The following is a 72,089-nucleotide window of genomic DNA, read 5'->3' as shown; positions in this document are numbered from 1 at the left end:
GTAATGGCTTGTGCTGTAAGATCAAGAAGTGACAAATGGGACCTCATAAAACTGCAAAGCTTCTGTGAGGTCAAAGACACCTTCAATAAGACAAAAAGGCCACCAACAGATTGGGAAAGGATCTTTACCTATCCTAAATCAGATATGTGACCAATACCCAATATATATAAAGAACTCAAGAAGGTGGAATCCAGAAAATCAAATAACCCAATTAAAAAATGGGGCTCAGAGCTAAACTAAGAATTCTTCCCTGAGGAATAACAAATGGCTGAGAAACAACTGAAAAAATGTTTAGCATCCTTAATCATCAGGGAAATGCAAATCAAAACAACCCTGAGATTCCATCTCACACAAGTCAGAATAGCTAAGATCAATAATTCAGGTGACAGCAGATGCTGGCGAGGATGTGGAGAAAGAGGTACCCTCCTCAATTTTTTGGTGGGTTTGCAAGCTTGTACAAACACTCTGGAAAATCAGTCTGGCGGTTCCTCAGAAAATTGGACATAGTACTATTGGATGATCCTGCAATACCTCTCCTGCGCACATATCCAGAAGATGTTCCAACTGGTAAGAAAGACACAAGCTCCACTATGTTCATAGCAGCCTTATCTATAATAGCTAAAGCTGGAAAGAACCCAGATGCTCCTCAACAGAGGAATTGATATAAAAAATGTGGTACGTTTACACAATGGAGTACTACTCAGGTATTAAAAAAATGAATTTATGAAATTCCTAGGCAAATGGTTGGACCTGGAGGGCATCATCCTTAGTGAGGTAACCCAATCACAAAAGAACTCAAATTATATATACTCACTGATAAGTGGATATAAGCCCAGAAACTTAGAATACCGAAGATATAAGATACAATTTGTAAAACACATGAAACTTAAGAAAAACAAAGACCAAAGTGTGGATACTTTGCCCCTTCTTAGAATTGGGACCAAAACACCCATGGGAAGAGTTACAGAGACAAAGTATGGAGCTGAGATGAAAGGATGGACCATCTAGAGACTGCCATATCCCGAGATCCATCCCATAATCTGCTTCCAAATGCTGACACCATTGTATACACTAGCAAGATTTTGCTGAAAGGACCCAGATAGAGCTGTTTCATGTGAGACTATGTCTGGGCCTACCAAACACATAAGTGGATGCTCACAGCCAGCTATTTTATGGATCACAGTGCCCCCAATGGAGGAGCTAGAGAAAGTACCCAAGGAGCTAAAGGGATCTGCAACCCTATAGGTGGAACAACAGTATGAACTAACCAGTACCCCGGAGCTCTTGTCTCTAGCTGCATATGTTTCAAAAGATGGCCTAGTTGGCCATCACTGGAAAGAGAGGCCCATTGGTCACCCAAACTTTATATGCCCCAGTACAGCGAATGCCAGGGCCAAAAAGTGGAAGTGGGTGGGTAGGGGAGTGGGGGAGGATGGTATGTGGGACTTTTGGGATAGCATTGGAAATGTAAATGAGGAAAATACCTAATAAAAATTATTAAAGAAGAAAGAAAATAAAATCACGACCTTTAAAAAAAAAGATTTGTAAATATACTTAAATTTCTGTTGACACTACTTGTACAATATGTGGCTTGTCCACATGAAGTAATTTAAATATTATCAACATTGAGATATATTAAAAAATATTGACCACATATCCACTGTTCAATATGAGTAGATGATTACAATGTCTTTTGGAGTTAATATAGAAGATCAGTGATTGTGTTCATTCTATTTTTTCTCTCTCTCTTTGTAAATTTATTTTTATTTGTAATTCATTTTTTACCCTCTATATTCCATTCCCTGCTCCTCCCCATACACCCTCTGGCTTTTCCACATACCCCATCTCCTCTCCACCCCATCCTGTTTCCATGTGAGTACCTCCACTCCCCACACCACCTGACTTCTAAATACTTTGGGCCTTCCAGACTCTTGAGGGTTAGGTACATCATCTCTGAATGAACACAGACCCAGAAGACCTCTATTGTACATGAGCTCGGGGCCTCATAGCAGCTGGTGTATATTGCCTGGTTGGTGGTCCAGTGTTTGAGAGATCTCAAGGTTCCAGATTAATTGAGACTGCTGGTCCTCCATAGGATCATCCTTCTCCTCACCTTTTTTTCTGCCTTCCCTAATTCACCAACAGGGGTCAGCTTCTTCTGTCCATTTGTTGGGTGCAAATATCTGCATCTGACTCTTTCAGCTGCTTGTTGGGTTTTTCATAGGGCAATCATGATAGATACCTTTTTGTAAGCACTCCATAGCCCAAGTAATAGCCAGGCCTTGGGACCTACCTTTGAGCTAGTCCCAAATTTGTGCCTGTTGCTGGACCTTCTTTTTCTCAGGCTCCTCTCCATTTCCATCCCTGTAAGAACTATGAGTCAGAGATGTGACTGTGGGATGGCAATTTCATCCCTCACTTGAGGTCCTGTCTTTCTGCTGGAGGTGAGCTCTCTAAGTTCCCGCTCTCTACTGTCTGCATTTCATCAAAGGTCCCTCCCTGTGAGTCCTTGGAGTCTCTCACATCCCAGGTCTTCGGTACATTTTGGGGGTCCTTCTAACCCCCTATTTCCTGAGGTTACCTGTTTACATTCTTTCTGTAGGCCCTCAAGCGTTCAGTCCTTTTCCCTCATTCATTTGATACATCTCAAGTACAGTTTCCCTTCCCTCCACTCTCTTCTCACACCATCATCCCTTTCCTATAGATCAACTTCCCTTTACTTCCTTTCAGGTTAAAAAAAAAAATAAAACCTTTCTAGGGAAATCAACTAAATATGCAATAAGAAGCTGCTATAAGATTAAAAACATATTCTCACATTAAGGCTAGATGAAGCAATCCAGTGGGAAGAAAAGCTTCTCAAAAGTAAAGCATAGGAGAGTCTGAGACAGCCTCTACCTCCACTGTTAGGAATCCCCCAAGAACACTGGATTATACAATTGTAATTGATATGCAGAGTACCTAATTCAGAACCGAACAGATTCTCTGATATCTGTGAACCCATTTGAGTCCAGGTTAGTTGATTATGTGTCATGCTCTTGATACCTCTGTCTCCTTCAATCCTGCTTCCAGCTCCTCCACAGGACTCCATGAGCTCTGCCTAATATTTGAACTTGGGACACTGCATCTGCTCTTATCAGTCCCTGGAAAAAGTTTCTTTGACATCTTTACTATATTCCAGTCCTAATATGTCCTTCAGGCATGGCAAAACTAGGTTTTGTAGGTGGGTTGGTATCCCAATCCCTCCTACTTGAGGTCATCCCTGGCTATAGATGATTGTAGCTTCAAGTTTCACATCCTCCATTGCTAGGAATTTTACTAGTGTAACCCTCATAGATTCCATGGAGCTCCCATTTTACTAAGTTTCTACTTCATTTCAGAAATACCCACCCATCCCACTTGCCTGTCCCAGTATTCATCTCCCCCATACAGCTGATCCCCCTGTTCCTATTTCTACCCACAAGAAAAATCTAGTGTATTTTCCTTTACCAGTAAGACCATTGCTTTCCCCTTGAAGTTTTCCTTGTTACTTATTGTCTCTGGGAAATTGGACTGTAACATGATTATCCTTTACAGCTAATATCCACTTACAAGTGAATACATGCCATGTATGTCTTTCTGATTCTTAATAACCTCAATTAGGATGACTTTTTTTTTTTATCCATTTGATAAATTTACCATTTTTTTAAAAATCCATTCTTTGGTTGAAAGACATCTAGTTACCTTCAGTTTCTGGCTGTTATAAATCAAGCTGCTTTAGCATAGTTGAGCAAATGTTTTCATTTTAGGATGGAGCATCCTTTGGGTAAATGCCCAGGAATGATATGACTCAGCATTGAGATAGAATTGTTTCCCAATTACATGAGAAAGTGGCACATTGGTTTCCAAAGTGGCTGCACAAGTTTACACTCCCACCAGCATCGGAAGAGTGTTCCCCTTGCTACACATCCTCACTAGCTCTCATGTTCGTATTTTCTTAGAGACTGACTGGTGAAAGATTGAATCTCACAGATGTTTTGATTTGCATTTCCTAAATGGCTAAGGATGTTGAACATCTTATTGTTAGCTAAATCATGACAATACTTATCTCCATGCCTTGGAGCCTGTAACTTTTCATCTAGGAATGGGGTATAGAGAAGTTGTCCTGTTATCACAGGTTGCATGTTGTTTTAGAGTCAGCTAAATATCTTCAGTGACCATTATCAACTATAATTCTTCTCATGAATTTCACTGTTCCCAGAAAAGTTGAGCAAATGTGTGATTCTGATGGGTGTGATTCATGTGAAACTAACATCATTAAGTACACTAGTAAACTATGTCCTAAGATACAGACATAATCATTCTAACTTAAGAAATTATAGTTAAATTAATTTCAAATAAATCAAGATTCATAAGACTGTCTTATTCTTGATTCTAATTTACCTATACTGATTTTGAAAAAATATATTAAATGAAATATTGTACCTTTTATAAATCCATGGTTTAAGTTCATTTTATTTATTTCATTTTTTAAATTTTTGATTTTATTAAAAAATGTCTTTACTTATACCTTCAATTCATCCCTACACATCCTCCCACATATACCTCCTTGCACAATATTAAATTCATGACCTATTTATTTCATTATTTGTTCATTCCTGCCTTTTTTGCACACACACACACACACACACACACACACACACACACAAAAACATACACACACACACTCACACACACACACACATATATACATGTATATATGTAAATATTCCTATATACAACTAGTTGAACTTATATTATAATAGTTGTATTTATTATTTTTAGAGTTAACTATTTGATATTGGATAAGCAGTTGGTGTGTTCTTCCCTATGGAAGACTATTTTTCTTGCTCTCAAAATTCTTGAGTTGCATAGTAGTTAGGTCCATGGGGTTTTCTCCTGTTCATTTTGGCATGTCTATTGTTCTTGTTCAGTTCATATTTAGAGAGGTTAATCTGATTTTGTCATATGAACTTAGCTTTCATTACTAAGCTAACTCCAAAATGTTTACTGATTTCAAATTTATCCTTTATTTGTCATTGTTTTTCAAATATATAAAGCATTAGCATCTTGCAGAAATGTCCCATAATGACACAGTGAAAAACAGAGCAGAATGAAATATTAGCCATCTCTGGGATGCATTAAATGTGTTTATCATGTTGACAATGTAAGTTCATGTAGTAAAAAAAAAAATCCATTAAAGTAATTATAATAAAATTAAAATATTTTTACCATAGTCAGAGATACATAAGAATTGAATACAAAGAATATTTAAAGAGAATCAAAGTGGTACCTTACCCCATTCTTTGTTTAATGACTCAACGAGATGTAACCCATTCCTATCAGTGAATATTTCATTTAGCGTCCAAGACATCTACTATGGGCATCATCTTCCCCATTATATAATAACTCCATTGAGATTTACTTCATAAATGTGTGTATTTTAAGAAGCTTTTACAGTAGAAGGTCTACAATGTCCCTCTAAAGTACTTTAATATGCATTGCCCCCAACCCATTTTTTTTCCTTCATGCCTGGTAATACATACAGATCTTGATACAATCCTCTACATGTAGAGTCACAGTTTGGCCAGCACCTTTGTTGTAAATGTTGCTTGTTTTCCAGTGAAATTTTTTGGAGTCTTTATCAAAACTTAGTTCTAATAGGTATCTGAACTTATGTCTGGGTCTTCACTTTGATTACCTTGATCCATGTAACAATTTGCATGCCAGTGCCATGCCTTTTTTTTTTTTTTTTTTGTATATGTATGCAGTACCTCTTGAAATTAGTGACTGTAAATGCTCTAGTACTGAAACAACTCAGAGTCCAACTTCCTTTTTAGAAGTAGGTAGTGTTCTTCCATCTCTCTTCTGATTAGTTTTGGTTTAAAGTCTATTCATTTTAGATATTAAAACATCTATACAATATGGCTTCTTTAATCTATTTACTTGAGATAACTTTTACATCATTTTATCATAAAGTAATATCTACACTTGATTTTAAGGTGTGTTTTCTGGATGGAATAGAAGAATGGATCATGCTTTCAACTCAAATCCCTTAGTCTGAATCTTTTTTATTGTGGGAATTGTGATCATTGATACTAAGAGTTATCAATAAGTAGTTTTTGTTTATTCCTATTTTGGGAGGGAGTTGTGATTTCTACCCTTGTTTTCATTTGATGTTTTCAATGGTTTGCTGATATTATTGTTCTGTATTATTTCTTGTTTCTTGGTTTTCTGTTTCAGGCCCTAAATATTTTTTTTTTTATTTTCAGTAATTCCTTGGCTTTGATTTTTTTTAATTTAATTTCACTTTTGTATTGTTACAATTTTCTTCATTTTGTTCTACCATTTTATGTGTGTGAGCATCATGTAATCATTTATTAAATTGATGGAAATTGTCATATGATCTTTAAAGTCTTTCCCTGCATCCATAGAAGCTATTAAAGTTTTTGTTTTACTGATATTTTATTTTTCATGGCCTGCTGTGATAGGATTTCTGGATTTATCTTAGACATTTTAGGGTTGGTGTTATAAATTGAATTTTAATAATGATATCTAATGTGGTAATTTGAATATTCTTGGTCTTTTGGTATTATTATGAGGTATAGCCTGCTGGAAGAGTTGTGGCCTTTTTAGAGGAAGTGTTTCATTATGGGTAGGCTTTGAAGACTCCTAGTGCTCAAGCTCTGCCCAGTTCAGAAGATACCCTTCTGCTGGCACCCATCATAAACCAGTCTTCTCCTGGTTGCCTTTAGATCAAGCTGAAGAAATTCTTTATTAACATGCCTGCTCTGAAACTGCTATATTTTCCACTATGATAATAATGAACTATACGCCAACCCCACTTAAATTTTGTCCTTGGTCATGGTGTCTCTTTACAGCAATGGAAACCCTCACTAAGATAGAATTTGGTACCTGGTACTAGGGTATTGCTGTAATAAGCCTGAGCATGTCTTTTGTTTGGAGAAATGTAGATTTTGGAACTTTGGATTTAGAAAGTAGTGGGATACTTTAAGTGGGGCTTAATAGGTCACTCTAGTAGAACTGTAGAAAACAGGAGTTCTGAGTGTGATTTGGACTGTGTGGGGTTGTCTGAAGAGGTTTCTTTTTTATTTGTTTGTTTGTTTTTAACTCTTATTGACTGGATGTTTTTTAATTTTCCTTTTTCAAATGTATTGTTAATAGAATTAGCAAATAATTTCTCTCATACAAATTGTTCTCAATATTTTAATCTTAGTAGTCACAAGCTTTGTGATCATCTACTTGCCTGAGAGCAAGACTTGTAAACCTCAGGATGTATAAATATCTCTGGTCCCCATAGGCTTAGGGAGAGTCCATTTGGTCACCATTTGCTAAGGCTAAAAGTGAAGGGAGTGCCATGAGACTGAGCCTGTGTTTTCTGATCATTCTGGTTGTTTGCTGTTATGAAGGTGAGTATTATTGATGATTAATCCAGCCACACCTCCTGGTAAGCATGCCTGCTGAAGATGTTTCAAAGGAGATGAATTTAATATGTTACTTAGAAATCATTCTTGTGATATTTTTTTGAAGAATGTGGCTGCCTTTTGCCCTTGTTTGAAGAGTCTGTCTGAGGATGAGGAGAAAAGATTCAAATTAATTTCATTGAAAAAGAAAGTCTCTAAATCCCCAGAGTAAACTGTGTCCTCTGGTTTACTCTTATGAGCAACATTTTGATCAAACACAGAACCTAGACAGAAAAAATAGAAAGTATATGTTTCAAATATTAAAAGGGTACCAGGAAGTGGATGGTAGGTAAATCCTGGGTTCAAGGATATTGCATGTAATTAAGGGTATGGAAACTCAGGGCAAGATCCCACCAAACAAATTTAGTGTTTATGTGTTTGCAGTAGAACAAGGGATAGTTATATAACTTAAGGTGTGATTATGACCTGTTCTTTTTTTTTTTTTTTTTAATTTGGACTTTTAATCTGGAAGGAACTACAACCCAGAAAGATACAGAATACATGTGATACAGCTAGTGCGGCATAATGGCCATACTTATAAAGATTATGTGAAAAAGAATCAAAGAAAATCTTAGGTCCAGGCATGATGCTATATGCATTTAAATCTAGGAGACATAGAATCATATCTTTGTGTTCAAGACCAGGAAAGTATAGAACAAGTTCCAGGTAAACAAGCATAAATCCAGGCGTGGAGTACACAATTTTAATCCCAGCACAAAGGAGACAGAGGCATGCAGATCTCTGAGTTGAAGGTCAGTTTACACAGTAGGCTCCAAGACATCCAAACTGAGAAAATGAATGATGTAATAGAACAAGGGGAAAGAGTCATGTTCCAGCTCCTGCAAGTAACAGACCTTGGCAGTTTTATCAATATGGTTCTGGCTTTACAGTCAAGAATATAAAGGATTTCTGGGGCAATTGATGCTGGTTAGCTGGACATAAGAAATTAGCAGTGATTAAGAAGACACCAAGATCACAGAGGTGAAATCTTCTGAGAAGAGAGTTTTCAGAGCACAAAAAACTGTATTCCAGAGACAGCTGCAAGTAGACATGGTCATATGTAAATATCACCCAGGTGGGTACTGATTTTGAAGGAATAAAAGGGGTTATAGAGAATGGCTGAGAAGCTTGAAACTGTGAGAGGTTAAGAAAGACCAAAAATGAAGGTACAGCTTCAGTTGTAGATGACATCCCAATACTAAAGGGAATCGCAAAAAGAAGTTGAGGCTAGGTATAATGAAGAAAGCCTATAAAAGTCTACTGGTGAAGCATAATTGAGTAGAAAACACCAGTGTACTGGAAATACCAGTACCATGGAATGATCACCAAAATGGCAGCAGCAGCAGGGTAGCATAAACCACTGCCTATAGTACTACAGAGAGCAGAGATGGGGAAGTGAATCAAGGCCTTTGGTAGAACCCAAAGAATCATGTGTAGGTCTCAGACATTGGAAAAAGAAAGTATATAGTTAAAGGTACCTTGGATACCCCCAGATGTTAGAGAGCCAGAGCTGTGGTACACCAGCCCAAGAAAGTGGTTAACAGAGAGTGGAACCAGCCACAGAAAAAAAAATAAGTTTTTTATTGTCAACAAAAATGCAATGAATTAAAGATTGAAAGAGTGGTTTGATATCAGACATTGTAATGCAGAGTTAGGAATTTGTTCATCTGTATTTGTGTCTTAATTTGGCCTGGTATTTCCTAACCAAGATATTTTAGAGTGGTAATGCACATTCTGAGATGTTGAAATTAGAGGATGCCTTTTTATTTTTATTTTTATTTTTATTTTTATTTTTATTTTTAAAAAGGATTATAAAAAAAGTTTGCATTTGTCTCAGAAAAGACTTTGAACTTTGGACTTTTAAACATTGTTGAGACTGATTGAACATAGGAACATTTGAAGTTGAATTACATGCATTTTGCATTATGCTATACCTAGGTATGTCCCTGATAGGCTCATGTTTTTGTCCAAGATTATATTAGCCAGGCTGTGGAATACAATGATTTAAATATGCTTATCCTATGGGCATTCGCACTGTTAGTAGGTATAGCCTTGTTGGAATAGGTATAACTTTGTTGGAGACAGTGTGTCACTGTATAAGTGGGTTAAGAAGTCTCCAAGTGCTCTTGCTGTCTGTCTATACGAGCCTGTTTCCTCCTGGATGCCTTTGGATCAAGCTATAGAGACTGTCTAATACCATGTATGCCTGGATGCTGCTATGCTTCGCACTCTGATGATAATGGGCTGAACCTCTGAACCTGTAAGACAGCCCAAATAAATATTGTTCTTTATAAATGTCTTGAACATGGTGTCTCTTCAGAGCAATGGAAACCATAACTAAGATATTATATATCTGGTTTGGGCATAATCTTAATTCAATATGTTGCTATCTGATCTTGTGTAATTTGTAGGTGTTTGATTCCTTGGATTTTGTTATACTTTCTGGTTCTTAGGATGGTGTGGTAGTTGTGGGTTGCTTAGTAGACAAGGAATCTGAGATAATTCCAAGTATGGCCACTGGGGATCCTGCATAAAAAGTGTTTCTAGGTATTGGCAGCAGTCACTATGGAGTGGGGAAGGCTAAAAAGGGGGTTGACTGAGAGAATCAACAGGAGGGAAGAACCTGGGTGCATCACATGGATCTGTTTAAAGTAAAGAAAATGGGGACAGATAGCAAAAAGATTTCAGAACAGTCTACTAATGAGCTGAGAATAAGACTGAGAAAATGGACATAAGAGTGAGAGTAAAAGTGAATGTAGACTACGTTATTCCCTGGCCAGATAGGTTAGCAGGTTCCCAGCGGTGATCTGAAGGAGTTGACAGTAAGGACAAAATGATAAGGCTGTGAAAAAGGCTATAAGAAAAGATCATTTTTGTTTGTGCCATGTAGTTACACAAACCAAGATGGTGGTGAATTCACATGACATTTGCCCTTCTTATGATATCATTCATAACATTGTTAGTCATGTCACAAGGTTACAACCATCTTGATGAGGTAACCCAGCCAAAATGCCAAGAAATCGCATGATTGTTTTCTCCTTCCTGTTATTTTCCTACAGATTAAAGTAAACCCATCTACCATTGGGACATTCCAAAATCCATTGTATAAAACAACTTGCTAACTTAATTTTAGATGCTGCTCTTCTGAAAGAAAGGGCGCTTTTCATCCAGATTACTATCTGAGAGAGTCTAGGTATCTGGGTTTAGAAGTCTGAGTTGGTAAAACTTGAATGGCAGAGATGGAGAAATAAAAGGAATTACAGGAAGGAAGAGACCTGACCGCATGCAACTGCAGAGTTCCTTTCTCTTTTATCTACTGAATTTATCTAAGTTGGTGAGAATTTTCACAGTAGAAAGTATTGAGTTTGGGCCAGGTGTGACTGTTGTTTAATATTGGGACCAGATTTCAAGAGAAAATTTGCAGGTCTGAAGTTAAAATGGATATTTCTGAGGTTTAGTTTTAGGAAGACCAAAAAGTTGCTCCTGGACACAAACAAATTGGATCCATCTCATACAAGAGTGGATGCTGTTCACAAAGACCTGAAATTAGCAAGTGAGCTCCTTGGAGATGACCTGAGAATTGTAGATGATGTCATTACCTTTGTGTGGAAAACTTGTGGCAAAACCTGAGAGGAAAAAGCTGAGGGACTGAAATTCAGAAGACCTAGGTCTGGGTACCTGCACGCATTGGCCAGACCTTACCTTCTCAGTGACCTTATGATAGATGTACTCAACTAGACTAAGAACAGAAAGAATGCTGAGGTCAAAAGATTGCGAGGGAGTAAAAGGAATTTGAAGAAATAATCCAAATGGAACATATATATAGCGAACCAAGTGGTTTTAAGACATGATTGCTGTTTGTTAAGTGATACTAAGCTCTCAAACAGCCATAACCGTAATGGGATGTGTCTTGGGAAACAGGAGGTGGTTAAGAGGAAAGAAGAAAAATCATCAAAAAGGGACGTTGGAATGCACTACCCAAAGTCTCTTCAGGTTTGCACCAAATGTATTAGGGTTAACTGAGATAATTCAAGAGTGAAAGAAAGCTGACAGACATCAGCAAAAGCAAAATTATTCCTTTAAACAGAAAAATGGAGGGCCACAGTCTCTTTCCAGAAGTACATATTGTGTAAACATGTCTTAGGTGTCTTATGATTTTACAGGGCCATAAATTGTTGGAATGAGATATTATATAAGTAGAATCGTTTCAAAGTGGTAAACAACAGAAAATGGAAACTTTCTGGATCCAAGCAGCCCAAAGGTGTCATCAGTGAAGTCAACTTTCTTGTTCAGTCACACCTGGGTTCTCAGATTTTTAATTCAATAATGAATATAACCATTTTCTTTCATTTAAAAAAATATGTACATATCATGCAATTGCTACTTGAGTTATCTTTCTTTGACTCAATGTTATATTACAAATACATTTCCATTTTAGAAGTTTTAAATTTTATTACTAAATTTTTATAACAATTACTGAAACCTCATCAATATGAATTACTAAAGTTGGATAACTTTTGCTGTTTAACTTAATTAATTTTTCCTGAATATTTCTTGTATTTATAGCCAAGTGCTCTAATTTCACTTTAGTGGTTAATTATCTAACAATTTTTCATAAATACAAAGCTGATAATTGAACTAATCTTAAAGGTATATTATATTTACCTACTTTTAAAATCTATTTTGATATGGGATTTATCCCATATCAATAACATTAAACAGCATTATGATTTATACTTTTGAATTTATTAATCATTTTATTCATTAACATTCAAATGATATGACCCTTCCTGGTTTCCCCTTCCCAAAACTCCCATCAAGTCACCAGTCCCCTTTACCTCTAGAACGGTCATCTTCTACCCACTCACCAACTCCTGCCTTACTGCTCTAACATCTCTTTATGCTGGATATTAAGCTCCATAGGACCAAGGGCCTCCCCAACAATTGATGACAGATAAGGTCATCCTCTGCTATATATGCAGCTGGAGCCATGGATCCCTCAATGTACAGTCTTTGATTGGTAGTTTAGTCCCTGGATATACTGGATGATCCAGTTAGTTGATATTGTACTTCCTATGGGGTTGTAATACCCTTCAGCTCCTTCATCCTTCCCCTACCTCTTCCACTGGGATCACTGGGCTCAGTCTGATGGTTAACTGTGTTGGCAGAGCCTATCAGAGAACAGTTATATCAGTCTCTTGTCAGCAAGAAATTCTTCTCATCAGAAATTTTGTTTTGTTTTGGTATCTGCAGATGGGATAGATCCATAGGTGGGGCAGTCTCGGAATGGCCTTTCTTTTAGTCTCTGTTCCGTTTTTGTCCCTGCCTTCCTTTGAATAACAATAATTCTGGAGTAAATGTTTCAAGTGAATAGGTGGACCATCCCTCTACTAGAGGCTGTACCTATCTACTGGAGGTGTTATCTCCATGTTCTATTTCTCCCTTGTTGGGTAGTTTGGCTAATGTCATCCTGAGAAACTGTCACTTACCTGGAGTCTGGGATATTTTAGTCACTACCCCCAGTTCCCCATCCCCCACTGATATACGTTTCTGTTCAATTTCCTGACCCTCTTTACTTCTGTTGCTTCTCATACCTGATTCTGACCCCCTTTTTACCTCCCCATTCTCTATCCCTCCTACCTCTTTCCCTCCCTCTACCTCCTTTGATTATATATTGCCTGGGTTCAATACTTATAAGTAGTTCTGTTATTTTGTCTTATTTGGATTTGGTGTTTTGTTTTGTTTTGTTTTGTTTGACTTTTGAACTTCAACTTCACTTGTTTTTCTTTCTTTCTTTCTTTCTTTCTTTCTTTCTTTCTTTCTTTCTTTCTTTCTTTCTTTCTTTCTTTCTTTCCCCTACAAATTCTATCAACTTACATAGCTTCTATACTTCTTATTGCCATCAAGTGTATGTGAATTCCATCTCAGCTACCATCCCTGCAATATGGTTGACCTCAGCTGTTGACTAGGTGACATGTTATATTTTTGCAACCAGAGTGGCAGTGTCATCAAAAGTAGAGTACTTACAGGCAGCCTGGTTGGTTCTTCACTTCTCAGCCCTTGAACCTTAAACCCTTTCTTCTCCATACTTGCTTTATTCTCAATGGCATTTGGTGACAGGGTCTGGAGGCCATCTGTAGCATTTTCTACTTCAAATTGATTTTTTTTTTGATTGTTTGTTTGGTTGGTTGGGCTTTTAGAGGCAGGGGCTACAGTCTATGGAATAAGGAGATTGTTAAGGTGAAACCAGGAAGGGTTTTCAAATATTTGAAAGAAACAAATTTCGAAATATGAAAAAATAATATAACCAAAAATGAAATCAGTTAGACATAAACTAAAAAGTTAAATATTCTCCAGTTTTTCTCAGCTATAAAAAACAAACAAACAAAAAACAAAGCAAACAAACCAAAACAAAAAAACCTTCACTTAAACTCCAGCAGATGAAGTCCTGTGCTTTGGGGACCAGCTGAAAACCTTTGAGCCTTCAGAGTGGGGAAGTATTTTCAAGGAAGGAGACTCACTAACTTCACTGGATTGGAAGTGGGAACAGGACAAGTAGTGTTTGATAATCTGGCTTTGTGGACTACTCTGAATGTTGCTTTGATGTAATGCTTCACATTTTTGCAAGCACGCTGTCATTGATTGTTAGGAGATGCTGGCTTTAGAAACATTCAACTTAAACACTGCCAACTTCTGTGTACTCAATCAATCAAACAACAAAAACATCAACAAAAAGTAGTTCTGTATTTTTTTTAATTATATTTAATTATCTACAGTTTTATTTTTTTATTGAAATTTTGACTACATCTGTACCACATACAGGAGAAAGCAAAGGGCTCATTTATCCTAAGTTACTGTAGCCAGACTGTTGCTAATTTGTAGATTCTTCTTTTTCCCATCCTTTACCCATTCCTCTCTCCTGTTTCACTTCCTAACACAAAATAAAAGAGAAAGTATAGAGAGGACAGGGGAGAGAGAGATAGAGATCCCTAAATCTAATTTATTTTCCTTTGTTTCTTTTCGATCTCAGTTGCTATAACACCACAACCAAATCCCTCTAAACAAGCAACAACAAACAACAATACCTATTGGTGCTCTAGAAATTAAATACCCTCTGAAAAATTACCAAATGTCATAAAATGTAAGAAACTATCTGCAGCTGACAAAACCACGCCTCTGGTAGAGCACAGGGCAAATCAAAGTCAGAGACTCTGAAGCAGCCACGTGTTCTCACCTGGCATTAAAACAAAAACATATTCTTTTTTTTTTTTACTTTTTTTTTAACAAGGTATTTTCTTCATTTGCATTTCCAATGCTATCCTAAAAGTCCCCCATACCCTCCCCCCTACTCCCCTACCCACCCACTCCTACTTCTTGGCCCTGGTGTTCCCCTATACTCAGGTATATAAAGTTTGCACGACCAATGGGCTTCTCTTTCCAATGATGGCCGACTAGGCCATCTTCTGATACATGTGCAGCTATAGATACGAGCTCAGGGGGGGTGGGGGTGCAGGGGTACTGGTTAGTTCACATTGTTGTTCCACCTATAGGGTTGCAGACTCCTTTAGCTCCTTGAGTACTTTCTCTAGCTCCTCCATTGGGGGCCCTGTGATCCATCCAATAGCTGACTATGAGCATCCACTTCTGTGTTTGCTAGGCCCTAGCATAGCCTCACAAGAGACAGCTATATCTGGGTCCTTTCAGAAAAATCTTGCTAGTGTGTGCAATGGTGTCAGCGTTTGGAGGCTGATTATGGGATGGGTCCCCGGGTATGGCAGTCTCTAGATCCTTTCATCTCAGCTCCAATCTTTGTCTCTGTAACTCTTTCCATGGATGCAAAAACATATTCTTAAAATTTTCTCTGTGTTTTGAAGAAACCAAAATTCCAGAATTCTAACTACAAGTGGTATATGTTTTTCATCTGCCACATGGTCTTTTAGATTTAAACATGTGTCCTCAGAAACAATATTTTTCTTAATCACTGAGCATCTCTCCAGCCCTGATGTTCCTATTTTTATTTCATAATTATAAATAAGAATTTAAACTTTGTTTATAGTATACACATTGTCCCATCTTTCATCGTAAACTTCTTATACTTAATCATTTGATCTTTCGATATATATTATCTGATTGTATGAGTATCATAGCCAAATCATGTCGAACAGACAACTTATGACACTATTTCTTACTTCCGTCTCTTCCATTCTTTCTGCCAATTTAATGGGTGTTTTGTGAGACCTAAATGGTGTTATTATAGATGTTTAGTCTGGGCCTGCTCATTCATCAGTCATTTACTTTTGGCACTTCTACCAGATAGGAGTCTCATCATCAAACGTAAAAGAAGTTTCCCTGACCAAGCCTCAGAAACATAACTAACTAATAAAGTTGTATATTAGTAATTGATAAAACAATCCTACATAATGTAAAAGTATAGGTCATTTGAGGGATACAATGACTTAAGATTTTTTTCCCCAAATTTGGTAAATCTAACCTATTTTACATTTATTTGTTAGGTATTAATTCTATACATAAATAAGCAGCTTACCTTCAAACTAATAACACATCAAAATATGTAGGAAGTGAAAATTAAATCTATATTGAGAATCATTTCTTCTGTGTCATATTGGCTGCTATTAAAAAAAATTAGACATAAAATACTGGGTTAATGGGAGAACTTAGGACCCTTATGCACAAAAGGTTGGAATGTCAATTAGTTCAGTTTTGGTAGGGGTTTATATATAGTTTCCTTACAAATAATAAAGACAATTACCCCATTATCAACTTTACTACTACTGTATATGCACAACAGACCACAGACATTTTACCGTAGAGAGTGGCACACATATGTAGTAGTAAAATTTTGATGCCATGAACCCACTTACAGTATCTAGCTATACATTGGAGAATAAAGTAAATATGGCACATATTACACCCTACTATTTAGACAGTAGATGGACCAAAACTAATGGAGATGGGTAATTATCACATAAAGTGACTACAACATAAAATATCACATTTTTCTATCATATGACAAATGTAGAAAGAATAAAAAAATGAAGCATACAAGGGAATTATGATCAAGGAGGAAGATGACTACTAAGACAGAAGATGCAGAGCAAGAGAGGAAATTAAGAAGTGCTAACATATCAGAAAGCTGGAGTGGGTAGGTTGGGGAGCAGGGCGGGGCAGGGTATAGGAGTCTTTGGGGATAGCCTTTCAAACGTAAATGAAGAAAATAACTAATTAAAAAAAGTGCTAACATAATCAAAATACTTTATATACATATGTGAAAATGTCTCATAATGGTTCTCCTTATTAGATTCAGTAAATATATACTAGCAAAATTAAATGTAAACTAAATGAAATAAAAAGAAAAGCAAAAGAGTAGAAAATACAGGTAAAGGGAAAGTTAGAGATAAAAAAGAGAGGGAGTAAGAAAAAGTTTACGAATGACAGAGAGAGACAGAGAGACAGAGAGAGAAGCTGTAATGAAAACTTTAAAATATGGCAAGGTACTCAATAATGTGAATTAGTGTTTAAATATAAATATCTGTACAGTTTTGGGTCACTGCTGGGACACTACAATTTTCAATACTGCATACCCGTTTTGAAAATTTCTACAATATATCAATTCTGATAGACTGTAAGAAAACTAATAGTGTTACTAATAAAGTTGCTAGTGTATACTAGAAAAATTCATTTTTTCTATAGGGGATAAATATAACTATTAGATCACTGTACTATGCACATTATAAGTCATGAAATTATTTAACAATTGAGTCAATCTAATACACATAGTATATATAAGTAGGTTTACATATATTGAATTTGGTTAAGAAGAAAAAAATTAATCATTCTTTTCCTGGCTTAATTAATCTTAAAGTTTGTTTCTGATACTGTGCCAAGTAAACTTGCTTGGAAATTGGCTCCTGCAGATGACAACATATTGCGTGATGCTCAATGTCCTTACATGAGGAACCCTAGAATAATAAAGCAAGGAGGTAAGGCAAAAACTGGCCTGCTGATAGCATAATAGTTTCTGGAATCTTTGGAGTTAAAATGTCATATGACTGAAACCTGAATAAAATTTGTACGATGATTAAATTTATATTCCCAGGAAAAATAGTGAATTCAGAAAGATGCAGTAATGGATATGTACATGAAAATGCTGTAGTATAGGCATTTTCATATCCTTTAGTAGATTTCCTCTATAATTTTTAGAAAAATTGACTGTTAAAAGTTTTTAGGCATAAATTCTTAAAAGTGCTTTTTGTTTGCTTATTCTTAACTTTGGATCAGAGTAAGTATTCTTAAAAGTTGAATGAAAACATAAGTTTTATTAAAGTGTATCTGTGAACATGTATCATTTGATAATTTTATAAGTAATTCAGAATTATTGTTAATGGGATTGAGGGAATGAAAATAAATCATCATAATTTGAGGTTGTAGTTTTAGAAAATATTGATTTTGGATTTTCAGGAAATAAAAACATCTTAATTAAGAGTTATGTATCTTATTAGAGACTACAATATTCTCCTTAAAAAGTGAAAAAAATTTGTAATCAAGGTTAATTGACATTATTAAAGAATAAGTAATTGATGATAAATTGTTTATTTTCAGGTTTTGTTGACTACATATGTCCAATATTTCATTTGGGTTTTCTCAATTAATAAAAAAAATCAAAAACACAGAATTATAAATAGAATCTGGGGTCAAAATCTTATCATGTACTCATAAACTCAACTGTAATAATTCATTCTAATTAATTTGATCTTTTTGTTCTATTTGCCTAATCTGAAAAAAAAACAGATAATAGTACTTTTGTAAATTAGATCATAATCAAGTGATGCTTTACAAATCCATCTATTTGATCAGCTAAACTTTCAACTGCAACCTATAAAATAATTATGAAGTTTAAGAGATAAAACAATTATAGGAAGACCTTTAAACACTTATGTACAAATATCTTTCTGAAATTAAGGCTAAGTATTATATTTAACTTCTCCACATTTTAGGACTGTTCACTATGAGTGCCTGTAATGATACAAATGAACCTGAGTTCACGCTTGTGGGACTGACAGACTCCAAGGAGATTCAGCTGGTCCTCTCTGTTTTGTTTCTCCTGATATACATGCTCACTGTCTTGGGAAACATAGGTATGATACTGATCATTCATCTAGATGTCCAGCTCCACACTCCAATGTATTTTTTCCTCACCCACTTGTCATTCCTTGACCTCAGTTACTCAACTGTAATCACACCTAAAACCTTACAGAATACGCTGACCTCCATAAAAAATATTTCCTTCATGGGATGCTTCACCCAGTTGTATTTCTTTGTCCTCTTGGCAGCTTCTGAATGTTTTATACTTTCGTCAATGGCCTATGACCGCTATGTAGCTATCTGCAACCCTCTACACTATCCAGTTATTATGTCCCCTAGGCGCTCATATACTCTCATCACTGTGTCCTACATGATTGGAGTTTTGGATTCTTCTGTCACTGTCTTTTGCTTAAGCACACTGGATTTCTGCAACTCCAAAGTAATTCATCACTTCTTTTGTGACACATTCCCAATTTTAGCTCTGTCCTGCAGTGATACCTATAATGCAGAAGCCACTATATTCGTTTTAGCTGGTTCCACTCTATTGCTGTCGCTCATCACGATATCCTCATCCTATGTATCTATTCTCTCTACAATTTTGAAGATAAATTCTTCTTCAGGAAAGCACAAAGCCTTCTCTACATGTGCCTCACATCTTATAGGAGTCACTGTTTTTTATGGTACAATGATCTTTACTTATTTAAAACCAAGTACGTCCTACTCCCTGGGAAAGGATCAAGTAGCCTCTGTTTTTTATACTATAGTGATTCCCATGCTGAACCCACTTATCTATAGTCTCAGGAACAAAGAAGTGAAAAGTGCTGTTGTTAGAGTTATGAAGAAGAGAGAGTGCACCCAGAAACTAAAATAATACAGTTGTTACATATTTAAATTCTTTTTTCTGTTGAGTTCTTCAGCTTCTCTCTTGGCACAAAACTGACAGACTTGTCAGTTCTTCTTTCTAGTTATGTGACACTTCTCCTACAAAAATAGTTTGGACATGTCTAAGAGTGGGACTTTAAAAATCTATGTCATAAATGGAAATTAAGACATGCATGTTAAATCTATGCTTTAAATATTTGTGTTCATCAAGATAAATAGCATGTAATATCAAAAATATGCATTTGTAATTCTTAAGCTTATATACAATTTAACATATTATGAAATGTCAGGTTTTTTTAGGAAACATATCTGTGGAACATTAACAATTTCTATAGTCATCATTTTTACAATATGAAATAGTTTATTATATGTCCTATCTGTAGCAAGGGAGTAAAATTTAAATCTCAGGTTGATCATTTACACAAAATAAAGAATAAGTCCATGTCGATTTGATAGTAAAATGGATATGGCACTGAAGAAACTGAAAGTCTCTGCTAATTATAATTTAAAGATGTATGTAAACCTTTTTGCGTAATATGCTTGTTGAATATTCACAAATATTTAACTTTTTTTTTCAGTAATTTTAGTCACATTTAAATAGCTTGAAAGAAGTAAAATAAATGGTGCTGAAATTTGGACTTGTGTTAAATTAGTGAAGAAAAGTAAATGATAGGAAAATGGTATATTCTAATATTGTTGACAATATGGAAAATAATTAAGGTTGATATAGAAAAGACACACTGTTATAATTTTGAATATTTGTGTCCATATTCATCTCAATTAATAATTTCATTGTACATCAGAAAATGTTTGAAAACGCACTAAGGAAACGTTTCTCCTTCACATATTTTACCAACTTTCTTCACTCACTTAAAATCATAATACCTGATCATATTTGTCATTACAAGTTGTGAGTTGAGTGTAGTCTTAGTGTGTGGACAAGATATTACTTCTTAACGTACATTTCATTAGAGCGCATATCCTATAAACACATTAGGTCAGAAGTTTGAATGCAACAATAACCCTTGTATGTAACTACTAACCTTCTAACAGTTGGATCATTTGCAATATAGCAAGTAATGTTTCTTCTGTATGTTGTTGCCCTGTATTTATCTTATTAATTTACATTTGTAAAATGTTCAAAATAACTTTTTGAATTAATTTATTGCCAGAGATTTCAGTGCATTAGAGAAAAGAAATTCTCTAAGGCATAAAAAACAATGAACTCATGGTTACTTTTTTGCAGTCGAACATTTTCAAATAAAGTAATAAATTTATTTTATTTTTATATTTATATCAATACATCATATAACTTTCATTTAATGTATCTTTCTTTAATTAAAACTTCATTTTTAAAATGTAGTTTGATGCCTGGAGAGAAGACTCAGTGGTTAAGAGCACTATCTGCTCATTCAAAGGACACAAGTTACATTCATAATACATCATATGGCAACTCAAAGCTGTGACCAAGATTCCAGCTGATTTGACACTGTCACACAGTCATATAGGCAGGAAAAACACCAATGCACAGTAAATTTAAAAAAAGTTAAAGGAGGATTAATGAAAATGTAATCCCACTCTCTAAGCATTTGACTTTTTTGTTGATATTTTATAATCATATGAATATGAATTATAAAATTATATATCATTTCTAAAAGATATATTAATTATTAATTAAGAACTATATTGATTATACATATTATAAAATTTTATTTTTACAAACTTTAACTTTCCAGTTTATTCAAATATTGAAGATATTTTCTTATCTTCATGTACTTAAACAGTGGCACAACATTATATCAACAGTCCAGGAAATATTATGTTTTTTTATTCCTACAAGAATTGTGCTACTTGCAATCTATATTGTTTTTATTCTTTTTGATTTATGTTTGTGCTTAGTAATAACACTTTATTATATGCTTATAATTAACTTTTTATAGTTTGTTTATTTTAAATTTTGACTGTGCCTCATTCCATATATTTTCTTCATATTCAGTTCATTTTTATTACTGGTATTTACTATGAATTAATTTTTTGGATACAATTTTATCATTATATTATGCATGCAGATCTAACTCAGTGGTTTGTAGTGTAACATATTTATAGGAATGTGGCTGCATTACAACATTCAACTTTAAAATGACTTCTCCCTATTTTACTCATGTGTTCAATATTTATGTTTACACATAGAACAAGTGCTGCTCTCATATTTGGTCAGGGAAATCTCTGTCCTCTATGGCGCAACAGTTAAAGCAGAGATTAGGTGGCTGGAGCATGGTCATTCCTAGAGTGCCCTATCTACAATGTATCCAGCATACTGAGACTGCAATTGTGTTCTCTCTGGCAACATTGCCTGTATTTTCCTCCTCTTTCCTTAATACCTGCTAGCTCATATTCTCCTACTAATGTACCCTCTGTGTGTGTATATGTGTTTGTATATTTCAGGTCTTGTGCAAGTTGCCACAGCTATTGTCTGCTCATGATTGTGATACCCATGACACAAGCAAACATGTGTTTCACATTACTCTTCTAAATCTCACAGTTGCCTGTCTTCTACAATGTTGCCTGGGCCTTGTAGGGAGTGATATTGAAGTCTTATTTAGAACTGGGTACTCAACTATTACTCTTACCACTATATAGTTTAGAATTTCTGCATTAACTGTCACCTACTGGAATAAGAAGCTTCATTGATGAAAGCTGAGAGCGGCACTAATCAGTGTATATAATCATACACATCTAGAAGGCAGCTGTCCTGTCATATTTACTTTATAAATTTCCTTACTTCAGTCCCGTGTACTGCTATGGCTAGAAAACTTACACTGTATGTGTTAGCAAAAGTAGTCAAAAATTTTGTAATTTTGTGTACCCTATTTTGTAGCAGAAGATGGTCTAGTCGTCCATCACTGGGAGGAGAGACCCTTGGTCTTGTGAAAATTATATGCCCCAGTACAGGGGAATGTCATGGCCAGGAAGCAAGAGTGGGTGTGTTGGGGAACAGGGTGGGGGTAGGGTATAGAGGACTTTTGGAATAGCATTTAAAATGTAAATGAAGAAAATATCTAATAAAAATTGTTTAAAAATAGTGTTATATGTAGGCATGTAGCAGATGTGTAGCTTGATCCTACCAGGGCACGTTGGTACTCAGGTGTGGTGCTCTGGGATCTGGATGTAATGTGAACAAATAAATAAATTAATGTAAAAAAAGACTGCTACAGATAAATTAACACCAGAGCTCATAACAACATCAGTATCTTCTAAGGTGACCCATTGCACATTTAATAGATGGAAGTCCAGAGAAAGCTGATTTGAAACATTAATCCTTAAGTAACAGATAATATTAATTTTAACAAGTGAAAGACATGAGACTAAAAAGGATGACCAATTATAAGTGTGGCTATCGCTTCATTTTCCTATCTAATAAAGCCATATGGCATGACTCCATTAATAATAATAATAATAATAATAATAATAATAATAATAATAAAAACTCAAGCTTTGTGGACAGCAAAAAAATGAGAACATTATTTAAATTTCATTGAGCTGTCTACTTTATAATAAATGATTGAAATATTTACATAATATGAATACATAAGAAAATCAATACTGCACTTGGATAGTTTATATATACTATTTAATGTAATTACTATATTGTAACAAATTATACCATCCATGAAGACTGTCCTTTAATACCTGAGCAAACTGAGTAGAAATGCAATCACACAGTAAACTGAGGTAACAACCACCATTTTTAAAAATTTTTATTTAGATATTTTCTTTATATACATTTCAAATTTTATACCCTTTCCTCATTTCCCCTCCCCGTACCTCCCTATCCCATCACCCCTCTGCCTGCTCACTACCCACTCACACCTCCTTCCCTGTCCTGGCATTCCCCTACACTGGGGCATCAAGCATTAGCAAGGCAAAGAGCCTCTCCTCTCACTGATATTCCACATAGTCATCCTCTCCTACATATGTGGACAAAGCATTGAGTTCCTCCATGTGTACTCTTTTATTGGTGGTTTAGTTCTTGGGAGCTCTGGGAGTACTGGTTGGTTCATATTGCTGTTCCTCCTATTGGGCTACAAACCCCTTCAGTTCCTTCAGTCTTTCTCTAGCTCCTCCATTGGGAACCCCCGTGCTCAGTTCGGAGGACAGATGGCCTCCACTTCGGTGATTCTCAGACACTGGCAGAGCCTCTCAAGAGACAGCTATATCAGGCTTCTGTCAGTAAGCTCTTGCTGGCATCCATAAGAGTGTCTAGGTTTGGTAACTGTATATAAGATGGATCCCCAGGTGGGACAGTCACTGGATGACCTTTCCTTCTGTTTCTGCTCCAAACTTTGTCTCTGTTTCTCCTCCCGTGGGTATTGTTATCCCCCTTCTAAGAAGTATCCACACTGTGGTCTCCTTCTTCTTGACCTTCATGTGGTCTATGAATTGTATCTTGGGTATTCTGAATTTCTAGACTAAACAACTCACACTTTATCTCTTCATTTTAATCAAATTGCATTTCATTAGAAGGTTAAAACATAGGAGAAATTTGCAACTGGAAAGATAGTTTCTTAGGTCACAATGATAATATAAAAAGTTTAAAAATATAGATTGAATTGAGTCTACAAAACAAATCATTGTGTCATATAACCACGTTATCTATATTATTATGCCTCTGGATCTTGAAAGCTCAGATTCAAGCTTTTTTTTTTTTTTTCCAATACTCACCTACAAAATAACCACGATAAGGCCTTCCATATAAAAGAGACTGTTTAAGGGAAGGAACCCCTATAGGGGGAGTCTCTGGATGGTCCTTCCATCTGTCTCAGCTGAAAACTTTGATTCTGTAACACTTCCATGGGTATTTTGTTCCCCATTCTAAAGAGGACCAAAGTATCCACACTTTGGTCTTCCTTCTTCTCGAGTTTCATGTGTTTTGCAAATTGTATCTTGGGTATTGTAAGTTTCTGAGCTAATATCCACCTATCAGTGAGTGCATAACAAGTGAGTTCTTTTGTGATTGGGTTACCTCACTCAGGATGATATCCTCCAGATACATCCATTTTCCTAAGAATTTCATAAATTCATTCTTTTTAATTGCTGAGTGGTAACTCACTGTGTAAATGTGCCACATTTTCTGTATCCATTCCTCTGTTGAGGGGCATCTGGGTTCTTTCCAGCTTCTGTCTATTATAAATAAGGCTACTATGAACATAGTGGAGCATGTGTCCATATTACAAGTTAGAATATCTTCTGGGTATATGCAAAGAAAAGCTATTCCTGGATCTTCCAGTAGTACTATGTCCAATTTTCACAGAAACCGCCAGACTGATTTCCAGAGTGGTTGTAATTAATAGCTTGTAATCCCACCAGCAATGGAGGAGTATTCCTCTTTCTCCACATCCTTGCCAGTATCTGCTGTCACCTGAATTTTTGATCTTAGCCATTCTGACTGGCGTGAGGTAGAATATCATGGTTGTCTTGATTTTCATTTCCCTGATGATTAAGGATGATGAACATTTTTTTCAGGTGCTCCTCAGCCATTTGGTATTCCTCAGTTGAGAATTCTTTATTTAGCTCTGTGCCCCATTTTTTAATGGGGTTATTTAATTTTCTTGAGTCCTGCTTCTTAATAAGTTCTTTGTGTATATTGGATATTAGTCCCCTATCTGATTTAGGATTGGTAAAGATTCTTTCCCAATATGTTGGTGGCCTTTTTGTCTTATTGACAGTGTCTTTTGCCTTACAGAAGCTTTGCAAATTTATGAGGTCCCATTTTTCAACTCTTGATCTTACAGCTCAAGCCATTGCTGTTCTGTTCAGGAACTTTTCCCCTGTGCCCATATCTTTGAAGCTTTCCCCAACTTTATCCTGTATAAGTTTTAGTCTCTGGTTTTATGTGGAGTTCCTTGATCCAGTTAGACTTGAGCATTGGGCAAGGAGATAAGAATAGATCAATTCCCATTTTTCTACATGATAACCTCCAGTTGAGCCAGCACCATTTGTTGAAAATGCTGTCTTTGTTCTACTGGATGGTTTTAGCTCCTTTGTCAAAGATCAAGTGACCATTGGTGTGTGGGTTCATCTCTAGGTCTTCAATTCTATTCCATTGATCTGTCTGTATGTCGCTGTACCAGTACCATGAGTGGAAACAAGAATTTTTTGAAAACTCAGAGGAAACATTTTCAGGAAGAAGAAAAGAACATTTCTTAATGACATCCTCACATAGAATTTAGTTATATCAAGGTGATAGTCCTAGTTCCTGTTTTGTTTTGATAGGGAAGATTATTACTACTTTTATGGCTTTATGTTAGACAATAACATCTATTTCTGTAGTTGAATATGAGAAAAGTTTAGTAAATGAGCATTTGATAATAATAGACAATTCTCAAACTTTTATCTGAATTTCAACTCATCTAGAGCATGTACACATGTTAAAATCATTGTTCATGATCAAAAGGCAAATAAAATACATATTGAGATTCAATGTTATTTATTGAGAACAGCCATTACCATGAAAGGAAACATCAAAGAAATTTGGGCAGGTTGAATGCCAATACTAATGCTTGCTTGTGTGTGTGTGTGTGTGTGTGTGTGTGTGTGTGTGTTTGTAATATACAACATTGAAGTTCCATTGCTTTCTATGTAGGTTCCTCAAAAGGCAAGAATTTTCCTACACCAGATACATGAATATAACTAAAGAAAAATCAACCTAGGTACCCATCAATAGAAATGTGAGTAACAAAAATATGTCTCATATACAGTGTGTGATATTACTCAGAAATTAATTGGTCAAATACCATGGATTGTTTAAAATTTTGTATGGATTGTAATCATTATACTAAGTGAAATTAGCCAGCCAATAAAAGCAAGTGTCATGTGTTTTTACTTATATATGAAATCTGAAAACAAAATTTCAAGAGTTATTATTTAGAAAGAGAAACAAGAAAAACCAGGTTGAGGAGTGAGAGTGAGACAAGAAATTACAGAGTTGATATTATCGAAATAAAATATACCACTGTAAAATAATGATGCATTAAGTGAAAACTACAAGAAAAGGAAAATTTTCTGCTTCCTAAGCAGTGACAGAAAAAGAAATTTTAACCTAATAGTAAACACAATTCAGGAGAGGAGGAAGAAGAAAAAAATTGATTAGTAAATGATATATGTAGATGATAAATGACAGATGATAGATAGATAATAGATAGATAGAAGATAGGTAGAGAGATAGACAGATATATGATAGAGATAACATATAGAGAGGGAAAAGGCACAGAAACAGACGATCAAAGTAAATTATAAGAAAGTGTTTAAATTAGCTGAACTATGGGCTTTATTGTCCTTGAAGGTCACAATGAATTAAGACCCCTAAATAGACTTATATTTCTGTTGACACTACTAGTACTATAGGTGGCTTGTCAACATAAAGTAATTTAAATATGAAAAACATTTAGATGTATTAAGAAAAAAATCAACCACATCAAGGTGAGCAGAAGATTCCAATGTCTTCTGACATTAAATTAAAGCTGGTCTTTCTATTTCTATTTCTCTCTCTATCTCTATCTCTATCTCTATCTCATCTCTATCTCTCTATCTATCTATCTCTATTTCTATTTATTTCTATTTCTATATATTTATATTTACATTTATATTTATATTTATGTTTATATTTATAATAATACATCTCAAGTAGAGTTTTACTTCCCTCCACTCTCTTCTCATACCATGTTCCCTTTCCTCTAGATCCATGTCCTTTGACTTCTCAGAAAAAGAAAGACTTTCTAGGGACATCAACTAAATATGGAATAAGAATCTACTATAAGATCAAACACATATTCTCACATTAATGTTAGATGAATCAATCTGGTAGGAAGAAAAGGGTCTCAAAATTAAACCATACAAGAGTCTGAGAAAAAACTCCCACTGTTAGGAATCCCCAGAGAACACTGGATTATGCAATCATAGTTTATATGCAGAGTACATAGTTGAGAACCATACAGACTCTTTGATATCTGTAAACCCACTTGAGTTCAGCTGTTGATTATGAGTCATGTTCTTGATCCCTATGGCTCCTCTAATCCTGCTTCCAGCTCCTCCAAACGACTCCATGAGCTCTGCCTAATAATTGAACTTGGGGCACTGCATCTGCTCTTATCAGTTGCTGGAAAAAGTCACTCTGACATCTTTACGATGTTCCAGTGTCACTATGTCCTTCAGGCATGGAAAAACAAAGTTTTGTTTCTGGGTCGGTATCCCAATCCATCCCACTTGAGGTCATCCCTGGCTATAGATGATTGTTGCTTCAAGCTTTGTATCCTCCATTGCTAGGAGTATTCACTAGTGTATTCCTCATAGATTCCATGCAGCCTCCATTTTACTAGGTTTCTACCTCTCTCCAGAAATACCCACCCACCCCAGTTTTCTGTTCCAGTATTCATTCCCCCTATACAGGTGATCCTCCTGTTCCTATTTCCACCCAGTAGCAAAATCTAGTGTATTTTCCTTTCCCAGGAAGACCATTGCTTTCCCCTTAAAGTTTTCCTTGTTAATTATTGTCTCTGGATCTGTGGACTGTAACATGACTATCCTTTACAGCTAATATCCACTTATAAGTGAATACATGCCATGTATGTCTTTCTAGGACTTAGTTACCTTGGTTAGGATGATATTTCTTTTTAGTTCTATACATTGTATGAATCTACCATTTTTTAAAAATCCATTCTTTGTTTGAAGGACATCTAATTACTTTCAGTTTCTGGCTGTTATAAATAAAACTGTTTTAACATAGTTGAGCAAGTGTTTTCAATTTAGGACGGAACATTGTTTGGGTAAATGACCAGGAGTGATATGACTCAGTGTTGAGATAGAATTGTTTCCCAATTATATGAGAAAGTGGAACATTGGTTTCCAAAGTGGCTACACAAGTTTACACTCCCACCAGCATGGGCAGAGTGTTCCCCTTGCTACACATCCTCACTAGCTCTCGTGTTTGTATTTTATTAGTGATTGACTGGTGAAAGATTGAATCTCACAGATGTTTTTATTTGCATTTCCTAAAAGGCTAAGGATGTTGAACATCTTATTGTTAGCTAAATCATGAGAATACTTATCTCCATGTCTTGGAGCCTGTAACTTTTCATTTAGGAATGGGGTATAGAGAAGTTGTCATGTTATCACAGGTTGCATGTTGTTTTAGAGTCATCTAAATATCTTCAATGATTGTTATCAACTATAATTCTTCTCATTAAGTTCATTGTTCTCAGAAAAGCTGATCAAATGTGAGATTCTCAAGTGTATGATTCGTGTGAAACTGTCACCATTAACTACACCAGTAAACTGCATCCTAAGATTCAGACATAATCATTCTTGCTAAAGAAATTATAGAAAAATCAATTTCAAATAAATCAAGATTCATAAGAATGTCTTATTCTTGTTTCACATCTACCTATACTGAGTTTTAGAAAAATATATTAAATAAAATATTGTACCTTTTATAAATCCATAGTTTAATTTCATTTTATTCCTTTCATTTTTAAAATTTTTGATATTATTAAATAATGTTTTTACTTATACCTTCCATTCATCCCTACACATTCTCCCACATACTTATTATTGTGCAATTTTAAATTCATGACCTATTCATTTCATTACTTGTTCTTTCTTGCCTTTTCTGCATCTATATATACATATATATGTAAATATTCCTATATACAACTAGTTGAACTTATGATACTTGTATTCATTATTTTTAGAGTTAACAATTTGATATTGGATAAGCAAATAGTGTGTTCTTCCCTATGGAAGGCTATTTCTCTTGTTCTCAAAATTCTTGAGTTGTATAAATCCATGGGGTCTTTCTCCTGTTCATTTATGCGTACACATATGTGTGTGTGTGTGTGTGTACATAAAGATTTCTAGATAAATAAATACAGCCTACTCAATCTATGTAATGTTATATGAATTGTCTTAGTCAGGGTTTCTATTCCTGCACAAACATCATGACCAAGAAGCAAGTTGGGGAGGAAAGTGTTTATTCGGCTTACACTTCCATACTGCTATTCATCACCAAGGAAGTCAGGACTGGAACTCAAGCAGATCAGGAAGCAGGAGCTGATGCAGAGGCCATGGAGGGATGTTCCTTACTGGCTTGCTTCCCCTGGCTTGCTCAGCCTGCTCTCTTATAGAACCAAGACTACCAGTCCAGAGATGGCCCCACCACAAGGGGCCTTTCCCCCTTGATCACTAATTGAGAAATTGCCTTACAGTTGTATCTCATGGAGGCATTTCCTCAACTGAAGCTCCTTTCTCTGAGATAACTCCAGCTGTGTCAAGTTGACACAAAACTAGCAAGTACAATTGACCCCTTGTCAACTTGACACACATACACATCACTAGTAAGCCTCAACCCTTAATTTCTTATTCATCCCCAAGGTTTAAATAACTTTAAATGTCCCACAGTCTTTACATATTCTTAAAATTTCAATCTCTTTAAAATATCCATCTCTTTTAAAATCCAAAGTCTTTTTTTTACAATTAAAAGTATCTTAACTCTGGGCTCCACTAAAATAGTTTCTTCCTTCAAGAGGGAAAACTATCAGGACACAGTCACAATCAAGAGCAAAAATTAAACTCCAACTGTCCAATATCTGGGATCCATCTCACGATCTTCTGGGCTCCTCCAAGGGCTTGGGTCACTTCTACAGCCCTGTCCTTTGTAGCACATGTGTCGTCCTCTGGGCTCCAGATGCCTGTACTCCACTGCTGCTGCTGCTCTTGGTGGTCATCTCATGGTACTGGCATCTCCAAAACACTGCATGACCCCTTCAGTCCTGGGCCTTCAATTGCAACTGAGGCTGCACCTTCACCAGTTGTTTTCCATGGCCTCTCACAGTGCCGAGCCTCAGCTGCTCTGCATAAACCCTTCATGCCTTCAAAACCAGTACCACCTGGGTGACCCTTACACATTACCAAGTCCTGCTGCAGCAAGAGTACAAATTGGCTATCTCTGGAACACAGCCTCTTTGTGCTTTCAGAAAACACTTTCCAGAAGATGTCACCTCAATGATGCTTGTCTCTTTTTAATCACCACTAATTTCTTACCTCCAGCTAATCAGTATCAATAGCCCCAGTAATGCAAAGTTTTTGCTTTAGTAGTTCTGGTATCTTGTTAATCACAGCTGATTCTTCAGCTCCAGCTAACCAGAACCACAGAATCTTCACAATCCAAAACAGCAATGGCCCTGAAAAGAGTCTTTAATTTTCCCTCTGAAGTTTCAAAAGCCAGACCTCCATCTTCTGCACTGTTCTCAACATTATCTTCCAAGCTCCTACACAACATCTGACAGAGCAATTAACAATGAATGGATCTTCAAGCCCAAGTTGCAAAGTCCTTCCACAGTTCACCCCAAAACATGGTCAGGTTGTCACAGGAATACCCTACTTCTGGTACCAATTTATCTTAGTCAGGGTTTATATTCCTACACAAACATCATGACCAAGAAGCAAGTTGGGGAGGAAAGGGCTTATTCAGTTTACATTTCCATAATGCTGTTGATCACCAAAGGATGCAGGACTGGAACTCAAGCAGGTCAGGAAGCAGGAGCTGATGCAGAGGCCATGGAGGGATGTTCCTTACTGGCTTGCTTCCCCTGGCTTGCTCAGCCTGCTCTCTTATAGAACCAAGACTACCAGACCAGAGATGGTCCCACCCACAAGGGGTCTTTCCTCTTTGATCACTAATTGAGAAAATGCCTTACAGTTGTATCTCATGGAGGCATTTTCTCAATTGAATCTCCTTTCTCTGTGATAACTCCAGCTGTGTCAAGTTGACACAAAACTAACCAGTACATGAATGTATGTTTTCAGGGCTGGTCATTTGATATTGGAAATCAACTGTTATTACCTATGCCTCCACACTTTCTCCCCTGAGACTGTTGCCTAACAGAGTGAGAAGAGAATGGTGGTAGAGGTGGAGACCAGGGTTAGTTTGGCTGTAAGTATGAATGGAATGACCTCTTGAGATGCCTGCAACAAGATTAGTCTCCTTTCTTGTTTCGTGGATTGAGTATTTACAGGTATGGTGAAAAGAACCAATAGATCATGCCATCAAGCAAGCAGGGAGGGCTGATTGGTTATAGTACAGAACTTAATTATAATGCTGGTGGAAAACCAGAGTGGGACATGTATACTGTGTTATGCAGCTTTGCAGAGAGCTCTGTACAAGATGCCTTTTAAGACAACACAGAAAAAGGGACAATCTCAGACAGGCAGAGGCAGGGAGGATCCTCTGAGAAAGGGGGTAGCCCTATTTTCTCTTAACATAACAGCCCACCATGATAGTTATTTTTCATGAAAAATATATTTACATCATTTTCCAAATTCCTTAGTTGCCTCTAGTTTTGTGAGCAGGGATGAGGCCTCTTGAGCTCCATGTGTATATATTATTGTTGTACCTTTTCACTTTGTGATAGTGAATTTCATGGATGCACATTCTAATATTCATCATAGACACCATCTTACAGCAAATACTAATTTCCTTTGGCTCTTCTAATTTGTCCATCCACTCATCCACAATAACTTTTGAATATTAGGAATGGGAGTATTTTGATTCGGTGTGCTTTTCTTAAGTTATCTGTGTCAGTTTCAAAGAGAAATCTCCATGATTGTTGACTATCTTAGGTATAAGAAGACTAATTAGGATGTAGCTACAAATTTTACTGGGATATTAATGTTGGAGTTGTAGGTTCTTCTTTAAGATCCGTGAATTCACTAGATCTTAGTAGCTGTTTAAGTGTCAAGGACCTGGCACAGATTCTTTATTGTTGCAACAATCTTAAATACAATGTGAGAGCTGTTGTTTACCTCTGTGATATGTGTGCCACTAATGCACCACTAGGGGTGTTGATGTTTTTCTTGTTGTTGCTGCTGTTGTTTTCCATTCTGTTTCTTCCTATGGTTCATAGATATCATAGATGTGTAGCACTGCTCATTGCTGTCTTTCATTAAAGATTTTATAGTGCCTTTTAGTACAATGTAATCTAGTTCATAGGGAGGAATCATCTTGTCAGTTTTGACTCAGGGTCCTCTGGAACCTGGGTCTGAAATCCACAGTGTCTCCAAAAATATGAACTTTGACTTCTTAGGCAAAATAGTGAAAATAGTAATAGCCTTTATTGTTCTGAGGGGGTTTCTCAGACAACACTGATTAACAAGTAAAATGAGTACTTCTTATGCCTAATGTTGTTTTTGTTAGATAGCCATTGATTGTTGGAGGAAGCATTTTCAGCCAGGTAAGAAAATATAATTTTAAATATATGTTTATTACATACAAGTTTACATGTATTATAAGATTTTTAGGTAAATACTTAAAAGTATTATTTCTTATGACATTTTCAGGCACCCTTCCTGCTATCTTTCTAGCCTATTTTATCTTCCTAACCTTCTATATTTATTTTATAACCTTTCCCAATTGGAGCTTGTTCCTCCTAACACATCACTTCTCAATTGCTATTTTCCTCTCCATTGCTCCTTGTTCCTTAATAATCTCACAGCTCCATGAAACTCAAGAAGAACGAAGACCAAAGTGTGGACACCTTTCCCCTTAGAATTGGGAACAAAACACCCATTGAAGGAGTTACAGAGACAAAGTTTGGAGCTGAGACAAAAGGATGGACCATCTAGAGACTACCATATCCGGGATCCATCCCATATTCAGCCACCAAACGCAGACACAGTTGCATATACTAGCAAGATTTTGCTGAAAGGACCCTGATATAGCTGTCTCTTGTGAGACTATGCTGGGGCCTAGCAAACACAGAAGTGGATGCTCACAGTTAGCTATTGGATGGATCACAGGGCCCCCAATAGAGGCGCTAGAGAAAGTACCTAAGGAGCAAAAGGGGTCTGCAGCCCTATAGGTGGAACAACAATATGAACTAACCAGTACCCCCCTGGAGCTCCTGTCTCTAGCTGCATATGTATCAGAAGATGGCCTAGTCGGCCATCATTGGAAAGAGAGACCCATTGGTCTTGCAAACTATATGCCTCAGTACAGGGGAATGCCAGGGCCAAGAAGTAGGAGTGGGTGGGTAGGGGATTGGGCGGGGGGAGGGTATGGGGGACTTTTGTGATAGCATTGGAAATGTAAATGAGGAAAATACCTAATTAAAAAAAAGAATCTCAGTGCTCCTTTTCTTTCTTTTCCAGTTTCTTCAGTTGATCATGGATATGTACTAACATCTGATTATTTGGAATTAGGAGGCTCAGATGAAAAAGAACATGATCATGAAGCATATATCTTTCTAGGTATAAATTTCTGAGTTACCTCACTCAACATGATCTTTGCTAGTTCCATTAATTTTCTTGCAATGTTTGTGATTTTACTTTCTTAGAATTGAATGGTACCCATCATGAACACGTTATCACATTTTCATTAACCACTCATCATTTAAAGAACATACAGGTCCTCGTTTTGTTTTGTTTTGTTTTGGTTTGGTTTGGTTTGTTTGTTTGTTTATTTTTAATTTTCTAGGTATTGTCAATAGAGCAACAATGAGCACATCTGGTCGAGTGTATGTATTGTATCATTTCCAGTGAGTCATTAGGCTCCATGCCAAGGAATAGTATGGCTGTCTCTATCTGAGATGGGATGTCCATTGTTATTGTCTAGTTCATCTGATGCTTAAGCAGGCCTTTTAAAGAGTCTTCTTATGTTTATCTTCTGATATAGTAACGACAATTCTTCTCATAGCAAATTCCCTATTCCTCTGGCCTTTCTAATATTTCTGTTCTCGCCTTTGAAATAATCCATGAATATTATTTGAAAATTGGAATTGTTTTGTAAATTTATCAGTTAGGACTGGGCTCCTGAACACTATAATTTAATAGGTTGTAACTTCTTGTAGTGGTATCCTTCTGCTGCAAAGTGAAATTCTTTTATGAGAGGTGAGAACTACACTTACCAGTGATAAGATCACATATTTTATTGTTTCTAATCAATCTATTTTAACTCTAGAAGAATCATTTCATTAATATAACTTTTTTCTAAAAAAATTCTATTATTCAGTCATGATCTCTTTAACAAAGTAAGCACTTTAAATTCCAAAATGAATTTCCCTTCTATCCATACTACTTAAAAAGGCCCTAATGTGAGGAAAGTGTTATATAAATATTATACTTTATACATTTATTGAATTAAAGAGAATCTGCATAAGTGTAGTACATCAGAAAAAAAAAGCATTTATTATGTTCTTCTTTATAAAGCTCCCAGGAATAAGCAAAACATTTGCTGAATTAGTCTTTTGACCTTAGTCCTTGAAAGCTTGCCAAGAAATTCGGCTCATACATTGCCTCCTGAGAATGACCACATTACATGATGCTCATGATTTATGTGATATGTCCCACAATCATAAATTAGAGACAAAAGCATACACTGTTGTCCTGATATTTATACTCACTCATGGAATAAATTCAAACCATAAATTTCCTTTAAAATTATTTTTGACAAAGACCTGAGGAAAGAATAATTTAATTTTCTCCTGATTTTTTTTAAAATGAGTACACAAAAGAATGAAAAAAATAATACCAAGGAAAACAAAAGATCGAGGTCTGATGTGTTCAGATCTTTAAGTAAATTTTTTACTTTAATTGTGAGAAAATTTGGAAGATGAATGTTTTGTGACCCATGATATTAGAAATATTTCCCTGTTTTTTCTGTCAACTTTGGAATTGTGTGTAAGTATTTTTAAAATTGTGGACGTTGAAGCAAATAAAATAAAGATTATATTTTAAGATATAAGTGCAAATAAAATTTGGCATGTACGGAAGTAACAGGGTTGTGGCAAGCTTAGAGTGGATGGAAGAAGATTACACTAGTGATGATTCATATTTCAATAAAATAATTTTAGTCAAAAATGTGTTTGAAATTATCAGAAGAAAATAATCCATCTTTCAAATAGTTATTTGTTTTAATGTAGTCTATTACTTTAATAAAATATAGTTACAGTTAATTGATATAGAAAAGAGCTGGAAACATATTGAAGTTGTTTTCTATCTTTTTTAATTTAATGCATGATATTTTATTTAAATTTCCTGAATTAAGATCATAACTAAGATAATTTGGTGTCTCAAAATTTTAACGTGATCACAGACACAATGTGAATTTGTATTGAGTTCAATTGAATTCATAAATTAACTGATTCTTTTCCATATTCTAGATTAAAGTATGGGAATAATATGAGCACATAAAAACATTTTATGCAAATAAATTCATAAAAAGACATTATTTAGAATAACACTCTTTTTCTGTTTTATAGCCCATAATAATACTTATAATATCCTACTCAAATTCTGCTTTGTACTTCTATTTGGAAATTTAATTATGTACAGTTATATACTATAATTATAAATGTACAGTGAGGATCATATTTGCAAACATCTCTGTTATCATACAAACATTTCTGTTATCATCTTTGATTTCTCACCATTTAGGGTCATTGACTATGTACACCTGGAATCACACAAATATGCCAGACTTTATCCTCATGGGATTGACAGACTCCAAAGAAATACAGCTGATCCTCTCTGTACTGTTTCTCCTGATATACCTAGTCACTGTTCTGGGGAACATAGGCATGATATTGATCATCTATATAGATACTCAGCTTCACACTCCAATGTATTTTTTCCTTACCCATCTGTCAGTAGTTGACCTCAGTTATTCAACTGCCATCACACCGAAAACGTTAGAGAACATGCTAACAACAAACAAGAGCATTTCCTACACCAATTGTTTCGCACAACTGTACATTTTCATCCTCTTAGCAGCTACTGAATGTTTTTTGCTTTCCTCAATGGCCTATGACCGCTACATAGCTATCTGCAACCCTTTACATTACCCAGTTATTATGTCTCCACGATGCTGCCTTGCTCTCCTTACTGGGTCCTATGTAATTGGAGCTGTGGATTCCACTCTAACTGTGTTTAGCATGATTACACTACATTTCTGCAAATCCAATGTCATCCGTCATTTTTATTGTGACACATCTCCACTTCTATCTCTGTCTTGCAGTGACACACATGTAGTTGAAATCATTATATTCATTTTTGCAGGTTCCACAATCCTGGGGTCCCTTATCACAATATCTGGATCCTATGTATCCATTCTTTCTACTATTTTGAATATAAATTCTACTTCAGGAAAGCAGAAAGCCTTTTCCACTTGTGCCTCTCATCTCCTCGGAGTGACTGTTTTTTACAGCACTCTGATTTTTACTTATTTAAAGCCAACTAAGTCCTATTCTTTGGGAAAGGAAGAAGTGGCGTCTGTTTTCTATACTATTGTGATCCCCATGCTGAACCCACTAATTTATAGTCTCAGAAACAAAGAGGTCAAAAGTGCTGTTGTTAGATTAGTAAAGAAGAGACAAGGATCCAGGAAGTTAATTTAACCATGGTATTAACCAGTCAGTCTCATTGTTTCTACTTTCATGTTCCCTTTGTCAGTTTCTATAAACAAGTACAATTTTTTTTTTTACATTTCTATTTCTTTGGATATTTCTCATACAAGTATAGGTTGGTAATTTCCAGTTTTTTTCTGGCTGAATTTCATGCATCATATAGTCAATATGTCTTTTGTTTTGTTTTGAGGAATACTTGTTTGCAGCGTAAGAAAACGTGTTTGAAATTCTTAGATCCATGCCATTTAAAATTTCATACTTATTAAGTATTTAGGTAAACATAATGAAAAATTAATCTGGGTAATGTCTATATTTTCAGAAATCACTCACTAATTTGCAGTCAATTTCTTCAATATTTTTTGATAAGGAACTAAATTTAGCATTAAATTACTTCATCAGTACAAGATAAATAATAATTCCACCTTCATGTGATAAGATGATGGAAGTAATATACTTGAAATAATAAATTGTGATTTATTGTGATTAATAATAATCACAGTAAATATGTCACAGTAATCAACTCCTGACATATTTTAAAAGACTATCATTTCTTGAAGAATATTCTATGATGTTTTATAAATTTCTTTTTGATAATTTAATGCACAATTATATAATTACCTTAAAAAGAATATGCTCAGTTGTTTCCAAATTTTAATTTTACATAAATTTCTGAAGTTACATTAAGTTATAGGAAAATCATATTGTAAATGCTGTAAGTCTAATTACGTTAGTGACAATTTTGAAAACAGTTAAAGTTCAGGAAGAAGAGAAAAGTAAAAAATGATTGACATTCTGAAGCATGTTCTCAGTTAATAACAATGTCAGTATATGTCTCATAGAACAAATTTTTCTGTGTACTCATTAATAGCATTATTCTTTGTATATTAAACTCTGTATATAAAATTGTTCTAAAATAAATTCATTAATAGATAGGTATTCAATTAATTTTATTAAATTTTCCATGTGCATGTATATGTATGTAGGATGTGAGTGTCAATTTCCTACTTATGTATGTTGTGTATGTTTGTATGCATGTGTGTGTGTGTAGGATGTGAGTATCAATGTCCTATGTATGTATGCATGTTTTGTATGTTTGTATGCATGTGTGCTTGAGGGTGTATGGGGAAGGGAAGACCAATAATTTATGTCAGATGTTCTTATGTATTGTTCTCCATGTTAGTTTTTGAGAGTGGTTGTCTTATTGAGCCTAAAATGAACTTATTGCCTAGTCTGGCTAGTCAGATATTATGTAAATGCAACTATCTCTGTTATCCTACACAAGGGTTTTTGCTATATGCCTACTTGTCTTGTCTCTTATATTGCTCTGAGGACTGAACTCCATCCCTGTACTAGAACAACAGGTATTTACCAACTTCATTTTCACATTTTCAAAAGGTAACACACTAAGACAAATAATTAATAATAAGTTTATATTCTCTTGACTGACATGAAATTCATCAGACAGGATAAATATTTATGTTTACTTTTTATATACAGTTTGTAATATAAAAGAAAATTAACTATAGTATTGCAATTAATTATGTCTAAGAATTGTATAGCTCTCAAGGGACAATACTGCATGCAGATTTTGAACTTGATAGATTTACAGTATGTCATGTCTAAAGTAACATAAGATACAACTACTTATCTGTCCTAATAACTAAGAAGACATACATTCACAGTTTTCCGTGATAAAGAGATGATAAAAGAATATGTATGTAATCACCTCATTTTCATAAGCTTTTCACAAACTTGCTATATTATACATAAATATTGTAAAAGGGTTTATGATTTATGTTGCTTCTGGTATCTGTGTTTTCTAGAATCTCTTTTTTATATTTCTATGATTTTATTTTTGTTATTAAAATAGTGATTTTAAAACATTTGTTGTTCATATTTTTACTGGATTTTGTCATTTCTGACCCTGAATATGTATGTTATTTCAGTTTTGGGGACTCTTTCCTATTTTCCATTCATTTAACATGTGTTGTTTTATTTTCTTTTTCTTTTTACACCTATGTTTGTTTCTATAATTTAGAAAATGTAGTAGATCACATAGGTGAACAGTATATGTAGTGATTTAGTTCCTGAATTGAAAAGAAACTTACATTTCAATTAAGATAAATATAAAATTGGCTGTTTTCTTCTCAATACAGGTCACCTAAAATAGGTTATATGTGGTTGTATAGGTACAACTTCCAATAAACATAAAATACTTGCCTTATGCATTAAGACATATCTTTATCTACTATATTTTATAAATGGAAATTTGTAAACTAGTTTAAGCTAAAATACCTTTTGCCATATCTATTACTGTTTGTGAATTGAGATAAAATGAGTTTTCATTGAAAATAATTTTCATACAGTATATTCTAATTATAAATTTTCATTTCCCCATTCCTGGACATAAGTTTTAAAGCCTGAAATGTACTATGCAAAACATTGTTCTTGTTGCAAAATAAGTTAAAATATTAATGCACACAATTTGGTTTTAAACATAAGGACATATGTTAAAAATATGCAAGCCAATAAATAAAAATATATTTTTTGTTTACTTTTATTTTTTTCCTGTGGCTTAAATGCTTTTCTTTGCTTTCTACATATTGAATGCTCTTTTTTTCATAAAATATATTCTTATCACTTTTTTCCTACTCCAGATTCCTTATCTGCCTGACTTCCCCACCCACCCAAATCCACATCCTTTCTTTCTCTCTCTCATTAGGAAAGCACAAACAAACTAACTAAAGCAACATCCAAAAAACACACTAGGAAAAAACCAAACATAAATGGCTAAAGAAAAAGCACAAGAAACAAATATACACAGAGATACTCACATTCATTTGCACAAAAATTCAGAAGCCATAATATGCAAGCAAAAGGCTTATAAGCTAAAAAAAAGACCTGAAAAACCACCATGAGACAAAATCCTTCTAAAAACACTGTTGAATTCATTTTGTGTTGACTATCCTTTTCTAGACAGTGACCCTGCCAGTAAGTGTGGTTTGCATACCAAGTGAGACTTCGTTGAAGAAATTTAACTTTTCTTTTGTAAAAAGTACTAATTTGAGATGGCTTCTGAGTTAAAAATGAGGATTTGTGAACATTGCGCTCTCAGACCAGGGGATGCTTCTTGGCTTGAACCTGTATTGGCTCTACGTATGCCACCACAGTTTCCTTATATCTTATACATATCTTTATATACTATATTTTATAAATGAAGATTTGTAAGCTAGTTTAAGCTAAAATACCTTTTGCCATATCTATATCTGTTTGTGTATTGACCTAAAATGAGTTTTCATTGAAGATAATTTTCATACAGTGTATTCTAATTATGGTTTTTCATTTCCCCATTCCTGAACATACGTTTTAAAGCCTGAAATGTACTATGCAAAACATTGTTCATAGGTCCATCAGTCCTGATGTGTCTAGAAGACCTTGTTTTGTTGTTGTTGTTACTGTTGTTGTTTTGTTGTTCTAGTTTTTGTTTTCCTTTCTGTTTTTATTTTTATTATTTTATATCTTTCATTCCCACTGGCTCTCACAATTTTCTGCTTCTACTTCCATAAAATTCTCTAAACACTAAGGTTTGATGAAGGCATCTCATTTAGTATTGAATGTTCCAAGGTCTCATACTATTTTCACATTGCCCAGTTGTGAGTATCTGTATTTGTTACCACTGAATGTACAAGGAAACTTCTCTGATGATGTATTACCAAGACACTGATATGTGAATATAACAGAATCTTGTTAGGAATCATTTTATACCTCTGTTCTTTTAAGAGAACTATAATATTTGTATAATCCTAGGTCGATGGCCTATCAAGTTTCAGGTTCTTGTTCCCCAGATAAAAATAACTTTTTTTTTCCTCTTTTTAAAAATCATTTATTTTTTTACTTACTTAATTTCACTCCAGATTTTATTCCCCACCCAGTACACCCTCTGACTGTTCCACATCCCATATCTCCTCCATGTTCCCTGTTTCCACGAGGATGTCCCTACCACCCACCTACCACCCCATCAGAACTTTAAACTTCCTGGAGCCTCCAGTCCCTTGAGTGTTAGGTGTATCTTCTTTAACTGAAACCTGACCTGGACTTACTCTGCTGTATATGTGTTGGTGGTCTCATATGAGCTTTTATTTGCTGCCTGGTTGGTGGACCAGTGATTGAGAGATCTCGGGATCTAGGTTGAGACTGCTGGCCCTCATACAGGGTCACCCTCCTCCTCAGCTTCTTCCAGGTTTTCCCTAATTCAACCACAGGGATTAATAGGATCCATATTCATAAAAGAAACTTAACTATGGCTCAAAACACACATTGAACACCACACAATAATATTGGAAGACTTAAATACCTCACTCTCACAAATGGACAGGCCATTGAAACAGAAAATAAACAGAGACATAGTCAAACTAAAGAGGTTATGAACCAAAAACTGATTCTTTGAATCAACAAGATAGATAACCCCCTAGCCAAACTAACTATAGAGCCAGAGGCAGTATCCAAATTAACAAAATCAGAAATGAAAAGGGAGACATAATGGGAACAGAGTAAATTCAAAATACTATTAGATCCTACTACAAAAGCCTATACTCAACAAAACTGGAAAATCGAGATGAAATGTATGGTTTTCTAGACCGAAACCACATCCCAAAGTTAAATCAAGAGCAGGTAAATTATCTAAGCAGGTTCATATTCCATAAGAAAAAAAAATCATTTTTCAAAATGTCCTTTTTTTCCCCCTGGAACTTCAACAAGCAGGCTGGGAGTTAGGGCCCAAAAGTTTCTCTGGAGATGGGACAAAGGCTACTTTACTTATTCCCAGCTGTTTTACTATGAGGGGCTAAATGCCAGAGACTGCAGTTTTTGGCCTCAAGAAGAACTGCATGCATATGATGCACAGATATGCATTCAGGCAAAACAATGTAAAATAAAGTAAAATCTCCTTAGTATACTTCACAGATCAAAGGGTGTGATAGCAGCTAAATGGTGCTTTATATGACACTTTCAAGGAAAAGTTTATAACCAAATAATCAATGTTTTTCTTATTGTTTGATGAACTAAAAAAGCCCTTCCATAAAACCAGCATTAATTTTAAGCTCATACCAGATAGACACCTGCCAATACCAATGTTCTATATGAACAGAGATAAAAAAAAAAACCAAAAAAAAAAAAACAAAAAAACTAAAGCAAATACTTCTACACTTGATCTTAGCCAAAAGGCCGAGAAGCGGTAAGCAAATACTTCTAAACCAAATAGATGAATATCAAAAATATCATGGAGCAGATCCCCAGTACCAGACATGAATTTCTTCCTGGAGCAGGTTTTAAACTAATTATTTTAAAAAATGAAATTGGTTTTCTGGGTGTGTGTGTGGGAAACTGGGACAGGGATTAACGTTTGAAATGTAAATAAAGAAAATATCTAATTAAAAAAATGAAAAAAAAATGAAATTGGTTACTCAAGGGTATTCATGCCACCATTGCTTTCATGGACATGCCTTACCGTTTTTGTCATTTTATTTTTGTGCAAAGGGTTCACAGCTGTTTGATATCATTGATGAACCCTATCCCCATTCAGCACCCTGCAGAGCATTGTATAAGCTAGGAAACAGGATAAAAACTTCCTGGCCAGAATCAATTTCTTTATTCTTTTACGACCCATAGCCAATGTATTTACAGCAACAGTCTCTGACCAACATGTTCTGGTGGGGAAACCAAGTACAATATTAATAGTTTGCATCATTTGTGTCTCTGAATAATTAACCCTGATCAAAAATTCAAGAGTAGCCTTCTCACAACTGCAACTGCATTTTGTATTTGGCAACCAATGACTTCTTGGATGAACATTATCACCTTTTGTAGGGTTACTCCAACACTTACATGAATATATTTGTGCACATGTACATGTACTTAAATATATGGGAAACTTCATAGAGTAGATTTGCATGTAACTTTTTAATGTACCCTTAATGAAGGTAGCTATGAATCTTGTAGATTCAGGAGTCAACCTACTACTATTATTTGGTAAAGGGACACAGTATTAAACTGTCTTTAAATCCTATCTGTGCCTCTATAAGTTAGTGTAACACTCATTCCTCAACAGGTAAGTTTCTTTGTTTTGTGAACAATGGTTAATACACAGCTGGTCAGACTATACAGAAGTGACTGTTGGGTGTTCCTCTACAAATTGTATTTTTCTACCACACCCAGTCTCCTCAAGATTAAGGCATAGAAATTGCACTAAAAGTCTGTAACAATCAGAGGGAGAGGAGGATCAGAGTAAGGAGAGGATATGTGCTTATATGAACTAACAGCAGTTGTTCTCTGCAGAAGACCATAATGAAAGTGGGAGGAACTCACATCTCCCAATTTTAGTTGATAGCTTCTGATAAAGAGAGAATCAGTTTTCTTTAATGATAGGGACAGAGACATCAGTTGGACGTCTCAAACACATGTATACATATGTGACCAACCAAGTTGTACATGAGATTGAAAGAAGTTGGGGTGAAGCTAAGACAAGCTTCAGGGACACTTGAGGAGTAAATATAGCCAAGATAAGTTGTAAGCACTTATACAAATATGAAATAATTCTAAACAATATGAAAAATATCATCTTAAGTGTTCACTTACTCTGATCAACTTATTTTTATGGCAGAAGTGAAGAGATTAAAATATACAAATTGATAAAGGCAAGATATTACATAAATTAGAAATAACATGATCATCTCAATATATGCAAAAAGGCTTTGGATAAGTCCAACATTCTATTCTTATAAAAATCTTACAACAGAAATGCAGAGAAGACACCTCAACATAATAATGGCTATATACGTAACTTATCCATAGCCAACATCATCCCAATATAAACAGAGACAAGTCTGGTATTTTCTTTATGCCCATCTCTGGTTAATATACCGTTCAAAGCTTAAATGAGTAAGAAACAAAGAATAGAAATAAAAATGATACTAATAGGCAAATAATTTTAAAATTGTGGTTTTAGATAACATGATACTTTACAGAAGACATTCTAAACATTCCACCAGGAAAATTTAAGAACTGACCATAAATTTCAACAAAGGAGCAGGTTGTAATTTTAACAAATAAAAACAAGTGGTTGTACCATTATTTTTTTCTTACAGTATAATTATCAGACATCTCAATTCAAATATCCAATATGCATACAATGTGAATATATTGTGAGATTTGCTTGTTTCAGAAATAATGCCTGTTATTAGGTAATCAATAAAATACTCAAAGTTAAATATTTTATAGCAATACCTAATATGATTATTACAGACGTTGTTGCTGAAAAATAACGCATAACATATAACCCATTTGTACAAATGAGGGAAAATCTACACCAGACAACTTATTGACCATGCTGTGCCACAAGCTTGTGAATTTTTATTTTAGGAAATTGAAACTTATCATGGTTGCATCTATCTGATATCCCTAGAATAGTCTAAGCAAAGGTCTAAGGTAAAACTGAAGTCAGTTCCTTGGCTGTCTGTCAAATATATACTTTAATACCATGGAAAAGCACATTTCATGAGGAAGGGCATATTGATAACAGCAAAAACATCATCAGTATGCTAGTCGAGGTGCCATATTGTATGTGCTCTCTCTTCTGAGATTTGTAAGAGAATTGATAAATAAATCATTCAGCATTGATAAGAAAACTGAGCTCAAGATAGACAGGGAATCTGATTAGCTCATAGTTAGAACTAAACCAGACTTGTGTCCAGGCTTCACTGTGTCAATTCTGAAATATACTTCCTTGGAACCCTAAATTATGTCAAAATTTGCAATAATTATCTCCTGGAAACAATAGAAAATCAAGTTTCCCTATAATTCCTTGCTTTACAAAGTAACTAACCTTAGGTAGGAAATGAAAATCTAAAAATGGTTTAAATTGTCTGTTACACCAATAGCTTAAAATTAAGTAGTAGATTTAAAATAATCCTTTAAACGTAAAAAAAAAAAAAAAAAAAAAAAAAAAACCATACAAACTGGATTAATGGTTGGTGAAAATTTTCTATACTTTATACCATTTCAAATTTGATTAGCCCATAATTTTACTACTTTTAACCTGACTTTTTCAATCAAACCAATAAAAATTCTGAATTAAAGCTGGGAGTGGTGGCACAAGCCTTTAATCCCAGCACTCAGGAGGCAGAGGCAGGCAGATTTCTGAGTTTGAGGCCAGCCTGGTTTACAAAGTGAGCTCCAGGACAGCCAGGGGTATACAGAGAAACCCTGTCTCAAAAAAACAACAACAACAAAAAAATTTTTTTAAAACCAACCAAACAAACAAACAAACAAACAAAACCAAAGATAAAAAAAAAAAAAAAAAAACAAAACCAAAAACAAACAAACAAGCAAGCACCAAAAAAAAAAAAAAAAAAAAAATCTGAATTAATAACTGCATTGACCTATGTAAACAGAGAACCTTCCATATGCTTTCAGAAAGACAAATGTTTTACTTGTCAAGTAACATTGTGCTGAGCAGACTTCTATGTTGCAGATATTTATTGAGGTATATTATTTCTAAATATTTCACAGGAGATAGATAAAATAATCTGTCAGTTAAGGCATGCTCTGAACATCATGTTTCCTTTTCACAAGAGGCCCTTTAGCTCTTCTTAAAGTACATAGGGAGAGAATTTATTGGTTCTCTCAAAAACAGTACATACTTAGGTAATTTTGATAATTCCAAAGTCATCAAAGGGATTATTTGAACAATTAATTGCAAGATAAAACTATGAAACATATACAAACATTATAAAGTGATATTTCATCATAAAAAAATCTGTATATAATTCTAAGGTCAATGCAGCTCTTCTGGTCTGTGTCAGCTCCAGGCCACCTTGGGTGCGATCTCAGCTAAAGATCCCATGGTCCCCAGAGGACTCTCCACACTCCAGGCACCCTAGCACGCCTAGGATCTTAGGATCACTGGTGAGTGGAACACAACATCTGTTCCAAACCAATCGTGACAGGCCTGTGACAGCAGAAGCAAGGACACAGGAGCCCTGCCTGACCAGTGGCTCGGGTTCCTTCTGGTCAGTGCTGATATACCTTGGTTTCAAACACACTAGACAGCCCCACGGTCCCCAGAGGAGACACCACTTCCAGGCACTGTAACCCACCCAGGATCTTAGGATTCCAGGATCACAGAATACCAGGAGCTTGGTCACACCACGATCTCAGGGTCTCAGAGGAAATTGACTGTCAAGAACTTTGACACACCCAGAATCTCAGGTTCACAGGATCCTCAGAGTCCTGAATCAGCCAGGAATATAGGAAGGACAGGCTCCAATTAGATATATTGAGGGCAGAAAGCACATGAGATAATCAGATGGCAAGAGGCAAGCATAAGAACAGAAGCAACAGAAAGCAAGGTTACTTGGCATCATGAGGACCAAACTCTCCCACCATAGCAAGTCATGGATACACCATCATAACAGAAAAGCAAAATGTGGATCTAAAGTCACTTCTCACGATAATGATGGAGGACTTTAAAAAGGGAATAAATAACTCCCTTAAAGAAATACAGGAAAACACAACAAATCAGGTGAAAGAATAGAACAAAACCATCCAGGATCTAAAAATGGAAGTAGAAACAATAAAGAAATCACAAAGGGAGACTACTCTGAAAATAGAAAAACTAGAAAAGAAGTCAGGAGCTAATGAAGCAAGCATAACCAACAGAATACAAGAGATAGAAGAGAGAATCTCAAATGCAGAAGATACCATAGAAAACACTGACACAACAATTAAAGAAAATGCAAAATTCAAAAAGATCCTAACATAAAATGAATACAATAAATCAGAGATAAGTCACAACTCTAAAAGTAATTAAGCTGAATTGAGCTGTGTACCAATGGGAATGGGTAACTGACAGTAGCCACCAGAAAATCCCAGATACCAGAAAAGCAAGAGGCTCCCAGGACCCAAAGGGAATGAGATTAGCTGAAATGCCTACCAAAGTGGAGGGAGAACCTGTAGAGACCATATTTAGAGGTTAGGCAAGGTCCATAGTTGAGGGATGGGAGTACCCACCCATCTCAAAAATATTAACCTGGAATTGATCCTGTCTAAAGGACATACAGGGACAAAGAGTAGAGCAAACACTGAAGAAAAGGCCTTACAGAGATTTCCAAACCTGAGGATCCATCCAGTATACAGCCACCAAATCCAGTCACTATTGATGATATCAAGAAGTGCTTGCTGACAGAAGCCTGATACTGCCATCTCCTGAGAGGCTCTGTCAGAGCCTGACAAATACAGATTTGGATGTTCACAACCAACCATTAGACTGAGAACAGGGAGCCAACAGGGAGGAGTTAGGGAAAGGACTGTTGGAGGGGAAGTGGTTTATAACCCCATAAGAAGAACAACAATACCAAACAATCAGAACCGCCAGAGCCCCAGGGACTAAACCACCAACCAAAGAGTACACATGCAGAGACCCAGGGCTCCAGCTGTATATATAGCAGAGGGTGGCCTTCTCTGGCATCAATGGGAGGAGAGACCCTTGTCCCTGTGTAGGTGAATGCCAGGATGGTGAGGTGGGAGTGTATAGGTGGGTGGGGGAGCACCCTCATAGAAGCAGGAGGAGGAGGAGGGAGATGAAGGTTTTTATAGTTAAACCAGGAAAGGGAATAACATTTGAAATGTAAATAAATACTCAATAAAAAAGTAATTAAGCAATTTAATAATTTCTTTGAAATGAATTGTGTTTCCCTTAGAAATTTAACCTACCTCAGGTTTAACCTATTCTAATTTAACCTATTCTAATATTTTGTATACACTTTCTTATTAAGAAACAGGCATTAATAAATTATGGTCAACTTTCATTTGCATCTAATAATTACTACTGAAAAATTATTTCACTTGCATTAAGAGATACAAGATGCTGAAATTTGAATGAAGGTTTTCCCATATTCATTTGAATCATTATGATATAAATCCATGGAAATGATAACATGTTAATAAGAATTTAGGGCAATATATACATTTTAATAATTTTTAGAGTATTAGTGGTTGAGTAAAATAAATTCTTAATTATTTTATTTCTGTTAGGTCATTTTTTTGCATTTTTTAAATTAGGTATTTCCTCATTTACATTTCCAATGCTATCCCAAAAGTCCCCCATACCCTCACCCCCATTTCCCTACCCACTCACTCCCACTTCATGTCCCTTGTGTTCCCCTTACTGAGTTATGTAAAGTTAGCAAGACCAATGGGCCTCTCTTTCCACTGATGGTCAGTTAGGACATCTTCTGATACATATGCAGCTAGAGACATGATCTCCAGGGGGTACTGGTTAGTTCATATTGTTGTTCCACCTATAGGGTTGCAGATCCATTTAGCTCCTTGGATACTTTCTCTAGCTCCCCCATTGGGAGCCCTGTGATCCATCCAATAGCTGGCTGTGAGCATCCACTTCTGTGTTTGCTAGGGCCCAGCATAGTCTCACAAGAGACAGCTATATCAGGGTCCTTTCAGCAAAATCTTGCTAGTGTATACAATGGTGTCTGCATTTGGGGGCTGATTATGGGATGGATCCCGGATATATGGTAGTCTCCAGATGGTCTATCCTTTTGTCTCACCTCCAAACTTTATCTCTATAACTCCTTTCATGGGTGTTTTGTTCCCAATTCTAAGAAGGGGCAAAGTGTCCACACTTTGGTCTTTGTTCTTCTTAAGTTTCATGTGCTTTGTATCTTGTATCTTGGGTATTCTAAGTTTCTGGGCCAATATCCACTTATCAGTGAGTACATATCATGTGTGTTCTTTTGTAATTGGGTTACCCCACTCAGGATGATGCCCTCCAGGTTATCCATTTGCCTAGGAATTTCATAAATTCATTCTTTTTAATAGCTCAGTGGTACTCCATTATGTAAATGTACCACATTTTCTTTATCCATTGCTCTGTTGAGGAGCATCTGGGTTCTTTCCAGCTTCTGGCTATTATAAATAAGGCAGCTATGAACATAGTGGAGCATGTGTCTTTCTTACCAGTTGGAACATCTTCTAGATATAGGCCCAAGAGAGGTATTGCAGGATCCTCTGGTAGTACTAGGTCCAATTTTCTTAGGAACTGCCAGACTGATTTCCAGAGTGGTTGTACAAGCTTTCAATCCCACCAGCAATGGAGAAGTGTTCCTCTTTCTCCACATCCTCGCCAGCATCTGCTGTCACCTGAATTTTTGATATTAGCCATTCTGAATGGTGTGAGGTGGAATCTCAGGGTTCTTTTGATTTGCATTTCCCTGATGATTAAGGATGTTGAACATTTTTCAGGTGCTTCTCAGCCATTCAGTATTCCTCAGGTGAGAATTCTTTGTTTAGCTCTGAGCCCCATTTTTTAATGGGGTTATCTGATTTTCTGGAGTCTACCTTCTTCAGTTCTTTATATATATTATATATTAGTCCCCTATCTGATTTAGGATAGGTAAAGATCCAATCCCAGTCTCTTGGTGGCCTTTTTGTCTTATTGACGGTGACCTTTGCATTACAGAATCTTTACAATTTTATGAGGTCTGATTTGTCAATTCTCGATCTTACAGCACAGTCCATTGCTGTTCTATTCAGGAATTTTCCCCCTGTGCCCATATCTTTGAGGCTTTTCTCCACTTTCTCCTCTATAAGTTTCACTGTCTCTGGTTTTATGTGGAGTTCCTTGATCCACTTATATTTGACCTTAGTACAAGGACATAGGAATGGATCAATTTGCATTCTTCTTACATGATAACCACCAACTGTGCCAGCACCATTTGTTGAAAATGCTGTCTTTTTTCCACTGGATGGTTTTGGCTCCCTTGTCAAAGATAAAGTGACATTAGGTGTGTGGGTTCATCTCTGGGTCTTCAATTCTATTCCACTGGTCTACTTGTCTGTTGCTATACCACTAAACTGCAGTTTTGATCACAATTGCTCTGTAGTACAGCTTTAGGTCAGGCATGGTGAGTACACCAGAGTTTCTTTTATCCTTGAGAAGAGTTTTTGCTATCCTAGGTTTTTTGTTATTCCGGATGAATTTGCAGATTGCTTTTTCTAATTTGTTGAAGAATTGAGTTGGAATTTTGATGGGGATTGCATTGAATCTATAGATTGCTTTTGGCAAGATTGCCATTTTTACTATATTGATCCTGCCAATCAATGAGCATGGGAAACCTTTCCATCTTCTGAGATCTTCTTTAATTTCTTTCTTCAGAGACTTGAAGTTCTTATCATACAGATATTTCACTTCCTTAGTTAGAGTCATGCCAAAGTATTTTATATTATTTGTGACTATTGAGAAGAGTGTTGTATCCCTAATTTCTTCTCAGCCTGTTTATACTTTATGTAGAGAAAGGTCATTGACTTGTTTGAGTTAATTTTATATCCAGCCACTTCAACGAAGCTGTTTATCAGTTTTAGGAGTTCTCTGGTGGAATTTTTAGGGTCACTTATATATATACTTTCATATCATCTTCAAAAGGTGATATTTTGACTTCTTCTTTACCAATTTGTATCTTCTTGATCTCCTTTTGTTGTCGAATTGCTCTGGCTAGGACTTCAAGTACAATGTTGAATAGGTAGGGAGAAAGTGGGCAGCCTTGTCTAGTCCCTGATTTTACTGGGATTGCTTCCAGCTTCTCACCATTTACTTTGATGTTGGCTACTGGTTTGCTATGGATTGCTTTTATCATGTTTAGGTATGGGCCTTGAATTCCTGATCTTTCAAAGTCTTTTATCATGAATGGGTGTTGGGTTTTGTCAAATGCTTTCTCTGTGTCTAAGGAGATGATCATGTGGCTTTTGCCTTTGAGTTTGTTTATATAATGGATTATGTTGATGGATTTCCATATGTTAAACCGTCCCTGGATCCCTGGAATAAAACCTGCTTGGTCAGGATGGATGATTGTTTTAATGTGTTCTTGGATTCAGTTAGAGAGAATTTTATTGAGTATTTTTCATCGATACTCATAAGGGAAATTGGTCTGAAGTTCTCTATCAATGTTGGGTCTTTTTGTGGTTTAGGTATCAGAGTAATTGTGGCTTCATAGAATGAGTTGGATAGAGTACCTTCTGCTTCTATTTTGTGGAATAATTTGTGCAGAACTGGAATTAGATCTTCTTTGAAGGTCTGATAGAACTCTGCACTAAACCCATCTGGTCCTGTGCATTTTTTTGGTTGGGAGACTATTAATGACTGCTTCTATTTCTTTTGGCAATATGGGACTGTTTAGATCATTATCTTGATCCTGATTTAACTTTGGTACCTGGTATCTGTCTAGAAATTTGTACATTTCGTCCAGGTTTTCCACTTTTGTTGAGTATAGCCTTTTGTAGAAGGATCTGATGGTGTTTTGGATTTCTACAGGATCTGTTGTTATGTCTCCCTTTTCATTTCTCATTTTGTTAATTAGGATGCTGTCCCTGTGCCCTCTAGTGAGTCTGGCTAAGGGTTTACCTATCTTGTTGATTTTCTCAAAGAACCAGCTCCTCCTTTGGTTGATTCTTTGAATAGTTCTACTTGTTTCCACTTGGTTGATTTCGCCCCTGAATTTGATTACTTCCTGCTATAATCCATAGAACTATAAAGCCTTAAAATACTGTAGGAAGAATGTAGTTGTCAAAAGAAATAAAAACACAGAAAAACAGATACATTTCTGATAATGGACTTCCATTGAAACATCCAATAACTATTGAATCTTATCAAGAAAGAAACAGCAAAGCTGATCGAAAGCCAAGTAAAAATCCTATGTAAGAACCTCATTAAAGGAACAAGACTAAATGAGCGTATGTAAGTTTGATCCAATCTTAGTTCATTATGGGATAGAAAATGTAAAGAAAGATCCTTACATACCTAATAGAATGCCAGAATCTAAAACACCAAGATATGTAAATTTCACATATGTATGGAAAACCAATTTTCATTCATGATCAGGGTAAAGAATATAATATAGCCATTTAAGAGGGCACAACAGACATTCCTAAACTATGTTATTTCCAGGGCTATTTTATTGTGGCATTCAATATTCAAGACATTTTTTGAATGTTTAATAAATAGATCACTCATTTGATTCCTTTTTGCTATTGTTTTGGGTTTAATTTGGGGAAAATTTAGGAAAAACTTGTTGTGCCCATTGATTCATACCTGAAATATTACCTCATGATGTTCAAAGACATCCTTGAAATCCATTTGTTTCTAAATGTCACACATACCTATTAGTGTTCATAGAAGGTAAACGTTCACCAAAATATTATCTTCTGTTCTACCTTCTAGGTAAACTGCATCCATCATTACATCAAATAGTTACCTTATGCTAATAATTCCTGATCATTTTTGGAGCAGTTATTATTAGGAATTCTTTCTTGGTCTCTATTTGATGATTGGGTACTAACATACAGCAAAGTTATTGATTTGTGTATACTGCTTCTGTGTTTTGTACCTTTGCTGAATCAATTTATTTTATTGAAAATTTATGGCTTACTATTTGCAAAATTCAGCCAACTACGGTGATATTTGTTTCTCCTTTTGTGTGTTTTCTTGCCTTTTTGTTTGTTTTTTAAGGGTTAGGAAGGGAATTTATTTGGGGCTGGAGTAGAAGATACTGCAGAAAGTGCATATTCTGGTTCCTGAGATCATGTGCTGTATAGCATCAGCACTGAAGCTCAGATGAGCTTCCTGTATTTAACACTAGGAACAGGTCCGTTTGCTTGCAGTCCTGGTGGAGAACACATATGCAGTCCTCATAAGCAACAGTTAGAGCTTGCTCTTTATGACTACATTAAACAAGTTCTAGCATTACATGGAATAAAAATGGTGAATGTGGGCATGTTTGAAAGCTCTAGAACAAAAGGAAGCAAATATACCCAAGAGGAATAGATGGCAGAAAATAAACCCAGGGCCAAAATCAACCAAGTAGAAACAAGACAGCTATATAAAAAAATCAATGGAATTAGGCTCTGGTTCTTTGAGAGAATCAACAAAATAAACTCTTAGCCAAACTAACTAGAGAGCACAGAGACAGTATATTTAGATGTTATAACAAAATCAGAAATGAAAAGGGAGACATAACAACAAAAACTGAGGAAATTTAAAAATAAAACTCATCAGATCCTCCTACAAAAGCCTATATTCAATAAAACTGGAAAATCTAATTGAAATGAATCATTTCTTAGATAGATATCAGTAACAAGGTTGCATCAAGATCAGATAAATCATTTAAACACTCCTATAATCCCTAAGGAAATAGAAGCAGTCATTAAAAGACTCCTATTCCCCCCCCAAAAAAAAAGTTAAAAAAAAAAAGCCCAGGTCCAGACAGTTTTAACGCAGAATTCTATGAGACCTTCAAAGAAGACCTAATATCAATAAATACTTCTCAAACTATTCCACAAAATAAAAAGTGGACAAATTTGAATTATCTCAAGTCATACAAAGGATTCAGCACTTCTTCTTGCACTGTGTCAGCTATTACCATAAAAAACAGAATGAGGAACGTTCTTTCTATATGAAATTTGTGGGTTTTTTCCAGTGAATAAATGCTTAAGTTTGTCAATTGTTTGTTTACCATCTATTGAGATTCCATATGATTTTTGTCAGTTATATTTGTGCTATGTATTACCCAGTAACCTTAGTGGTTAAGTCATACTGAATCATCCTAGGATGTCATGAGCTTGATCATGCTGCATAATCATTTTATTGTATTTTCTTATTTGGTTTGTTGTTGTTTTATGGAGCATTTTACCACTTTTTATGAGCTGTTTCAAAGAATATTGGGAGTTTATTAGTGAAGAATACCATTTTATCAGATCTGCCGCAGTTATATTCAATTTTATACTTGTTTTTAATTCCTTGTCTTTTAACTAGTAGACTAGATGTTTTTGTGTATAACATTCTTTGCTCATGTGTAATCTTTGCTGGGTACTCATCATTAAAGATTTTTATTAATTATTTTCAGTTTTATGTACTATCAAGTTAACCTTCAGGAAAAGATTTTGTTGATATCTTTGTAGATGTGCATTATTAATTATGTTCAAACCTGTGAAAATATTACCTATTTTTATTTTCTTATATTTTTTTCTTTATGGTATTTATTGTGCTCAGTACTTCACATTTATATCTTTGATAGAGACTCTTCAAATTTGAATATAAGACATGATATTTAGCTGAATAGTTAATAATTACATTACCTCAAGATTTGTATTTGGTTTTAAACTTGGTGTTTTAATATAACCTACACTCCTGAAGAATACAATCTTATTGGCTTAGCCTTGCAAATGCTTAGATTACAAACATAGCATACACTAGCATGCCAAACTGTACTAGATTTCTGTGAAATGAGAATGTTATATGATCTCATTTTTAAATTTAAATATTATAAAAAGCATCTGGAATATTGATTTAGAGAAAAAATCTTCATGCCATTATATTTAACAATATCAAATTTCTCTATCACATTTCTGTATATGCATTTTTTTCATAAGGTATGTTTTCTTATATGTTCCAATGTTGTGTCTATTTATTGCATTTGTTTGTAAAAATTATATATTACATATTATTTTCTGTATGAAAATTTAGGGTAGTCACAAATAATAGAGTTATGTAACTTAAAAAGTCTGAATTTTATATTTTGTATGTTTATTTTTGTAGTTTTGTAAGTATTTATGAAAATAATCTATTAAATTTAATATTTTTAATTGACTTATGTCAAAGAGTTTAGGTTATACTTTCAATTGAGTGAAAGTAAGTTATTTCAAAAGTTCATGAACCCATTCATCAGATACTCAAGAAAAATGGTGCTTTCTACACCATTGTGCCTTACCATAATTACCAATTAATGGAAAATTTATCATCTTTTATTTCCAGTGAGAGGAAATCAAGTTTCAATGAAGTGAAATTTATAACAAAATTTCAAACCCATGTCATAATATTTACCATCTCTGAATATTTTCTCACTAATAATCAATTTAAAAGAGAGTTTCTTTGTTAGAATTCAAAATAAGATACTAGAAAACATAATTTATTTCACAAATATTGATCTGCAATATGTTTTCTAAGATACTAATTCCTTTATGATGAAATACTTTGTTATGTTGCTATTTTAAATCAGTAGGTAATTGGTGAATATTCCCCTTGGGTAATCTCTTGGGCATTCATCATCATTTGTTTAAGTAGATATAAGCATTCTACATTTACCATATTGTTTGAACTAATAAACATGAAATTGTTGGCTCCACAGGTAAGATAAGTTTTAGTTCACTTGCAGAATATTTGAAGATGATTATAATATTGGACCATGAATATTTCTACCATAGTTTTTATACCATATATAGTGTAAAACCTTTTAATTATCGCTTACTGATTACATGGTTGAAAAAAACGTATTTATCTATACCTGATTTATATCAAATTTCATCAAAATTTTGAAAAGGAACTCTTCCTTGGAAATATACAAAAACAACAAGTATTGATTTATGTTTTTGACTATATACAAGAATACTCCAAATTTAATAATATATATTTTCTTTCTCCCAATGAAAACAAACATTTCAAAGAATTAATAATAATAGCCACCATAGATGGAAAGGATACATTCAATCAATCCCTGCTAAGGAGGACTTTTACTTGGGTAGAATAAAGTAGCAACAGTCCTATAATCTAGGATTCCACTTTTTTTCCTACTTATTGTTGATGTTTCTCTCGTCTCAAAACCTTGAGAAAAAAAAAAACAATTACAAGTACAATATTTTTTTTCTTAATTCCTCTGTGAGTAGTGGGAATTTTTATGTAACTTGTAGGATGAAGCAATGATGGTGGTTTTTTTTTTTTTTGGTGTCTATTAAAATTGTGGTTTGTAGATATAGATTGTAACACTTTTAAATTCTTTTATTTTGAAATTATAATATAATTATTATATCATTACTTTTCCTTTGATTTTCTCCCTGGAAATACTCCCATATAACCCTTCTTGCTCTTTTTAAAAAGTAATGACTTTAATTCATTGATTGACATTACATACAAACACACACATACACACACACACACACACACACACACACACACATACACACACACACACACACACACACACACACACATGCACATAGATTCATGATAGATAGATCCAGGGATATGTTTTATATACATATATTTCTAAATACATAAGCACAATACTTCAGTCTTTATATGTGTTTTCAAGGCTGACCATTTGATACTATTTTGTAGTAGTTGTATTAATTAGTTCTGTATTTGTATACCAGGGTAGGTAGCCTGCAGCTCATTAAGTTACCCAGGATAATGTCAAATTCATAATACCTTCTACTTCAGCCTTTACATTGCTAGAATGGCAGGCACTGGGTACCACATTTCACATTCACCATGTTTAAATTCTTCCAGATTTTTTTTTTTTTTGATTCTAAAATTCCCCTTGTGTATTTATTCTAAAGAACAAACTTAGTTCAGTATTAGGACAGATGTACCTCTAGGTCCAAGTAGCATAGTTTTTACAATATTTTTTTTTTATCTGACCGAAATAGCTTTCACACCTTGATTTTTGGGAAAGGAACACATACTTTTTAAATCGGGAGTGCACTCTTTCTATCAAGGTATCAACTTGTCTCCACCACTCCCAACCATTTCCCCATGTACTCCGCTCCCTCAAGACTTGGGTTAGACACATTTCTCTGCTCTTGGCTTTTACTTGGATGCTGAGTATCCAAACTCGGGCCGTTATTGCTGTACAACAGATGCTTTTACCCAATGGGCCATCTCCATCACTTAAAGTTCCTGTTCTATGAAGATGCAGATAATCTAACATGATGGTTATGGTCATGTAACTCTGTCAATATTGTATTCTGAAGTGATTTGTATATTCTAAATCAATTAAAAAATATGTGAACTTATTCAAGTAAAACTAAAGTGATACTCACGCTGAGTTTGGGAAGTTTGAGTTAGCTTTTGGTTTGTTTCTTTGTATGTTTGTTGGTTTGTTTGTTTGGTTGGTTGGTTTGTTGGTTGGAGATTAATTGAAAACAAATTGAACTCACTATAATATTGCAAAGTGAATTGTGTTTATCTTTATTTGAGTCTGGTGGATATGGATATATCAACAGATCACATATTTTTAATCTAGAAATAAAGAGAAAATATAATTCATAACATATAGTATTAAAATATTTTTATTTAATCCTGATAAAACAAGTTTCCTATGACTTTTTGATCATTTCACTCTCTCTCCTTCTCTCTCACAATTATTTATTTATTTCTTTGGCCTACTTGCATGGAAGACTTGATTCATTGGCATTTCATTAGGTTAATTCAGTATATCTTTTAGATATTAAAATCTCTTGTGTGATAAATATTGAACAAAATCAGGTTTTACACCCCCCCCCCAGTTTTACAGACTGTTTTCATTCTGATGATTATTTTTTTGTTGGAGAGAGCAGTTTAATCACTTATAATTGTAACTATCAGTAAGCCATTCCTAAAATTATGCTATCTGATACACTGATAATTTTTTGAGTAAAGTAAGAGATTGGTGTTGAATTTAATTCTTTTACCCACCATCACCATTTTTCTATCTTTGTCCATTGAAGAAGATTGTTGCTAATGTTTTTTTAAGTCTTCATCAAAAGTTTCAATGGTATATTTATGCCTGTTTATTTCTATGTTTCTTTTCATTCCACAATTTACATATGACTTTTGTAGCAGTAGATACTGTCTTATCCTAAGATTTTGGATCATGTATTGAGACCAGGTTGTTCAGGAAGATCCCTTCATTTTCCATTTAATTCGGTACTATTTTATTATGGTCTGTGAAGAATTTTGATATTTATTGCATTGAACAAATAGAACATTATTAAACTATCTCTATTATTAACAGCAGTATCTCTATTTCATTGTATTTAAGTGGTACATATGATTAAGCTACCATACAGCTATTCTTTCTAGAGTACTGATTGGTGTATTTCAATTAGTCTATGTTCATTGATTTACGAGCTATTTGTTGTTATCATAGTACTATGGCCTGAGTATCGTCAACATTGTTGCATGAGATTCCAATATGAAAAACATCACAGAAGCTACTTTCTTTGTTCTCAAGGGACTCACAGACAACAATGAACTTCAGATCATTCTCTTTTTCCTCTTCCTAGCAATTTACCTTTTTACTCTAATAGGAAATGTAGGACTTATTATTTTAGTTGTTGGTGATCCCCAACTCCACAACCCTATGTACTGTTTCCTCAGTGCATTGTCTTTTGTAGATGCTTGCTATTCTTCAGATATCACTCCAAATATGTTAGTAGGCTTTATGTCTAAAAGCAAAATCATTTCATTTCATGGTTGTGCAACACAGATGTTTCTTGCTGTTACATTTGGAACCACAGAATGTTTTCTTTTGGCAGCAATGGCTTATGACCGATATGTAGCCATTCACGACCCACTACTGTATGCAGTGAGCATGTCTCCTCGAGTCTATTTACCACTCATCATTGCTTCCTATGCTGGTGGAATTTTGCATGCTATTATCCACACAGTGGCCACTTTCAGCCTGTCTTTCTGTCAGTCCAATGAAGTCAAACATATATTCTGTGATATACCACCTCTACTTGCTATTTCCTGCTCTGAAACTTATGTAAATGAGCTCTTGCTCTTCTTCTTTGTGAGTTTCATTGAGCTAGTCACCATCCTGATCATTCTGTTTTCCTATGCTTTTATCCTGTTGTCAATCCTGAAGATGAATTCAGCTGAAGGGAGAAGAAAAGTCTTCTCTACATGTGGATCTCACCTCACTGCTGTGTCCATTTGTTATGGCACAAGCCTCTTCATGTATGTAAGACCTAGTTCCAACTATTCCCTGGAGCATGACATGATCGTGTCAATATTTTATACCATTGGGATTCCCATGCTCAACCCCATCATCTACAGTCTGAGAAACAAAGATGTAAAAGAGGCAATAAAAAGAGTTTTGAGAAAAAATTTCATATAAACATTGAATTAAAAAATTAAATGGTTTTTCTGTTTCTTATACCATAAGTTCTTGAAAACATGTTTTGACATACTTAATATTATATTTTCTTTTACCAGTCTTTCATTCTTTCAAACAAAATTATTCTGGTTTGTCACTTCTTATACTAGGTTAGCTGACTTACAGTCTCCTGTCTCTTCCACTCATCTCAGCATAGATGTACACTCTCTCCTTTGGCTTTGTGTGTGTTCTAGGATTCAAACTGGCATTCCCATACATGCATAAAGAGTACTTCACATACTGAGCTATCTATCAACACTTCAATGTTTAAATTTTGAAGAACATAAATTTGCATATATTTTTATTTTAAATTATCATTATCTGAATCATGCAGTTCTTATATGTTCACTTTTTAATTAAATAATTATTACATTCAAATTTTGGCATGATATTTACATATCTAGATATGTATCATCTCTTGACTTCTTATAAAGTCTGTGCTAACAAATATTACAGACAGTTATTTACATATATGCTGAACTGATTGTACTAGTTTGGTAGGACTATCACAACAATATAGTAAACAGGACCTGGATTATGCAAAACCTTAACATATATATATATATATATATATATATATATATATATATATATATATATATATATATATGTATGTATAAACAAAAATGTGTAGTAATAAATTGCCCTTAGGATTTTCTGTTTAGATTATAGATGTTTATATTTTCTTACTGTCTTTCTTTTTTTTTTTTTTTTTTTTTACAAAGAACTACCTTTATTTTTTAAGACAGCATCTCTCACTGACCTGACTTTGACAAGTAGACTAGGTGAAGTTGGCAGCAAGCACAGGCATCTCTGTATAACTATGTTCCTTAGCTACAAGCCACTACTATTAATCTCAAGCCCTCGTGCTTTCAAGTAAACCCATGTAAAGACTGATCCATGTCTTTAGCTCTTGTGCTACCAATTTCAGATTCTTTTAGTATCTAAACTTGTAATCGGTCCACAAATACTACCAATGTATAGTATATAAAACAACGATGAGTGTGCTTCTCAATTATACAGGATGTTCATGACAAGCATTCAGGAGTTCTCAGCCACAATGTCAACAGATCTATCATAACAGAAACTCCTCTTTGACTTACAAATTCAGACTTAACACATGAAGAGCATGAGAACATGGATAATTCATACTTGGTACCCAGTTTTGCTCCATAAGTGAAACGCGTCCTGTCAATTAGTCTTTTTTTTTTTTTTTTCCATTTTTTATTAGGTATTTAACTCATTTACATTTCCAATGCTATACCAAAAGTCCCCCATATCCACCCACCCCCACTCCCCTGCCCACCCACTCCCCCTTTTTGGCCCTGGTATTCCCCTGTACTGGAGCATATAAAGTTTGCAAGTCCAATGGGCCTCTCTTTCCAGTGATGGCCGACTAGGCCATCTTTTGATATATATGCAGCTAGAGTCAAGAGCTCCGGGGTACTGGTTAGCTCATAATGTTGTTCCACCTATAGGGTTGCAGATCCCTTTAGCTCCTTGGCTACTTTCTCTAGCTCCTCCATTGGGAGCCCTATGATCCATCCATTAGCTGACTGTGAGCATCCACTTCTGTGTTTGCTGGGCCCCGGCATAGTCTCACAAGAGACAGCTACATCTGCGTCCTTTCAATAAAATCTTGCTAGTGTATGCAATGGTGTCAGCGTTTGGATGCTGATTATGGGGTGGATCCCTGGCTATGGCAGTCTCTACATGGTCCATCCTTTCATCTCAGCTCCAAACTCCGTCTCTGTAACTCCTTCCATGGGTGTTTTGTTCCCAAATCTAAGGAGGGGCATAGTGTCCACACTTCAGTCTTCATTCTCCTTGAGTTTCATGTGTTTAGCAAATTATATCTTATATCTTGGGTATCCTAGGTTTGGGGCTAATATCCACTTATCAGTGAGTACATATTGTGTGAGTTTCTTTGTGAATGTGTTACCTCACTCAGGATGATGCCCTCCAGGTCCATCCATTTGGCTAGGAATTTCATAAATTCATTCTTTTTAATAGCTGAGTAGTACTCCATTGTGTAGATGTACCACATTTTCTGTATCCATTCCTCTGTTGAGGGGCATCTAGGTTCTTTCCAGCTTCTGGCTATTATAAATAAGGCTGCTATGAACATAGTGGAGCATGTGTCCTTCTTACCTGTTGGGGCATCTTCTGGATATATGCCCAGGAGAGGTATTGCTGGATCCTCCGGTAGTACTATGTCCAGTTTTCTGAGGAACCGCCAGACTGATTTCCAGAGTGGTTGTACAAGCCTGCACTCCCACCAACAATGGAGGAGTGTTCCTCTTTCTCCACATCCTCGCCAGCATCTGCTGTCACCTGAATTTTTGATCTTAGCCATTCTGACTGGTGTGAGGTGGAATCTCAGGGTTGTTTTGATTTGCATTTCCCTGATGATTAAGGATGTTGAACATTTTTTCAAGTGCTTCTCTGCCATTCGGTATTCCTCAGGTGAGAATTCTTTGTTCAGTTCTGAGCCCCATTTTTTAATGGGGTTATTTGATTTTCTGAAGTCCACCTTCTTGAGTTCTTTATATATGTTGGATATTAGTCCCCTATCTGATTTAGGATAGGTAAAGATCCTTTCCCAATCTGTTGGTGGTCTTTTTGTCTTATTGACGGTGTCTTTTGCCTTGCAGAAACTTTGGAGTTTCATTAGGTCCCATTTGTCAATTCTCGATCTTACAGCACAAGCCATTGCTGTTCTGTTCAGGAATTTTTCCCCTGTGCCCATATCTTCAAGGCTTTTCCCCACTTTCTCCTCTATAAGTTTCAGTGTCTCTGGTTTTATGTGAAGTTCCTTGATCCACTTAGATTTGACCTTAGTACAAGGAGATAAGTATGGATCGATTCGCATTCTTCTACACGATAACAACCAGTTGTGCCAGCACCAATTGTTGAAAATGCTGTCTTTCTTCCACTGGATGGTTTTAGCTCCCTTGTCGAAGATCAAGTGACCATAGGTGTGTGGGTTCATTTCTGGATCTTCAATTCTATTCCATTGGTCTACTTGTCTGTCTCTATACCAGTACCATGCAGTTTTTATCACAATTGCTCTGTAGTAAAGCTTTAGGTCTGGCATGGTGATTCCGCCAGAAGTTCTTTTATCCTTGAGAAGACTTTTTGCTATCCTAGGTTTTTTGTTATTCCAGACAAATTTGCAAATTGCTCCTTCCAATTCGTTGAAGAATTGAGTTGGAATTTTGATGGGGATTGCATTGAATCTGTAGATTGCTTTTGGCAAGATAGCCATTTTTACAATGTTGATCCTGCCAATCCATGAGCATGGGAGATCTTTCCATCTTCTGAGATCTTCTTTAATTTCTTTCTTCAGAGATTTGAAGTTTTTATCATACAGATCTTTCACCTCCTTAGTTAGAGTCACGCCAAGATATTTTATATTATTTGTGACTATTGAGAAGGGTGTTGTTTCCCTAATTTCTTTCTCAGCCTGTTTATTCTTTGTATAGAGAAAGGCCATTGACTTGTTTGAGTTTATTTTATATCCAGCTACTTCACCGAAGCTGTTTATCAGGTATAGGAGTTCTCTGGTAGAATTTTTAGGGTCACTTATATATACTATCATATCATCTGCAAAAAGTGATATTTTGACTTCCTCTTTTCCAATTTGTATCCCCTTGATCTCCTTTTGTTGTCGAATTGCTCTGGCTAATACTTCAAGTACTATGTTGAAAAGGTAGGGAGAAAGTGGGCAGCCTTGTCTAGTCCCTGATTTTAGTGGGATTGCTTCCAGCTTCTCTCCATTTACTTTGATGTTGGCTACTGGTTTGCTGTAGATTGCTTTTATCATGTTTAGGTATGGGCCTTGAATTCCTGATCTTTCCAAAACTTTTATCATGAATGGGTGTTGGATCTTGTCAAATGCTTTTTCTGCATCTAACGAGATGATCATGTGGTTTTTGTCTTTGAGTTTGTTTATATAATGGATTACATTGATGGATTTTCGTATATTAAACCATCCCTGCATCCCTGGAATAAAACCTACTTGGTCAGGATGGATGATTGCTTTAATGTGTTCTTGGATTCGGTTAGCGAGAATTTTATTGAGGATTTTTGCATCGATATTCATAAGAGAAATTGGTCTGAAGTTCTCTATCTTTGTTGGATCTTTCTGTGGTTTAGGTATCAGAGTAATAGTGGCTTCATAAAATGAGTTGGGTAGAGTACCTTCTACTTCTATTTTGTGAAATAGTTTGTGCAGAATTGGAATTAGATCTTCTTTGAAGGTCTGATAGAACTCTGCACTAAACCCATCTGGTCCTGGGCTTTTTTTGGTTGGGAGACTATTAATAACTGCTTCTATTTCTTTAGGTGATATGGGACTGTTTAGATGGTCAACTTGATCCTGATTCAACTTTGGTACCTGGTATCTGTCCAGAAATTTGTCCATTTCGTCCAGGTTTTCCAGTTTTGTTGAGTATAGCCTTTTGTAGAAGGATCTGATGGTGTTTTGGATTTCTTCAGGATCTGTTGTTATGTCTCCCTTTTCATTTCTGATTTTGTTAATTAGGATTTTGTCCCTGTGCCCTTTAGTGAGTCTAGCTAAGGGTTTATCTATCTTGTTGATTTTCTCAAAGAACCAACTCCTCGTTTGGTTAATTCTTTGAATAGTTCTTCTTGTTTCCACTTGGTTGATTTCACCCCTGAGTTTGATTATTTCCTGCCGTCTACTCCTCTTGGGTGAATTTGCTTCCTTTTTTTCTAGGGCTTTTAGATGTGTTGTCAAGCTGCTAGTATGTGCTGTCTCCCGTTTCTTCTTGGAGGCACTCAGCGCTATGAGTTTCCCTCTTAGAAATGCTTTCATTGTGTCCCATAGGTTTGGGTACGTTGTGGCTTCATTTTCATTAAACTCTAAAAAGTCTTTAATTTCTTTCTTTATTCCTTCCTTGACCAAGGTATCATTGAGAAGAGTGTTATTCAGTTTCCACGTGAATGTTGGCTTTCCATTATTTATGTTGTTATTGAAGATCAGTCTTAGGCCATGGTGGTCTGATAGGATACATGGGACAATTTCAATATTTTTGTATCTATTGAGGCCTGTTTTGTGACCAATTATATGGTCAATTTTGGAGAAGGTCCCGTGAGGTGCTGAGAAGAAGGTATATCCTTTTGTTTTAGGATAAAATGTTCTGTAGATATCTGTCAGGTCCATTTGTTTCATAACTTCTGTTAGTTTCACTGTGTCCCTGTTTAGTTTCTGTTTCCACGATCTGTCCTTTGAAGAAAGTGGTGTGTTGAAGTCTCCCACTATTATTGTGTGAGGTGCAATGTATGCTTTGAGCTTTACTAAAGTGTCTCTAATGAATGTGGCTGCCCTTGCATTTGGTGCGTAGATATTCAGAATTGAGAGTTCCTCTTGGAGGATTTTACCTTTGATGAGTATGAAGTGTCCCTCCTTGTCTTTTTTGATAACTTTGGGTTGGAAGTCGATTTTATCCGATATTAAAATGGCTACTCCAGCTTGTTTCTTCAGTCCATTTGCTTGGAAAATTGTTTTCCAGCCTTTCACTCTGAGGTAGTGTCTGTCTTTTTCCCTGAGATGGGTTTCCTGTAAGCAGCAGAATGTTGGGTCCTGTTTGTGTAGCCAGTCTGTTAGTCTATGTCTTTTTATTGGGGAATTGAGTCCATTGATATTAAGAGATATTAAGGAAAAGTAATTGTTGCTCCCTTTTATTTTTGTTGTTAGAGTTGGCATTCTGTTCTTGTGGCTGTCTTCTTTTTGGTTTGTTGAATGATTACTTTCTTGGTTGTTCTAGGGCGTGATTTCCGTCCTTGTATTGCTTCTTTTCTGTTATTATCCTTTGAAGGGCTGGATTCGTGGAAAGATATTGTGTGAACTTGGTTTTGTCCTGGAATACTTTGGTTTCTCCATCTATGGTAATTGAGAGTTTGGCCGGGTATAGTAGCCTGGGCTGGCATTTGTGTTCTCTTAGTGTCTGTATAACATCTGTCCAGGCTCTTCTGGCTTTCATAGTCTCTGGTGAAAAGTCTGGTGTAATTCTGATAGGCCTTCCTTTATATGTTACTTGACCTTTCTCCCTTACTGCTTTTAATATTCTATCTTTATTTAGTGCATTTGTTGTTCTGATTATTATGTGTCGGGAGGAATTTCTTTTCTGGTCCAGTCTATTTGGAGTTCTGTATGCTTCTTGTATGATCATGGGCATCTCTTTTTTTATGTTTGGGAAGTTTTCTTCTATTATTTTGTTGAAGATATTAGCTGGCCCTTTAAGTTGAAAATCTTCATTCTCATCAATTCCTATTATCCGTAGGTTTGGTCTTCTCATTGTGTCCTGGATTACCTGGATGTTTTGAGTTAGGATCCTTTTGCATTTTGTATTTTCTTTGACTGTTGTGTCGATGTTCTCTATGGAATCTTCTGCACCTGAGATTCTCTCTTCCATTTCTTGTATTCTGTTGCTGATGCTCGCATCTATGGTTCCAGATCTCTTTCCTAGGGTTTCTATCTCCAGCGTTGCCTCGCTTTGGGTTTTCTTTATTGTGTCTACTTCCCCTTTTAGTTCTAGTATGGTTTTGTTCATTTCCATCACCTGTTTGGCTGTGTTTTCCTGCTTTTCTTTAAGAGCCTGTAACTCTTTAGCAGTGCTCTCCTGTAAATCTTTAAGTGACTTATGAAAGTCCTTCTTGATGTCCTCTATCATCATCATGAGAAATGTTTTTAAATCTGGGTCTAGATTTTCGGTTGTGTTGGGGTGCCCAGGACTAGGTGGGGTGGGAGTGCTGCGTTCTGATGATGGTGAGTGGTCTTGATTTCTGTTAGTAGGATTCTTACGTTTGCCTTTCGCCATCTGGTAATCTCTGAAGCTAGCTGTTTTAGTTGTCACTGTTAAGAGCTTGTTCTTCAGGTGACTCTGTTTGCCTCTATGAGCAGACCTGGAGGGTAGCACTCTCCTTAGTTTCAGTGGGCAGAGTATTCTCTGCAGGCAAGCTCTCTTCTTGCAAGGCAGGTACCCAGATATCTGGTGTTCGAACCAGACTCCTGGCAGAAGTTGTGTTCCACTCACTAGAGGTCTTAGGATCACGTGTGGAATCCTGTGTGGGCCCTTGCGGGTGTCAGGCGACTCAGCTGGCAAGGTAGCCGGGGCTCGAGTGGAGTGGAAGGGGTTTGTGCCCCAGATCAAGCCCGGGTAGCCTGCTTCCCTATGTACCGCATTCTCAAGTTCCACGCGATTGGATTGGGGTAGGCGCTGTGTTCCACTCACCAGAGGTCTTAGGGTCCCGTGGGGAGTCCCGTGTGGGCCCTTGCGGGTGTTGGGCAAGACTCTGCTGTCAAGGTAGCCCGGGGCTCGAGTCTCGAGTCGAGCGGAAGGGACTTGTGCCCCAGATCAGGCCCGGGTAGCCTGCTTCCCTATGTACCGCAGTCTCGAGTTCCGCGCGATTGGATTGGGGCAGGCACTGTGATCCACTCACCAGAGGTCTTAGGGTCCCGTGGGGAGTCCTGTGTGGACCCTTGCGGGTGTTGGGCAAGACTCTGCTGGCAAGGTAGCCCGGGGCTCGAGTCACGAGTCGAGCGGAAGGGACTTGTGCCCCAGATCAGGCCCGGGTAGCCTGCTTCCCTATGTACCGCAGTCTCAAGTTCCGCGCGATTGGATTGGGGCAGGCACTGTGATCCACTCACCAGAGGTCTTAGGGTCCCGTGGGGAGTCCCGTGTAGACCCTTGCGGGTGTTGGGCAAGACTCTGCTGGCAAGGTAGCCCGGGGCTCGAGTCTCAAGTCGAGCGGAAGGGACTTGTGCCCCAGATCAGGCCCGGGTAGCCTGCTTCCCTATGTACCGCAGTCTCAAGTTCTGAGCGATTGGATTGGGGCAGGCACTGTGATCCACTCACCAGAGGTCTTAGGGTCCCGTGGGGAGTCCCGTGTGGACCCTTGCGGGTGTTGGGCAAGACTCTGCTGGCAAGGTAGCCCGGGGCTCGAGTCTCAAGTCGAGAGGAAGGGACTTGTGCCCCAGATCAGGCCCCGGTAGGCTGCTTCCCTATGTACCGCAGTCTCAAGTTCCGAGCGATTGGATTGGGGCAGGCACTGTGATCCACTCACCAGAGGTCTTAGGGTCCCGTGGGGAGTCCCGTGTGGGCCCTTGCAGGTGTTGGGCAAGACTCTGCTGTCAAGGTAGCCCGGGGCTCGAGTCTCGAGTCGAGCGGAAGGTCTTACTGTCTTTCTTGTATTTTACTTCAATATGTGTCTTTTTGCTAATTTTTCTTTATAAGGGTAGTAAGTATATTGAATTATAAGCCATCAAAAGACTTCACTCTAGCTAACTACATTTAAAAAACTGTATCTCTAAACTCAGCTACATTCTGAATCATTACATGCCTAGTTTTAACATTTAATTTGAAGTATGTATGGGTATATGAAACCATTTATAAGTATATGATATATATACATGTGATATATATATCACACATGATCATTATTTTAAAAACAAATTATGTTCTCTGTACTGGGAAAAATTCTTTAAGCTTTCAGGTTTGTAGTTCTATACAATTTTATAGTTATATATAACTAGGTCCATCCACTGCATGCTCTTTTGTTGCTTGTTCAGTCTCTGTTAGCCTCAAGTGGCCATGTTTTCTAAGCTTAGATTCACGAACAAGAGAAAGGAAGTAAATAAGTTAAAACATGCCAAAATAACTGTGTGCCTTCCCAGAATATTGGCATAGAATGGTCCAGGTATGTTGAGTACCAAGGTGAGTATCCATGTCACTATACAGCAAACAATCAACCAATATCAAAATAAATGGACAGATAGTTAATAGTTGATGCAATCCCTCTAAGATATGCAACAGGACAAGACAGCACATTCTCTCCATATATTTTCAGTGTAGTACTGAAGTTCTAGCCAGAGCAATAAGACAACAAAAGATCAAGGGAATACAAATGAGAAAAGAAGAATTCAAGGTATCAGTATTTGTGAATGATATGATAATATACAAAAGCAACCCCAAAATATCTACCACAGAACTTCCACTGATAATAAACAATTTCAGTAATGTGGCTAGATATAAAATTAACTCAAACAAATCAGTAGCCTTTGTTTATATAAATGATAAATGGGTTAAGAAAGAAATTAGGGGTGTACTGTGCCTGCTAGAGGAGAATCGTCCTCCAGGGAGGGCTCTGACACCAGGTCTCAGGCAAGAGCACCATCTTGTACCCTGGGTCTCTCAGACACCAGTCCACACAGGAGAGCACACAGGTTACAGAAGCAAAAGAGCTTCTTGGACAACGTCCTTTTGGGCCTTCATCATCAGCCAGGAGGCAGAGCTGATCATCCCACATCTGTGTACCTTCCCCGCCTGAGAAGAGCTTCCCTGCAGAGAGTGCTCTGACCTATGGGACTCAGGAGAGAGTTGGACTCCAAGGAGTGCTGACAGAGGCTAACAAAATCACAGAATAGCTCCAAACTTTGTCTCTGTAACTCCTTTCATGGGTATTTTGTTACCAATCCAAGGAGGAATGAAGTATCCACCCATTGGTCTTCCCTCTTCTTGATTTTCTTGTGTTTTGCAAATTGTAACTTGGGTGTTTTCTGTTTCTAGGCTAATATCCACTTATCAGTGAGTGCATATCTAATGACTTCTTTAGGAGCTGATGGTTTCTGCAACCCTATAGGTGGAACAATATGAACTAACCAGTAGCTCTAGAGCTCCTATCTCTAGCTGCATAAATTGCAGAAGATGGCCTAGTTGGCCATCACTGGGAAGAGAGGCCCCTTGGAATTGCAAACTTTATATGCCTCAATACAGGGGAATGCCAGGGCCAAGAAGCATGAGTGGGTGGGTTGGGGAGCAAGGCAGAGGGAACTTTAGGGATAGCATTTGAAATGTATATAAAGAAAATATCTAATAAAAAATAAATGAATCTAAAAAAAAAAACACAGAATAATCAAGCTCCAGCCAGAGCTAGAACATGTAACACCAAAGATTACCAGATGGCTAAAGGCAAACATAAGAATATTACTAACAGAAATCAAGACCACTCTGCATCATCAGTACCCTGTACTGCCACCACAGTGAGTCCTGGATAATCCAACACACTGGAAAAGCAAAATTCAGATTTAAAATCATATCTCATGATGCTGGTAGAGGATTTTAAGAAGAACATTAATAACTCACTTAAAGAAATACAGGAGAACACTGATAAACAGGTAGAAGTCCTTAAAGAGGAAACACAAAAAAAATCCCTTAAAGAATTACAGGAAAACACAACCAAACAGGTGATGGAATTGAACAAAACCATCCAAGATCTAAAAATGGAAGTAGAAACAATAAAGAAAACCCAAGGAGAGACAACTCTGGAGATAGAAATTCTAGGAAAGAAATCAAGAACCATACATTCAAACATCACCAACAGAATACAAGCAATGGAAAAGAGAATCTCAGGTGCAGAAGATTCCAAAGAAAACATGGACACAGCATTAAAAAAATGTGAAATGCAAAAAGGTCCTAACTCAAAACATCCAGAAAGTCCATGACAGAATGAGAAGACCTAAGGATAATAGGTATACATGAGAATGAAGATTTTCAACTTAAAGGGCCAGCAAATATCTTCAACAAAATCATAGAAGAAAACTTCCCTAACCTAAAGAAACAGACGCCCATGAACATAAAAGAAGCCTACAGAACTCCAAATAGACTAGACCAGAAAAGAAATTCTTCCCGACACATAATAATCAGAACAAAAAATGCACTAAAAATAGAATATTAAAAGCAGTAAGGGAAAATGGTCAAGTAACATATAAAGGCAGATCTATTACAATTACACCAGACTTCTTACCATACACTATGAAAGCCAGAAGATCCTAGACAAATATTATAGGCCCTAAGAGAACACAAAGGCCAGCCCAGGCTACTATACCCAGCAAAATTCTCAATTACCATAGATGGAAAAACGAAAGTATTCCATGACAAAACCAAATTCACACAATATCTTTCAATGAATCTAGCCCTTCAGAAAATAATGAAGGGAAAACTTCAAACAAGGAGGGAAACTGTGCCCTAGAAGTACAAGTAATCCATCAACAACCCTAAAAAAAGATAGCCACAAGAACAGAATCCCAACTCCAACAACAACAGCAAAACAGCAGGAAGCAACAACTACTTTCGTTAATATCTCTTAATATCAATGGACTCAATTCTCAAATAAAAAAGACATAGACTAACAGACTGGCTATGTAAACATGACCCAGCATTTTGCTGCATACAGGAAACTCACCTCAGGGACAAAGACAAATATTGCATCAGAGTAAAAAGCTGGAAAACAATTTTCTAAGCAAACAGTTTGAAGTAACAAGCTGGAGTACCATTCTAATATCGAATAAAGTTGACTTTCAACCCAAGTTATCAAAAAAGACAAGGAGGGGCACTTCATACTCATCAAAGAATAATCTTCCAAGACAAACCCTCAATTCTCAATATCTATGCTCTAAATGCAAGGGCAGCCACATTCATTAAAGAAACTAACTATAGCAAAGCTCAAACCATACATTGCACATCACACAATAGTAGTGGGTGACTTCAATACCACATTCTCATCAATGGATAGATCCTTGAAACAGAAACTAAACAGAGACACATTGAAACTAACAGAAGTTATGAAACAAATGGATTTAACAGATATCTACAGAACATTTTATACTTAAAAAAAGGATATACCTTCTCAGCACCTCATGGTACCTTCTATAAAACTGACCATATAATTGGTCATAAAACAGTCCTCAACAGATACAAAAATAATGAATTTGTCCCATGAATCCTATCAGATCACCACGGCCTAAGGCTGATCTCTAATAACAACATAAATATTAGAAAGACAACATTCACGTGGAAGCTGAACAACACTTTACTCAATGATAAATTTGTCAAAGAAGAAATAAAGAAATTAAAGACTTTTTAGAATTTAAAGAAAATGAAGCCACAACATACCCAAACTTATGAGACACAATGAAAGCAGTTCTAAGAGGAAAACTCATAGAACTGAGTGCTGCTAAAAAGAAACTAGAGAAAGCATGCACAAGCAGCTTGAAAGCACACCTAAAAGTGCTAGAACAAAAGGAAGCAAATTCACCCAAAAGAAGTAGACTGCAGGAAATAATCAAACTTAAGGCTAAAATCAACCAAGTCAAAGCATAAAGAACTATAAAAAGAATCAACCAAACCAGGAGCTGGTTCTTTGAGAAAATCAACAGGATGGATAAAACCTTAAGCCAGACTAACTAGAGGGCATAGAAACAGTATACTAATTAACAAAATCAGAAGTGAAAAAGGAGACATAACAACAGAACTTGAGGAAATCCAAAACATGTGTCAAAAGTGTTGAGGGTGGGTTTGTGTCCTTATCTACCATTGGTGGTCACACCTGGCTATAGAGGTGGCCTCTTCACATTCAATATTCTCACTGTTAGACATTGAGGCTAAGTTCATCTGCACTGACTCCCGGGACTACCCCATCCCATGTCTCAGGACTTTCTAGAGATTCCCCCATACTGCCTTAACCCACCCCCAAACAGCTGCAGATTCCCCTTCTTCTCTCCTGTCTCTCCCCACACTGGATCCTGCACCCTATTTTGTTCCTCCTTTCAAAATGAGGTTCAGCCATCATCATTTGGGCCTTCCCTCTGTTTTAATTCTTTAGGTTTGTTTGTATGGTATATCAGGATCTTTTCTACTTTATAGCTAAGATCTACTTATCAGTGAGTGCATCCCACATATGTCCTTTGGGTTGTGGGTTACTTCAATCAGGATGATATTTTCTAATTCTATCCATTTGTCTGCAATATCCATGCTATCCTTGTTTTAAATAGCTAGATAGTATTACACTGTGCAAAAGAACCAGTTTCTCTACCCATTCTTTGGTTGAGAAACATCTGTGTTGCTTCCAGTTTCTGTCTAGAATGAATAAAGCTGCTATCAAAATAGTGAAACAAATGTTGTGGTATAGTGAAGCATCATGTGTGCATATGCTTAGGAGCAGTATAGTTGGTCTTAATTTCCAGAGTGATTGTACAAGATTGTAATAACACCAGCAAGGGAGGAGTTTTCTCCTTTCTCCCAATCCTGGCCAGCATA

The 72,089-nt window shown here is 35.9% G+C and overlaps 3 protein-coding genes across 4 annotated transcripts; all 3 read left to right on the top strand.

The window, feature by feature from the left end:
- The first annotated feature begins 17,535 nt into the window (after window positions 1-17,535).
- Window positions 17,536-19,473, top strand: Olfr1097 (olfactory receptor 1097). Its single transcript, NM_146843.2, has 2 exons — window positions 17,536-17,799; window positions 18,515-19,473. The coding sequence occupies exon 2, from the start codon at window positions 18,526-18,528 to the stop codon at window positions 19,471-19,473; it is 948 nt and encodes a 315-aa protein (NP_667054.2). The 5' UTR covers window positions 17,536-17,799; window positions 18,515-18,525.
- Window positions 19,474-34,896: 15,423 nt separating this feature from the next.
- On the top strand, window positions 34,897-37,025 carry Olfr1096 (olfactory receptor 1096). The gene is made up of 2 exons (NM_001370760.1): window positions 34,897-35,210; window positions 35,967-37,025. The coding sequence occupies exon 2, from the start codon at window positions 35,978-35,980 to the stop codon at window positions 36,923-36,925; it is 948 nt and encodes a 315-aa protein (NP_001357689.1). The 5' UTR covers window positions 34,897-35,210; window positions 35,967-35,977; the 3' UTR covers window positions 36,926-37,025.
- An 18,353-nt stretch (window positions 37,026-55,378) lies between these two features.
- Window positions 55,379-58,929, top strand: Olfr1095 (olfactory receptor 1095). 2 transcript variants are annotated; one of them, XM_006499559.1, is made up of 2 exons: window positions 55,379-55,398; window positions 57,999-58,929. In XM_006499559.1, the coding sequence occupies exon 2, from the start codon at window positions 58,003-58,005 to the stop codon at window positions 58,927-58,929; it is 927 nt and encodes a 308-aa protein (XP_006499622.1). In that variant the 5' UTR covers window positions 55,379-55,398; window positions 57,999-58,002. The 2 variants fall into 2 exon arrangements, with proteins under 2 accessions (XP_006499622.1, NP_666941.2); NM_146730.2 differs by lacking the exon at window positions 55,379-55,398 and having other exon boundaries at window positions 58,003-58,929.
- Window positions 58,930-72,089: the final 13,160 nt, after the last annotated feature.

This window comes from Mus musculus, chromosome 2, assembly GCF_000001635.26.
Source record: "Mus musculus strain C57BL/6J chromosome 2, GRCm38.p6 C57BL/6J".
In the NCBI taxonomy this organism is placed as follows: Eukaryota; Metazoa; Chordata; class Mammalia; order Rodentia; family Muridae; genus Mus; species Mus musculus.
This window is presented reverse-complemented; position numbering and strand designations above follow the sequence as displayed.

What these genes read in the sequence shown, in the direction of transcription:
- Olfr1097 (NM_146843.2), top strand. Translation starts at nt 18,526, where the DNA reads ATGAGTGCCTGTAATGATACAAATGAACCTGAGTTCACGCTTGTGGGA.
- Olfr1096 (NM_001370760.1), top strand. Translation starts at nt 35,978, where the DNA reads ATGTACACCTGGAATCACACAAATATGCCAGACTTTATCCTCATGGGA.
- Olfr1095 (XM_006499559.1), top strand. Translation starts at nt 58,003, where the DNA reads ATGAAAAACATCACAGAAGCTACTTTCTTTGTTCTCAAGGGACTCACA.